The sequence below is a fragment of the Panthera pardus genome, unplaced genomic scaffold, assembly GCF_024362965.1.
Source record: "Panthera pardus isolate Hobbes unplaced genomic scaffold, ASM2436296v1 HiC_scaffold_8, whole genome shotgun sequence".
In the NCBI taxonomy this organism is placed as follows: domain Eukaryota; kingdom Metazoa; phylum Chordata; class Mammalia; order Carnivora; family Felidae; genus Panthera; species Panthera pardus.
Genome location: NW_026527013.1, coordinates 149340400 through 149407852, shown reverse-complemented (window position 1 = coordinate 149407852; position 67453 = coordinate 149340400). Strand labels below are relative to the sequence as shown.

The window sequence follows — 67453 nt, the reverse complement described above, 5'->3', positions numbered from 1 at the left end:
CCACGATACTCTTGCTAGAACTATCGGTGGAGGGCTTATAAAAACACATAAGACGCTGCACTAAGCTTTTCACATACATCATATCATTTAATCGTCAAAGTAACATTGCGCAATAGGTATTATTACTCCCACTACACAGGAGAAACTGAGTCAGAGAGCAGTTATATGAGGGGGCAAAGGACATGCTGGTATATGGCAGGGCTAGGGTTGAGACGCAGGTGTGTCAGACTTCAGAGCCCACATCTGGAGCCACTGTGCAAATTCATGTTCCTGGCCGGCCGTATCCTTCATGGGCTATACTCGCCCATACTCTCCGTCAACAGAGGCAGTGACAGACCCACCACACCTTTTTATTCCTTTTGTCCACACCCAGGCAACCTGTCTCTACTTCCTATGCCCATCACCAAACTTATGACCATCACAGTCTTCTTCTTTTCTTTTCACCCTTTGTGCAATTTGCCTCTCTCCTGGTGTGGCAAACATTAGCTCTAGTGCAGGGGTTTTTTAAGTGGAGCTCACAAGACGCCTGACTAGAGTCAAGGGGTCTGTGAACTTGGACAGGGAAGGAATTCTATTCCATGCAGAATACAGAAACCAAGCAGAAATGCTGTGGCTTTGTCACGAATAGAAATCACAGGTGTTTCTGTATCGTGTCGCCATTGTCACAGGTATCTCAACATAGCCTTTACGCTCATCACTGCTTTGAAATTGCACTAGCTATCAAACCTGTCATCAGGCCTGTGATTTAATCACTGATAAAATGTATGTATGTTACTACATCACAAATTCATTTTTTTCAGTATTTTGATAGCATTCTCTGAAAATTATGGAATCCCGCAGTATTCCTGGACATTTTTATATGTATTAAAAAATTATGCCTAGAAAGGGTTCAGAGGCCAGCCAAACGGGACCTGGCATGAAAGATGGTAAGAACTACTGCCCTTGGTCCTGTGCCAGACGTTGGGCCTCCTGACCCAGATCATATAATGTAGCAGTGACCAGGGACGGGCGTCTTGATCAGTATCCAAAAAAAGATGACCGTATGGTTTATCTTCCACACCAGAATGCTTCCGAATTGAAAGGGGGCACTGTTAATAATTACACTGCGGGCCTCCTGGGTGGCTCAGTCGGTTGAGCATTCCACTTTGGCTCTGGTCATGATCTCGCGGTTCGTGTGTTCAAGCCCTGCGTCGGGTAATTACGCTGGGACAAAAGTGTAAGCTGGGACATACGGTCACCCCCCCTCAGATAGCACGTACCCTGGAAACTGAAGAATTATGGGAAAATGCGGGTGATTGAATGCAACTTACAAACGCCAACATAAAAATTCTGCGAACGTGCTGCTGATAAAACTAGATTATTTCCTAAAATCTGGAGAAACCAAAGAATAACCGATATAAAGTTACAGGTTTCCCCTGCTACCCCAAAGTAGAGTGTGCCTATGAAAACTTTCCTAATCCAAAATGGTATAAATTGAAAAACCGATTACCATTAATTTGCATAGAAAATTTTTGAGCATCCTCAGACCCCCAAACTAACTTCTCTCAAGCTTTTCTCCTACCTGAGGACACAGCCTCCTAATAGTTGCACAAAATAAATTGAGATAAAGCACAGACGCTCACACACACAGTCCTGATGCTGAGACGCTGAGTGTGGTTCCTGGGGAGGAGCCGGGTGGGGCCACCCTGTGCTAAGGGCTCGCTGCAGAACAGGTGCTGAATGCTGTGTGTGCTCTTGGACTTTTTTTTGCAAGAGCGAAAATCCTCTCTGGATTTCTTTTGATTGGTGAAAACAGGTACTAACATAGGCCTTTTGTAAAAGCAGTAAGTATACCGAAGACTTTTGAAAAGTGGGGGGTACCTATGTACTGGCTTCCAAGAAGTAACCATGTTGTACGATAAAATGTAACTAATGTACCACCTACTGTGGACCAGGCACTGTCTGTAATAATAGGTATGTACTATAATCATTCCCATCTTATAAGTGAGAAAACGCACAGCCAGCAGGCTGAGCTGAGTCACAAATCCACGTACCCTGGCTGCCGTATCTGTGCCCTGAGCCACGGTCTCCACTGCCTCTTTGAGCCCTTAGAACGATAGGAGTTTTCACGTTCTGGATGGAGTCCAGCAAAATAATAGATGAAATACAAAACACGAGTCTGTTTACCTCCAGCGACTTCTATTCTAGGTGAGTAGATCCAGTTATTTGAAAAAAATTCCCCAGAGTGGACGGGGAAGTCTAGAAGGTTCCCATAGAGCAATAGAAGTATTCTACTACAATTCCTAAATTGTAAGTAACTGTCCCCAGGCATTCGCCTTTTTCCTCTGACTACAAGCCCTGGATCCCCTGTGAGAGGCAGCCTGGGGCAGTGATAACAAGCATGGACTTGAAGTTCAAATTCCCGGAGAACCTACTAGCTGTGTAACCCTGGGCGTGTCACATAGCCTTCTGGGGCTGACATCTGCTCACCTGCAGAATGCGAGTAATGATAAACCTTACAGGTGATGGTGAGGAGTAAATGAGCCTGGAAAATCATAATACATCATCATGATTCTTATCATCATTAGCATTTTATTAGTCTTCAACTGATTGATCCCCAAACTCATCTTCCCCTATTATTCTGAGTATTTCTACCTGTTCGGGAATTTTTGGCTTTGCTTTGTCTTCAAGTTCGTTCATCGTTCTGTAGCTACCTTTGCATGACTATTATAACATTTGCTTACGCAGCATCTGTCCCAGAACTCAGTTCGCTGAGGCAACGTGCACTCTGACAACTCCAAGTGAGAACAGGAGCCCGCACTCTCACGATTATGGCATTGTCTCCATCGGCCTGCTCCATAACAGCATTTGCGCCCGCGCCTTTATTTGCATTTTGCTGAGCCGACGTGAATTTTTATAAGTTCAGGGGCGTCCAGAGAACGCTTCAGTAAGAATTGAGTTGACAGAAACTGGGATGGATCATTTATCACCTCTGTAGAAACAAGATGAATTTCTGTTTTGAACTGCAATAAGAAATTACAAAGGACGGCCAGGGCCCGGCCGCATGAAAAATTAAAATGGTACAAAAGAAAGATAATTCAATATAAAAAAAAAAAAGTAAGACACAGCTTGGGGGATGTTTACATCAGTATGAAAAGGGCTTGATACATATGTTTCTATAAGGCCAGCTTTTAAAATTTTGCATCATGACCCAAAACGTACTTACCCTGAAACACAAGTTTCACACGAAAAAACTCACTGTAGGGGCAAAGAGCGGGGACAGAGGATCTGAAGCCGGTTCTGCGCTGACAGCAGTGAGCCTGACGTGGGGCTCGAACTCACGAACCGCAAGATCATGACCTGAGCTGAAGTCCAACGCTCAACTGACTGTGCCCCTGGAAAAAACACTTTCAGAAGATAGCAAAAGCTCAGCTTTCGTACTCACTCAAGAGATACAGAGCATAAAAAGGATAAAATACAATTTCAACAATTAAATCAGCAAAAATTACAAGCAGTGCTAAGGCTGCTGACATTGTAGTAAAGGGTTTGTTTTTTTTTTTTTTTAATGCAGCTGTTTATTTATAGCCCACTTCAATTCAAAACAAATTTGAGGTGGCTTTATGTGCTGAAATTGCCTAACACAAGAGATGGCAGAATCTATTGATGCAGTTTGTTTGAGTAGCAACTGGGTAGGACATTTGTGGAGTCAGAAAAATGTTCATTCCCAAAGTAATTCCACTTCTGGGAATTTGTCCCAGTGAAGCAGTTCAAAGAAGAAAAAAATGCTGTGCACAACTTTTTAATATCATTACTTAATAGTGGCAAATGAAAAGTAGTCTAAGTAGCCAAGAATAGCACAATATTTAAATAAGCAATACTACATCAATTCACAATGTTTGCAGCCAATAAAATAATTATGACTAGGAGGCAACAGGAGTAAATGCTCACGCTAACAAATGCAAAAATCATAAAACAAAACTCTATATGTGTTTCAGTTACCATGGCTGCATAAAAATTACTCTAAACCTTAGTGGCATGAAACAACCATTTTTTTACGGATCAGGAATTCAGAGAGGACACAAGTGTATGTCTTCTCTGGAGCCACGATTCCTAGAGCTTTAGCTGAGCCTGGATCATCTGAGGCTCATTTGCCCACATGTCTGGTTATCGATGCTGGCTGTCAGCTCAGACCTCAGACGGACCTTTTGGCCAAGACACCTGTGCGTGGCTCGGGTCTTCTTAAAACATGGTGTCTGGGCTTCAAGGCTGAGAGTTTCCAGAGACAGAGACAGAGACCTTATATGATCTAGTCTTACAAATTATGCACAACTTCATCTCCATTGAGAGAGTCACAAAGTCCCATACAGGTTCAGAGGGGGGAAGGAAAAGAGACTGTGCCTTTCGTGAGGAGTGACAAGTGGGGAGAAGCATTTAGGACTGGAAATGTTGCTCTGGCCATTTTTTTTTTTTGAGTTCAAACATTCTTTTTTTATATATTAAATATAATTTATTGTCAAATTGGTTTCCATACAACACCCAGTGCTCCTCCCCCCAGCCCCCCATCAACCCTCAGTTTGTTCTCAGTATTTGAGAGTCTCTTATGGTTTGCCTCCCTCCCTCTCTGTAATTTTTTTACCTACCCCCACCCCCCTTTCTGTTTCAGAAAATACAATCGCTGAAATCTGTGCTCTGGTTAAAAACCACGTAAAAATCACAAGGGTATTACATTAGGATTAGGATTGAGAAGACACATGGAAACACAAAAGCTTGATGCAAAAAAAAAAGAAAATCTGTTATAGTTTGACAATGTTCCTTGAGCAATAAGTAAAGATTATCCGTTCAATTACATTAACGAGGAATTAGGATCGACAAAGCTTTGGGAATTGTTCCCGGGGAACCCCCGCTTCTCTGGGTTCCTCCATTTATAAAGCTCGGCTGTCCCCAACTCCAGCTGTCAGTGCTTAACCAACTGCGTCAGCAAGGTGCCTCCCATTTAGGAGACGTGGGCCTATGTGTATCACCCACACACGGCCCGGTCTTCCTCCGTCCTGTCCTCCGCCACCTGCCGCGTCCCCTCTTGCGTAGCCTCATCCTGCAGATGACCTCAGTCTGTAGCCCCTGAAGGAATAAAAGAGACGGGGAGATGCCTCGAGCCTCTTTTATGAATAAACCCTCATGCCCACCTGAGACCACCTGTGTCCTCGCTTGTCTTCCTCTTTTGGAGAGGGAGGCCCCCTCCTCCTTCACAGAGTCAGTCCCTCCACCTGTGCTCTTGGCCAGTCCTCCTGTTCCCCCTCACCGGCCACACTCCATACCCTCGCGCTTTCCTAGCACCTTAGCCTTCTCTCATTGGCTGCATCCTTTCTCTCCGTTCAGTCCCACACACCACCATCCCCACGACCTCTCCAATTGCCGTCTGGCATCACTGCGTCTACTCCCGGGGCAAACCCTCCGAAGGGCAAGCTCACTCCAGCTGTTTCCATTTCATCACTCGCTCCCTCAACCAGGACCTACCTGGCAACTTTCTTTCCTATCACTACTTTCACCTGCCTCTTAAATATCTGCGAACTGGCGAGCTCGCCGTAGGCTTCCTGAACAGATGCTTCCAGGCCCTCCGGCACCACCGGCTCCAGCCTCTCCTTGGTCTCTGCCCACCCCTTCCGCTCCTCCAGGCCTCTGCTCTCCTTCCGCCCACATTCCTCAGCCACGTCCAGTGGCTTCTACTACCACCTACTGACTCGTCCCCTGAGCTGAACGTTGAACTCGCATTACATCTTGGGTGTACAGGATCAAAACTGCAATTGTGCAAACGAGGCCTCCAACTAATGAAGCTTAATCAGGATGGGTAACTATCAAGTCCTTACGGTGTCTGTTCAGTCGTTCTTGGATTGAGATTCTCAGCCTTTCGGCTGCTATGGCCTGTCTCTGTTAGGAGAAGAGCCTCCTGGCCGTGGGTGTGTCTGTCCAGTCCTCCAGTGGGGTCACTGGCTCTCCCAGATGGTGGCCAGCCTCTTGTGTGCCCTTACAGCCTCTGACCTTGAACCAGCCGCTGTCTAACTTGGGATGTGCTCCTCTGGGGCCCGGTCAGATTGTTGGATGACAGGGCCCCGTCTTCCCTCTCGCTGGCCGCAGAATCTTTAGCCTTCCACCCCTCCTACGTCTACCATTTTCTCCTTCTCCCTTAAACCTCCCCATTCAGAAGAAGGCCGGCTTTTTATTTTAACTTCCTTATGTCATACTACTGTCTTCTAGATTTTGACCTGAGCCTAAATTTCAGGGTAAGGGCCTAGCTGTTAAGGAACCAACAGGGAAAGGGGGAAGTAAAGAATTCGGTGAATCTTCCCTCAAGATAGCCTCCTGGCTTGAAGATTATTGTCTGGCCATAATCCTATTTTGAACGTCAAAAGTTGAATACCGATTTGGCTTTTTCCCAGGCAATCCTTCTAGAACGAATTCTAATCTCTTCCCAGACATATGGTTGCCTGAGGCAGACTATGTGTAAAGGTCATAGACTCATGAAGACAAAAGAGAAAATCATACACAATTTCAAATTATTCCTCCTGTTATATTCTGGAATCTCTATATCCATCCCGCCCCAGTGACTTCTCTGAGCTCGAGCTTATCATATCTAATTGCCTGTTGGACTCCTGCAAACACCTCTAAAGCCAAACTCATTATCTTCCCTCTAAAACTGGCTCTTCTTCCTTTTTCACCAAAGTTTAAGACGAGGGAGAACAAGTGGGGGGTGGGGGGTAAGGAATCACGAATATCCAGGACCACGTGTTTTTCCAGTGCCAAGACTCTACCCTGTCACTCTCAGATTCTGAGTCTGGCTTGGGAATCTCCAGCTTTACCAAACAAGCCAGATGATTCTGATTCTGAGGGAAGCAGTGGTGTGGGAACCACGTTTAGAAAATCTGCTGTAAGTCTGGTCACCCGGAGAACCAAACCCGAGAGGGGGTGGAGCAACCGCCTCAGTGGCGTCTACGCCCCTCCTACCGTCTTGCCTCTTGCGTCTTGCGTAATGAGGTCACCACTTGCCCCGCTGAGAAGCCTGGGAGTCCTCTGGCCTCCTTCTTTCTCGCTGCCCCCCCGCACCCCCACTCCCCCTCCACCCCCCGCCTTGGCAATCGGCCGTTCCAGCCTCCATGCCCTCCCCTGGATTCCCCCTCCCACCCCCTGGTTACGACCTGGGCCATCTTTAGCTGGATGACTGCGCTGTCCCACCCATCCTTGGGTCTCCCAGCTAGGATATGTCCAATCCAATCCACCCGCTGCGCTGGCCCCTGAGAGCTCTCATAAAATCAAACTCTGCTCATGCAGCGTCCACCTAAAGGCCCCCAGTAGCTGCCGTTTCCTCGGACCCAAACTCTTCACAGCTGCAGCCAAACTTCCAGAAGCACCTGACTCGCCCGCACAGATCCTTCCGTCCGGCCAAACCGGAAGTTGCTTTTTCTCTGCTAGGCCAGAGCCTCTGAGTCCCTTGGGCCTTGGCTCTAGCTGTGCGCTCCCCACCCTGCCTAGAGTATCCAGTGCCCTCCTGGTGCTCTGCATCTAGAAGGCCCTGGGTGGTGAGCTGCCCTGCTCCCCCTGCACCCAGGCCGGGGCTGGATTTTGGTAAGTGTGCCCCACCCCACCCCCCCAACCCCCACCCCAGTCCCTCAGGCTGCCTTGCCCGTGTCTGTTCTGCTAGAGCACATGTCATATGCAGGCTATTATGGCGGATCCTAGAGGCCGCCTCTCATTCTAGTTTAGTAGGAGTTTCCTGGAGGGAGTTTTGTTCACTTTTGCATCTCCAGGCTCCACCGCTGAAATGAATCAAACAGCCACGTAGAAAGCGTCCCGAGGGCAAAGCCATATTTTGTCCTCTGTGCATTTTCCCCGGGACCCAACAACCAAGCCCTGACCTGAGGAAAGTATAGCGTCACGGTTGGGTGTGGCATGGACCCTAGATCCAGACCCGCAGGTCAAATCCTGCCCTTCCATTTGCTGGTAGATCCTTGGGCAAGTTACATAGCCTCCCTACACCCCAGTTTCACCGTCTGTGAAACGGATCGTTATGAAGGTTAGATGAGAAAATATGTCTGAACTGCCTTCAGCGCTGCCTGGCAGGTGATAACTGCCTTGAGATTCTCTGTATCCTGGGTCCAGATGGTTATCCGTTGGAATATTGACTCCTTAGCTGCTGTACAGACAGTCCGTTGCACTGGCCCAGGCCCTTCTCTGCCTTTCTCATGCTCTCCCATGAAAAGGGCATGTTGTCAGCCACATGGTCACTCCAGGACCAAAATTTCCGGCAGACAGCCACGACAGAGGCAGTCGACTAGAGACTGGTCTCACCACGCTGGTCATGCCCCAACTTGGTTACTGACTCCCGGTCCCTCCCTCCTCTCCATTCGACCAAGTCGTGACCACCTTCTCTGGCCATCCCCCAGGAACCCCTTCCTCTGGGTCCTGGATGCCCAAGTCGTAATTATTACATAGCAACTGTGTGTAAAAAGATATCAAGATCCTTGGGGCGCCGGGGTGGCTCAGTCGGTTGAGCGTCTGACTCCGGCCCAGGTCATGATCTCACAGTTCGTGAGTTTGAGCCCCCCGTCGGGCTCTGTGCTGACAGCTCAGAGCCTGGAGCCTGCTTCGGATTCTGTGCCTCCCTCTCTCTCTGCCCCGTCCCCACTCATGCTCTGTCTCTCTCTGTCTTAAAAATAAATAAAACATTTTAAAAAATTAAAAAAAAAAGATATCAAGATCCTGGGTACCAGCAGGGTCTAGGGCTGAAGCTGCGGATAGCCCTGGGGATGGAGTGAGGTCTAGCTTTGGTGACTCTTAACACTCAGATATCTTGCAAGCTAAGTTCTGAGGCAAGCTTCAGAGTAGCTCTGAAGAGAGCTAGATGGTTCTATTTGTGAGCCAGACCTCACCCAGGGGGGACCTTTGACTTAGAGGAAGCACATTTCCACCCATCCGTTCTGATCTATGCTAGAGGCAGACCTTGCTCAGTCCAATGGAGTCAATACTTAAAGCAGGACAGGATCACTAACACCAGCGGCTCGTGGCCATGAAGAGCCGTGAGCACTAGACGGCAGGTGTCCCCCAGAGCACTCAGCGTCGAGCGGCTTGCCGGGACCATCTCCTGCAGGTTTCCATCTTTTCCTTCTACTCCCACCTCTGCTGTGTTGGCTCCGCCAAGCCTGATTCAGGCCTGTAGTTGGAAAAGATTCCTTAGACACTCACGTGACCTCATGGTCCTTTGGGGGACAGATGATGCTACGAATCCTTTCTTACCACGCGTATCCCTGTACCAGGAGCCTGAGACCAATCTCAAAAGCTTTAATAATCATAGGATTTAGAGCAAAATGGCCAGTGAGCTATATTCTTTTTCTAATACACTTGAAATTTATATATATGTATATATATGTATATATGTATATATGTGTATGTATACATATATAAATATGTATATATATGTATATATGTGTATATATACATGTATATATACATATATGCATGTATATATGTATGTATATATAAATATATACATGTATATATGTATATAAAATATGTATTTTTATATTTTTATATACATATATATGTATATTTTTTATATTTTTATATACATATGTGTGTATATGTATGTATATACACACATATGTGTGTATATATATATATTTTTTAAAGACGGGGCACAAGCCAGAGAGGCAGAGAGAGAGGGAGAAAGAGAGAGAAAGAGAGAAATCCCACAGGGGCAGAGAAAGAGGAGAGAGAGAAGCAGGCCTCACCCAAAGTGGGGCTCAAACTCAAGAAGTGTGAGATCATGACCTGAGCCGAAGTCGATGCTTGACTGAATGAGCCACCGAGGCGCCCCTAGTGAGCTATTTTCTTAAAGTGTGAGGGCACGGGAAGGGGGTCAGATACTGCTGGAGAGAGCATAGACCCCCGTCCCCCAAAGTCTCCCCCACAATCCCTTGAAACACCATGGGGAGCTGCTTCTGCTGGGTTATTCAGCACCTTCCTTCAGCATCCCAGGTGGGTATTTGCAGGCTGCCGGATGTGGACTCCCGCTGAACTCCTGTCCCACATATCTATTTGAATCCACATTGGCTGAAAAAAATTCTGAGCCAAAAAGCGATTCAAATTCCAACTTCCATTGTGCTTCTAGAATGAAAAAATATGTCCTAGGTATGGGGTGACCCCAGACAAGGCCAAGTTGAAAAGCCCCTGGAAGAGACCACAGGGCACATTCTGAAAGAAGAAGCCAGACCCTGGCCTACCCCAGGGGCACATGGGAGGGCTGAAGTCGCCTTGGGACCCACCTTGAGAGAAATGGTTGTGTGTGTGAGAATGTAGAGGGATGGTGAGACCTGAAAAAGCTGTACCACTCAGAACAGCAGTATCTGGGGTCCGGGCTTGTCCTACCTTGCTGTGGGATGCCCCTGAGGGAGGGTGACAAAGAGGGAACAAGCGGTCTGTCACCTCAGAGGACTTTCACTGTCTGGCAAGTCTGCAGACGGTCGTCCAAGGTCAGCAGGGACGGGCCAGGGTGGATTCAGTTCCGCCATGGGCCTAGGACTGCCAGGGACGTGAGAAGTACAGGTAGCAGGGGGGCCATCAGGCCCGATTCGTGAGCACTTTCAGCGAGACCTGGAGGCACGTGGGGTGAGGGAGTCTGCAGGAGGCCTGGGGGCCTGCGAACTGAGCAGGCCCAGCCCAGGGACGCGAAGTTGTAAGGTAAATGTAAACTGGTCTGTATTTGCAGGCTGAGGAAGATGGAGCCTGGGGTGACTGTCCCTCAGGATCTCTGACTGTGGGAGTGGCCGGCCCTCAGGCTCCTTCATCCCACTCCATCTGGTCCAGCCTCGCCTACAGCAAAACACCCACCATGCACTAGAGAACACAATTTTTGGTATGGCACCACTTTCCTCTCTTCCCACCACCCCCATACCAGCTTTCAAGGTTCTTCTGCCCGGGGGAGGCGGGGCTGCATGGATGAGGACCTCTCCTCTCCGAAGCCACGGAAGAGCCTGGACTGGCTTCTGAGGTGCCCAATGCCAGGTGGCCAGCGCTGTGGCCACATATGAGCACCTTCCAGCCTGACATGGTGGATCTTCCTGGGCAAAGTACTTCTCCTCCCAGAAAGATGAGTTGGACCAGGTGGTAAATACGGTTTCTACCAGATCTCTCACTCTGTAATTCTGGAATTAACTTGGAAAGTAGCACCAAAAAAAAAAAAAAAAAAAAAAAAAATCCTGCCTAAACCCTTGGAGATATGGCCTCTGAAGACTCCTTCTCCAATATCCAGCCTCAGACATGGCTTCAGGGAAGTTCCAGGGGGCAGGAGGACCCCAGAGGAGACCAGGAAGGAAAGACACCAAAGGCCCCAAAGACAGGTCTTTGTGAGCGGGGCCCCTGCTCACATTTGAGGTAAGAGAAGAGATCCCACCAAGTCTTCTTCCGACTTTGTGCACTTTGACCACAGTGGAAATCTACCCTCTATTGGAATGGGTGGTTGTTGTGTTTTGGTGTGTGTGTGTGTGTGTGTGTGTGTGTGTGTGTGTGTGTATGTGTGTGTGTCCTAATACCTTTGTACTTTTTTGGTTCCCTAAGTTTCTGAGTAAAGGTTCCTTTTGGAAAATTCCAACTTAATCTCAGCTGAATAAAAGAAAAGGGGATTTTTCCATCAGAGGCTGTGGGTGCTAGGGGGACCCGGAGCCCCCAGCTGACACTTGTCTGAAAGCTGTAAAGAACCAGGAGCTGGGATCCATAGGAAGGGACATTCCGGGGAGGCTGGAGCTGAGGCAGGTCCAGGCAACACCCTGCTTTGTTCTCCCGCCATCTTCTTACCCCGGACAGGGTGGCGATCTCACACTCTGACCTGTTTTTCTTCTAGGACTCAGCACTCGGGTTCCATCAGACACCTAATTATCCAACATATTAAATCAAATAAGGATGAATGTACTCAGTTTGAGTTCTTCTTCTAAAAGGAAAACTCTACCAGGAATTGGTCCAGAGAATCTTGGAATATTCTTTGGCTTCTCTTAACCGCCAAAGAGCCACTTCGTGACTTCTTTCTCCTCCTCCTCCTCCTCTTCTGCTTCTGCTTTGGTAAGTAATCACATGCTTTTTAAAACTGAGATAATTCACCCAACATAAAATTCTCCATTTTAAAGTGTACAATTCAGTGGCTTGGGTATATTCCCTCTTCGCCGGGACTTCTTATCCCACTGACAACTTCCCCAGGACAGAGAGGAAGGGAATGGGCGCTGGAAGTTTCCCTGAACGCATTACCAGGGCAACCCTGGCAGCTGAGATCTAAAGGCATGTTCCAGCCTAGTGGCACAGACACACCCCTCTCCAGAATTTCTGGGGAAATCCTGTCCCTGGATCTGGAATCCTGCCACGAATGGAACAAGTGGGCTCTGAAGCAAAGTCTTCCATGTATCGGAGCCTCTCACATCAAAGGCACCAGGCTCAACTCATAAGGGGTTGGAGAACCCTGACCCGATGATGAAGTCAAGCCCTGAGGGTGAGATGAGAAGGTCAGGGCCTCAGGCTGGGGCTGATGACAGGGTCCCAGGGCCAATATTCCTGGAGAAGAGAGGCCTGGAGATTCTGGTAGAGCCTTCAGAGTCATGCAGCTTAACTCCTTCCTCCAACAGACGAGGGAACTGAGATCCAGAAACCACAGAGTTGAACAACCCAACAATGGCAGACCCAAGACCTAAGACCAGAGCCGAGTTCTTCTGACCTTGGGCCAATGCCTTCTGTACCAGCTAATTCATTCAACAGTAAATGTTCACTGAACCCCTCCTGTGGGCTGGGTGCTGGACAGGGTTGACCTAGAAGTGCACACACAGGCTGCACCCCCTCCCTCCAGCTCTAGGCAGCGGACCAGGGAGGACTTTGAGAAGCAACCACTCCATGCCCAGTGGAGGGCCAACCTCAAGAGGAAAGATTGAGAGAAACCCCCTCAGCACAGCCCTATAATAGCTGCCTCAGAAAGCCCTCTCCTGACAGCCTCTCTCATCAGCTCCTGTCAGCAGCTACCCACCCCCCCCAAGCTTGGTTCCCTGGCCCTCCACCTCTGGCCTTATGGTAGTGACAGAACATTTCCTGGGGCAGAGGGATGATATGTTGGAACTGGCTCATACCAGCTCATGAGACCCGACTGTCCCCGTTAAAGGAATTTTGCAAAAACACAATTTATTTTTAAAAAATGGTAACTTATAACTAAATAAATTATATCAGACACAAAGGGAATAAACAGTCAAAACTCATCACCTCTTTGTTACTTTATTACATTTTACTATGATCTCTGCGCTTGGGGCTACTTACGATTCTATCTATATGGTAAAATACTACACGATTGTGCACCTCTTCTGTGTTCAGTGACATCACACTGTGGCCTGAAATGGACCCCAGTGGGAGTATTTACACCACAGAAATAGGCAAATGCTGCACATGAAGGTTTTGTCTCATTTTTACATTTATCAGCCACCAAAAGGTCCGTGACATGCTCAGATCAGCAGACCGTTTGCACATAACTGCTGAACTTCCATAGCACAGCTGCTCCCCGTCCGCCATTGTGGAAAAGGACCAAGGAGACTCGAACCAGAGTTGCTACTGGGGCATGTTACAGGGATGGATTGCAGGGGAGAAGGAAGAAGGGAATGTTGAAAGGAAAGGACACACACATCTGCTCAGCTCCTTCCTTTCTTTCCTCCTTCCCTCCCCCTTCCCCTCCTCCGTCCCTCCCTTCCTTCCCTCCTTCCTTCCTTCCATCCAATCACCTATTCATTCCATTCATCAAATATTTGAAATGCCCACTATCTGTCAGTCACCTTCCTGGCCCCTGGGAGAAGACAAATGCCAGAGAAAGCACTGTTTTCTCTCTCCTTGGAAATAAATACGGCCCATCTGGGTCTTGGAGTCTGTCTAATCTAAAACTGACAAAGGGCGGGGAAAGCAGATCTCAGGTAAGGGCTAAAGGTCCCACAATGTAACTGGATTGCTCAGGACCGAAATGTGTGGGAAGTACTTCAGCTTAAGCAACTTCACTTGTACCTGATTTAACAAAGAAAGGAAAGGATCTTAAAAATCCTCGGTGCAGCAAACAAAACCCCCATCCATGTAGTCGTTCAGCTGCATGTACAGGCGTGTGTGTGTGTGCGCGTGTGCGCCTGCTTGGGCACGTGCCAATCTAGTGTTCAGGGTTCCCTTTCCGTTCAGGTTTCTCTTTTATTTATTTATTTTGAGAAAGAGAGAGAGAGCATCCCAAGCAGGCTCAGCCCTGTCAGCGCAGAGCCCGAAGCGGGGCTCAAACTCGGGAACCGTGAGATCATGACCTGAGCTGAAACCAGGAGTTGGAAACTTAACCAACTGAGCCACCCAGGCGCCCCTCTGGCTCTTTTAAATGTGATCAGCCTCCTCTGTTCATTGTTTACCCTTTCTCTTTTTTAACAGAACGAGTTTGGGAAACCTTCATGGCTCCATATCCATTGGCTTCTGTTCACTCTCTGGTCCCACATTTTGACATTCCCCAGGCGGCCCAGGGTACCTGTTACAGATACAAACTCCCAGTCACCATCCTCAGAGGTTCCGGGTCAGTAGGTCCAGGGAGGGGCCAGGAATCTGCACCTTTATCGGGCTCTCCGGGTGATTTTGAGGCCCCTTGTAGAAGGGCAGCATTTTGCGAATTACTTCCCTGTGTCACTACCAAGCCGTAAATTATACAATTATTTATTATTTTTCCCCCTAGAAAGGATTCATTTCTTTGGCTCTGTTTCCACTCTCTACAGCTCCATCAACCTTCCTCTCTGATGAGCCAAGCCTTGGATCCGGTTCCCAGGCACCGCTGAAGACGATGAAGTTTATGAAAAAACCAGCAGGCTGCGTGTCATTCGCAGTTTCACCACTTGGTGGCGCCATTGCCCCACTTTCCATTTTCGGGCAGTCTGGCGTCCGGAGAGTTCCTACTGTCTTTTGCTAACGGTTTAGAATTTGTTGATGTTCTGATGTTTTTCATCCTTTGTTTCAACTCTGATTCAGATAAACGGTGACGCATCGGCAAGCCTGGAAAGGGGTTGCATTTTGTCGCACGCTCGCCACGGGTTGGGGGGGATACATCCTGGACTGAGTTAGAGAAGATGGTCCCAAAGCGTGGACAAAGATTGGGGCTGGTGACAGTCAAGCTCGGAGAGGCTGACCCATAGCCCGGAGTCACGGGGAGTCATTTTTCTGCCTCCCCCCTCGGCCCTAATGCGGAGATTTCATATCCGCTGTAAACACCTAGTATTTGCCGATAACCTCCTGTGCGCCAGGCTCTTTACATGTCGCCTCATTTAATCCTCGCACTAATCCTGTATTTTGCGTCTCTCTCGGGAGGGAACGGGGCAGGCCTGAGGAAAATGAGACCGAGATCTCGCCAAATCCCATGTGCTTTCTGTACACAACACGGTCTCTGCTCATTCACTGGTCAAACATTGATAATAAAACAGATTTGCAAGCGATTCTGTTTTGGACCAACTGAAGGGCGCTCCAGCCTCCGGAAGGAAACTACTGAGCCCCCAGCTGGCGAGCGGTGGACACAGACTGATTCCCTTCTTTCAACCAAAGGTGGAGCAGGTCAAAAAAATAAATGAGAGGAAGGAAAATGCAGAACTTTCTAATGGGTCGGCAAACAGTCCCAGCAGCAGCTAAAATCAATGAAGCAACAATCGAGTGCATTTAAGTCAGGATGAAGGCCTGCTGGGCCCAGAAGCCCTTATCTCCTTTAGCTTCCTAAGGACATCTCCTGCCCTCTCCTACCTGTGGACTCTGCTATGGCTCCAAAAGCCACTGGGGGGCGTCCAGCTGGAGTCACATGAAGAGACAATGTCCTGTCTATATGGATAATGTGGGCACAGGCAGGGAGGGCTTCCAGGTTAGTTACGGTGCAAACAGGACTTTAAAAGAGCTAGCTTTACAGGGCGCCTGGGTGGCTCCGTCGGTTAAGCATCCGACTCTCGGTTTCGCTCAGGTCCTGATCTCACGGTTTCGTGGGTTTGAGCCCCGCGCCGGGCTGCGCGCTGACAATGCGGAGCCTGCTTGGGATTCTGTCTTCCTCTCTCTCTCTGTCCCTTCCCCACTTGTGCTGTCTCTGTCTCTCTCAAAATAAATAACTAAACTTAAAAAGAAATAAGAGCTCAATTTAGGAATCACATAATGTCATTAGGGGGACCACTAAAAAAGCAAGTGTGATCTGGTAGGAAGGAGCCACGTCCGAACCAAAACTATGAGGAGGTGCAGGGACCGTTGAATCCGGCAGGAGATGGAAAAAGCCCCCCTTTGGCCCCTAACGGGTGAGCGGCCTATTTTCTTATTTTACACGCCTGTTGGGCTCTTTGGCATCTCTGCTCCTCCCCAAGCCTCCCATCCACCCAACCAGCCCACTCATCCCAGCGTCTTTCCTGGGATCACCTCCACTCTCAGGATTCCACGGCTGCTTGAACAAGGTGAAAGGGGGGAAACCCAGCTAACCCACAAGTGGTTGGGGTAGCCTGCGGCTGAGGGAATATCGGATCTGATTTGCTCAGCACCAAACTGTGTGTCGAGGGATGCGGCCCCTGGTGAGCTGGGTGTTTGCTTCACCTATGGACTGAGGATGAAATCTAGGTGCTGGCATCCTGTGAACTCCAACCGTGTATGCTGGGCATCACTGACGCATGCGTTTGCTCACGTACTTGCCCAGCAAATGGCCATTGAATCCGCCCACTCTGGACCCAGCAGCCTTCTCTGAAGAGGAGGTCATGGTGGGGGGCCCAACGAAGGGTCTGCTCTCACGGAGCGTATTTTAGTGAAGGGGCGCAAAGACTGAGCAAACAAGCAGGCACACAAAAATCAAGGGGTGATGAGAGGCAAGGCGGAGGTAAAGAAATGTGGAGTGACCAAGCGTGACCGGGGGCTTAGCTGCGTGAGCGGGATCTGTCCCCAGGAGCCATGCACGCCTTCCCCAACAGCACACTTTCCCGGGGTGTTGACTCAGCACTGGTTTCTGCAGGACGAGAACCGAGGGATGGGCATCACGGCAAATGGGCGATGTCATGGCTTCTCGGTGACGCTACGAGATCAGAGATTTCTGAAGGCGCTGCCGCTCTGGCCCTGACTGGTGTGCAGAGGGAGCTGGAGACCTGGGGCAGCCTGTTGTCTCCTGGGGCATAGACTGCTTAGACTGCTCCAGCTAAAAGGACCCAACCCTTGAACGTCTGACTCTTGGTTTTGGCTCAGGTCATGATCCCAGGGCCATGGGATCGAGCCCTGGATCAGGCTCTGTGCCGAGCATGGAGCCAGCTTAAGATTCTCTCTCTCTCCCTCTCTCTCTCTCTCAAAATAACTTTTTTAAAATCTACATTAAAAGAAAAGACCCAACCTTCCCTTACAGAGGAATGAGCTGAAGCTAGCCAGGCGGGGTGTGTGTGTGTGTGTGTGTGTGTGTGGAGGGGCGCTTCTCTGACATCACACAACTACCCACCCAATATTTTCTTTTCCATTCCTCCCCTGAGTCTCCCTATTTTTTGGGAAAGGAAAGGAGGGTATGGAAAAATTGACAATAAATTCTTCTGATTTTCCATGTGCCTTGTCCTGCCCCCACCCCATACGTGGCAGTGCTTGAATCAACTTGAGAAAGATTTCTAGAGTCTTTCCACGCTCTACTAATTTTGATGCTGCTGGGAAAAGGTGGCAGAATTGTTGGTATACAGTGGGGGGTCTTGCAGGATCGGAATTGGCACAAGAGTCACCCTTACCGAATACCTACTGTGCCAGAGAACCATGAATAACTTATCTCACGCCTTTACATCCACCCTTCCGGTTGGGAGTTCACTCACAAGGAAACTGAGGTTCCGGGGAGGTTAAGTAACTTGCCCAGGGGGCATACTAAATAGTAGAGTTGAGATCTGAACACAGATCTCCTTGACTTTGTCAAACTTTGTCTTTTTTCTGCCACAGCATGCCAAGGAGGGTGCTGGAGACAATGAGAGTGAGGAATTAGCCTGTAATCTTTGTTCAAGACACCAAAGCTCTGAGACCACGCTGTCCCAGCCTTCTGTGAGTCAGGCACTCAGATGTTGGCACCTCGAAGCCCCCAGCCGTGCACCCCGGCTAAACCCTCCCATGGGATGACCTTGAGTCCTTGCTTAGGCTGCTAACATCCCATGAAGTGGGAAACGCTCAGAGAACATCCCTTAGCACCCAGATTATGGTGCCAGCTGGGTCAAAAACCTGTCTCCACCTCCTATGCTTTTCTTCCTATATAGTCCATTCTCCACACCCCAGCCAGGGTGATGCCTTGACAGTTTAAAATCCATCATGCTTTCCATCACATTTAGAAGGAAGTCCGGGCCCTCTGGGGCCCCCGGGCTGGTGTCTGGTTGCCTCCAGGACTTCACTTCTTCCTACATCGTCTCTCAACTCTGTGAGAGCCACACCATCTGCCTTCTGTTCCTACAACACGCAAGGTACTTTCCTGTCTCAGGACTCTTGCAGATGTGTTCCTACAGCCGGAGGACAGATTTCCCCTCCAGAAATCCCCACAGCTTGCTCCCTGACTTTATTTAGGTCTCAGCTCAAATGTCACCTTCGAGGAGCCTTCTCTTGCCACCTGACTGAACCTAGCCTACCCTACACATTTCCCCCACTTACTCTTATTTTATAGTTTTTCAATTCTGTCTTGAGTCCCTGTCCTTCCACTAGAACTCAAGCTCCTTGAAGGAAGGGATTTTATGTATAATCTCCCACCCACCACAGAATCCAAGGGGCTCCACAGCATGTAGTACCCTGCAGACTCAGTAACAGCTTGTTGAATGAATGAATGAATGAATGAATGAATGAGTGAGTGAATGAATGAATGAAGAACAAAAGCTCATTCTCCCCATGAAATACAATGGGTTCTGAAGAAATTGAAGCCTTTTTGTGGAGAAATTTTCCAGTCATTCTTGGGCTCGGGCTGCAGTGGGAGACCCATGTTCATTGTCACAATTCTCTCCTTAGGACCTCCTTGCAAAATCAAACTCTCAGAGACACGGGGGAAGCCTGGTCCCTGAATGCCAGCCTGCCTTTGGATCTCATGCCTTCCCCTCTCCACCTCCCGCCCACTGCCCTGGCAAAGTGAACTGGTTTCCCCTCTTCTGCTCACAGCTTGACACCTTCATGCTTCCTGCTTTGGTTCAGGTCAAGACCAGCTCCCAGAAATATGCCTCTCCTAGACAGTCTCGTTCTAAATGTAAATCTCTGATAATGGGGAGGAAGAGCTTGGGATTGAAAAAGGTTGGAGAGAGGAAAGGAGGGACCAGGGAGAAGTCACATGCAGGTTGGCAGTCCCTATCATCCCCTTTCAGGATTTTTCCTTCGGTAGCAATGAAGGTAGAGGCATACTCTATGCCCCCCCTTGGGGCAGGGGCATAACTCCTGACTCTTTGTGCTTCAGGTTTCCTTTTTGGGTCTCCAGTTTCCTTCCCCTTTTGAGAGGATGGTTGGTGATGTAGACAAAGTCACCCCAGATTCCATTTCCCTCTCTTTCAAGGGATGTCAAAGGTGACATTGAATGAATCTAGCAAAAAAGTATTTTATAAAGCTTTTGATGCTGAGATGGAATCGTTCATACCAGGTCGAGCAACTCTAGACACACCAGATAACCTAACCAGTTTGGACCACCAAGATGCTGCAAAGGCAGATTCTCCTCACTGGGAAGTCTAGCTTCCAGAAGGCACGTGGGTTTGCCCAGTCTTGCAAGTAATTCTCCCAAAAGGTCAAGGCTGCAAACATACCCCATTAGCCAAGGTTGTTGCGTAAGGATCTGTCACTTTTACCCCCAGTCGTCATCCACTTTGCCTTGTCTTAGTCCCACTCCCATTCTTTTCAAATCCAATCCAAGTGACTGCTTCAAGTTGAGGCATAAAAGTCCTCACCCTCCTGATCCAAGGCTTGTGCCCACATAACACCGGTTTATGGTCGGAGGTTATTTCTGCCCTCGGAGTCAGCACCTTCCTCTTCTGCTCTGCCACGGGTCAGCTGCCCCTGGGAGCTGCGCACGGCAGACCAGACCAGCAACTTACAGCTCTGGTTCATATTTGTGGGACCCGGTCCTCCAGGCAGCCTGCAAAGTGGCCATTAACAGATGGCACCACGTGACTTAGCTTCTCCAGAGCCAGGAATAAATTGCATCCCTGGAAAATCTCTATTTCAGTAGTGGCCTATTTACATTTTTCATTGATTAAGCCTATTAGGAATGTTTCCTCCGGGAGAAGAATAAAAAAGGTGGAACAAAAACAAAAAGGCAAGACAAAGAAGAAACTGTGGAAAAACAACAACAACAACAACAACACTCCATCCAAAGCCCTGCTGTTTCTCTTGGGCACAGGTTTATATACCACCTGTGTGCAAAATGAACATCTGACTTGGTGACGATACAAGAACATTGGCTGCTCAAAGTGTCTTCTGAATCCCCCCCAAAGACGCCAGGAGATCCCAGACCAAAGAGTCTATTTTTCAAGGAAAACTGCAGCCAGACATTTTTTTTTTTTTAATTCTGGTGATAGCCCTATCACATGCTACCAGAAGTGTTGGAAAAACAACAACAACAACAACAACATTGAAAACAAAATAAGGTTAAAAAAAAAAAGAGCCCAGTTGGGAGAGCAAGCAGGCATGGGCTGTTTGGTGGGCTGGCTGGCAGTCACGTGTGTGATGGGCTCAATACTGACCCTGTGGCCTCAGCCACATGGTGAATGCAGTCACGCTCATGTTAGCCCAGGGCCCAGCACTCAGTAAGCTCGGGGTAGGTAATGCTGTGTCACCTTCTGACAAGGATCCCCGTTAGGGATCAGCTCTTCTGAGGGGCTGCCTCTTCTGTGAGAACATTCCAACATCTAAGCTCCTGGCAAATTGGGATCGTCTTCTTTTCCCTAATGTGGTTGTCTAGTCCTCGGCCTATTATAGGTCCCTTGTTGCATGGTTTGCGCCACCAGAACTGTGATTTTTATTCACATTTTTTAGACCACTCCCACAACATGCAGGAGCACAGTGAATAAGTGGTACATCCACAGAGGTTGACGGTTGCCATATTTTTGGTTTCTGCTTCCTGGCTCTTGTATGGTAGGTTCGGAGATGGGACAAAGATGCTCTAAACCAGAAATGCATAAGAGCATGGGAGTTCTCTTGCTTACTTGCCTTCGTCAAGAAATAACAACCCATTTTTGGAATATAAGGCAGTGGCATAACTTCCCTAACTAATCATTTTCTCGCCTCTAAGCTAATAGTTCCTCTTGTAGCTGCCTCACAGGACTATCAGGAGGCTCAAATAAGATAATATGCATCTGAAAGCTCTTTGCTAGTGGGAAAGTATGATATGGGCGTAAGGTGTTATTATCCCTTTAATCTTTCTAGTCTCATAATGGAGAAAAAATTCCAAAGACAAATTGGGAGCTCATTTCAGGCTCTCAGCTGCCTCTTGCTACATGAGGTCCATGACAATTAAATGCTGCAGAAGAGTCTGGCTGAATTCAAATAAACAGCAGTGAGAAATACATATGTCAACCCTGTAGCGCTGCTGAAGACTGGCAGAATTCTCCTTCAGGCCTCTGGGACTCACCCGCTGGCTGAGATGCCAATTTGCATAAGACTGCAGATGCCATTCTGGGTAAGACCTTTATTTCATGCATTTCAATTTCCTGCTCTCACCATGCCACCACGGGTCATTCTGCAAGAGAGCATGGCTGTGCCCTGTGATCGTGGAGCGCAGAGCCTCTGGAAGTGAATTCAGGGAGCTCTGCCCAGACCCTCCCACCCCTCTGGGACTGAGGCACCCTTTCCCCCACCTGATGGGAGTCGTGGCAGCTGATGGCTCTCAGCTGAGTCCCAATCAAGGCATTGCCCTCAGCCTAAGAGAGCCCCGTGTCCAAAGCCAGGCCCCTCCCGTATCCAGTGACTCGTCGGTGATGCGGAGGGATGGCTCCCTTGACCTGGCTCCCTTTTCTCAAAATGGACAACTCAGAAGGGCCACCCCAGCTCCAGAGCTCCCCATCAGATCCTCTGAGGTATCTGATTTGAGGCCATTCTGCTTCTCCCTTTGCCCAATTATGAGTCCCTCCCCCGCTCACAGGTGTTGTTCTGGAAAGCACTACTTGATAAAGCTCCTGCATGCCAATCTCTGAGAACCTTTACCCATGGCACCTCTCAAACGGCCTTCCTGGAAATGGGTTACTGGTCTGCAAGGATACTGATCCTCTCAGCCCTTGGAAAAGCTAGGTCAGTCCCACATCAGTCTGTGTCCCCAGGTGAGTTGCCTTGGCCATCTTCAACATTCTCCATTTATGCTGGGTTACCACAAACATGATTTTCTAGGTACCATGATAAGAAAAGTTTGGGAAGCACTAATGTGAGGTGTGGTCCACTTAGAAATTGATCTATTTAAAAAAAAATTTTTTTAATGTTTATTCATTTTTTGATAGAGACAAAACGTGAGGGGGGGTTGCAGAGAGAGAGGGAGACACAGAATCCGAAGCAGGCTCCAGGCTCCGAGCCGTCAGCACAGAGCCCGACTCGGGGCTCAAACTCACAGAGTGTGAGATCATGACCTGAGCCGAAGTTAGAAGCTCAACTGACTGAGCCACCCAGGCGCCCCTGAAATTAATCTATTTTAACACACTATAGCTGCCTTTCCAGTATCCATTCCCTCTCTTCCTTACTTGCGGAACCCTGGCTGTAATTTGAGGCGGTAATTTTCTCAGCCGAAAAACAAAACAAAACCAAAACACATTTCCCAGCCTGCTCTGCCGCCGGGGAGAGCCATGTACTTCGTTCTTGTTCAGTGGAGAGAAGCAGAAGTTTGTTGCTCCCCTAATAAGGCATCTCTCCACCTTGGCGGTCATCCTGCCTGGAACAGGAGGGGCAGGGGTGACCAAGCCCATGTGTTGCGTGAATTCATCATCTATTGCCGCATAAAAATTACCCCCAAACTTGGAAGCTTTGGATGAACATTTATTACCTCATGGTTTCCATGGGTCAGAAGTTAAGGGGAAAAGGGTCACTTTGATGTATTCTCCTGGCAATGCAGCCCAAATTTGGTATGATAGGGGAGGGAGCTACAGAAGGATATAAATAAATCCCAGGAGGCAGGGCTCATTAGCGGCCTTGTTAGGGACTGCCTGCCGCCATCCACCCTCGGGCCCCAGTGCTGCACACCCATCCCATGTGCACAATATACTCACTCTCCTCCCCCATCCGCAGAAGCCTCACCCCATTCTGGGATCAACATACGATACAGAACGTTGTCCTGTAAATCAGGTCTGCGCGTGGATGAGGCACTTCCGGTATGGTTCCCAGTAGTGGCTCCAAGCCAATTCCACCCCAATTTGTACAGTCTGTAGAGCACGACATTTTCATTTCTTTTCTTATTGTTCATTTATTTATTTATTCATTTATTTTGAGGGGGGGGAAGGGCAGAAAGAGAGAGAGAGAGAGAGAGAGAATCCCAAGCAGGCTCTGCACTGTCAGCACGGAGCCTGATGGGGGGCTTGAACCCATGAATCATGCCCTGGGCTGAAACCAAGAGTCAGACGCTTAACGGACTGAGTCACCCAGGCGTCCTGCATGACATTTTTGTTTCATGACTTACACGTAAATGTGTCCGAAAGAAGAGGGGAAAAAAAGGATAATTTGGCTCTTATTTCAACCCACTGCATACTAGAGTGTGCAAATTTGAACCTGGACACACACACACACGCACACCTCCTCCAAAGCACAGTTCCAGAAGCAGTGCTCTAACCAAGTAGGCAAGATAAAGACAAGATTACTCAAGCAGAAGTGCCAAAGCTGATATTTGTTTGCGATGAGAACAGCAATGTGATCAGAAATGCTACTCACAAGGGGCTGAGTCAGCAGATGCCAGCTGGGGATCCAAAGCCTTCTTCACCCGTCCCTGCAGCTCCCCGTGGAAAGCAGAGACGGAGCGAGGGTTGGGCTGGGGCAGGAGATGCGTGGCAAAGTTAGGACTGGGGCAGTAGAGCTGGGAGCAGGAAAGGAATAATAGAGACTTTATAGGGCAGTGTGCCTGTCTTCCCTCACCATTCTGAGAAGGCATCGCTCTGTGTTTTACCTTGCCCACCAAAACACTCAGTGTCCTACCAAACGAGGGGCGCAGAAACAGCCCTTGTCGAGAATATCTTCAGTTGCTGAATTGCTTCGCTGTGATCCGAGGTCCCTCATTCCTGTCTAGTTGATGGCACATCTTTGTCCTTTGCATTAATGTCTGATAACTATCCCAGGTGAGGCCAGCTAAGCACTTTCTTCATTGTGCTATCTGCGTGAAGGTTCTCAGAGGACAATTCCAGACACAGATAAAAAAGCCAGGGCTGGATACCACTCTGCTGGCTTTGCTGTCTGTGCAGATGTTGCCAGAGATTCGGTCTCTCTCTCTGCATGTTTAAGGTTCACTCCACAAAATTAACATTAATAACCAGCTGAAACTCACCTTGTCAACTGAGGCCACCAAGCCAGAATTTACAACCCTTTACATCCTGTACCCTAGAAGGAGAAATTTGAGAACGTAAGCCACCTTGGCTATTAGTCCCTATCTGATATTGGTCTCTTGGTTCCAATAATTCCCCCCACCCCCAGCCTTGTTCCACCTGGCTGAGCCTTTGTCCTGAGCCTACTTCCACCTAAATCATTGCCTTGGTTCCAAGGACTTCAGCACATCCAAGAATAGGATAGAACCTTATTCTGCCTCCTCCAAGGCTTGATGTCCTATTTTGAACCTAAATTCTTAAAAATAGCCTTTGCCTTCTAGCTGGTGAGAGTGGCCCCTGGTCCGTCCTTGTTATAACCAGATCCTTCTTCCTGAAACTTGGGTTTGCTGGAACCCTCACTGTTCCCGGGTCGAGGTGGGTGGCTTTTCCACTATGGCCTTCACTTGTCAGACCACCTATGAGAACATGGCATTCATGGCTGGAAGGGACTTCAAACATCATCTAGTCCAACAATCCCAACATGCTTTGCCTGACAATAAACTCAGGGGATCATTCGCACATTCCTCAGATTCAAAGCTCTCCCCTTATCACGCTGAATCAAAACAACTTAAAGGCAAACATTTAAAAAAATGTCTCTCGAGGGCTAAGGGCCAGGATGGCCTTGGAGGTCTAGGGATGCCATTTCTCAGATTTTTTTTAAAGTTGGCTAATGGGTAGGGGAAGCCTGGCCACGACTGGCAGACACAGGGCCAAATGTGACACCGCAAAGAGGTGACACAGAATGAGAAGGAGGCGCCCCCACGGACTTCTGACTCACAGCCATGGCCGGCTTCTCCTCTCTGAGGCTGGGTGTGGACACCTGGGCTGCCTCCTAATTCAGTTCCAAGATGAGGCCATCTCAAACACTGTGGACAAGGTTTTTGCCTAAACAAGGGGGACCAACCTTATGGGTTTCAGTCTTTCAGTTTGTTGCTGATCTAGGAGCCTGTGAATCTGAACTGCTCCAGATGGTTCTTTAAAATAAAGAAGATCCTTCCTGGACTCATGGCCAGGTAAGGAGCGATGGACAGGCCATGGAAACACACTCCCGTCTCCACCCGGAGCTTTGAACCCTCTTTGCAAAGCAAGTGTTGTCCCAGACCATTCCTTGCAGGGTCAGCCCTGTCCAGCCATGCAGCTGAACGCTAGTCCTTCACCCAGTCCTGGTCTGTATTTGTCTGAAATTGCACACTTACCGGCTAGCGGGTAAGATACCCTGGCAGGCCAGATGGCCAGACACATTGGGGGACTCTGGGGGTGTGAACCTGGTGCTTTTTGGAGAGGTGGAGAAAGTCAATCAACTAAATCTGGGAAGCCCACGAAGTGTGACAGATTCTGCTCAAGATGGACTCAATAGGCACATAAGTAATTCAAAAGGTGCCCTGCTAGGAGCCCCAAAGCTTCCACAGAAGGCTCCTTGACTTCACCCAAGCTCCGGAAAGTCAAGGGCACATTTGCTAAAGGTGACGGCCAATGACTCGGCAGAGGGAGAAAGGCCTGGCGGTGCAAATACTCCGATGCTTTGGCTGGGCCACTTCTAGATTATTTATTTATGGAAGCGGGTATTTCCAGGTAGCTGACCAAAGAGAGACCAATTACTTAGTTGTTCAACAAGAGAAATCCCTGGGTAGGCATGGGGCCTACCCAGGACTTTCCCAGAGGCTGCGGGAGGGGAGTGGCATGGTGCAACTCTGCCAATGTGTCACATGTCAGTACAGCGAGCCCTAATGTCGGGGGCGGGGGGGCGCAGAAAACACCTGTGCTAACCCGACCCAGAGGAAGGGGAAGAGTCCGCAGGGGCTTCTGAGGACCAGGAGTGGAGCTCGCTCCTTCCAGCACTGCACCCACAGGCGCCGGGAATCCATGCGGTGCAGATACGGGGAGCTTCCCCTGGAAAGGCAATTCTAGAAGGAGAAGGCAGCCCTGATGAACGCACGGCAGCCTTTGAGAAGATTAATGTGTGGACAAGGGGAAACCAATGAATGCAATTTATTTAGACTTTCCAAAAGGCTCCGCGCTAACGGCTATTTTTAAAAGTCACTGTGCGATCTGGGTTTTAAAGGACTAGCTTTTCAAGGTTAATGCCCACAAAGACACCCCCGTTTTCCTGCCACCCCCCACAGAATATGGATGACACGTGACTTTCACCCCATGTAGTGATTTCTCAGCAGAGTCTCACCACCTCCTGCCCCTCGAGAAGTGACCTCCCCGGGGGGCGCTGGGTGGCTCAGGCGGTTAAGCAACCGGCTCTTGAGTTCTGCTCGGGTCATGATCTCTGGGTTCCCGGGATGGAGCCCTGTGTCACTTTGCGCTGACAGCGTGGAGCCTGTTTGGGATGCTCTCTCTCCCTCTCTCTCTTTGTCCCTCACGCTGCTTTCATGCCCTCTCTCTCTCTGTTCTCTCTCTCTCTCTCAAAATTAATAAATAAACATTTTTTTTTCTAAAACCAGAAGTGACCTCCCACTCTGACCCTTCTGAATTCCCAGCTCGGTCCTCCCTTACTTAACACTTCCTACCTTGCGTGTAATTCCACGTGTGTAGCTCATCCCCTAATAGCCTGGAATGCACCCCAGGACAGGGACAGTGGCTTAGCCATTGTTGTAGCCTACATAGTACACTCACTGGGATTTCCTGACCCTAAGTCAGAGAGCAAAGGTGGCTTCAGGCCCAGGAACCTTCACCAGTAGCGTTTACTCCTGGGGATATTGCACGAGCATTTCCAATTCAGCCTGGCCACCTCTGCAGCTGTGATCCAACCCCCCACCCCCCCGGCACCTCCCACCCCGCATCACATACAGCTGCTCTCCCTGTGTCCTCTCTTTGGTTTCTGGCACCACTCCCCCCACCCACCTGGGAGTGCCCCTTCTCTCCATCCCCACTGCACCTGCCTTAGCTTGGGCCCTCATGCTGCCCCTGTATCACAGCACCTCATGTCCCCTCCAGCCTCACCCTTTGCACCACCTTTTGTCCTGCCTGCCCAGAGCTGGAACCACTGCCAGATGGAGGCCCCTGCAGGTGCACCCCTATTACCTCCCAGTCTGTCCCTCCTTCCCTTCTTCCAGCTTCTTCCTGTAGCGAAATCCTGCTTGTCCTTTCTATCTCAACCCAAGTGCTGTTTCCTCTGAGAAAATTTTTCTGAACCCTCAGTCTGGATTTATTGCTTTTCCTAGGTGCTCATTCATTCAACAAGTATTTCTTGAGCAGCTACTATGTGGCAGGTGTTATGCTAGGCAAGAGCGATACATAGTGAAGGAGACAGACACAGTCTCTGTTCTCACAGAGCTCAGCATCTAAGGAGGGGCACAGACAAATTTACAAAGAACCATAAAATATATAGTAACTGTTAAAATAAGTGCCTCCTTCTGCCACAGGGCCTTTGCATATGGTATTCCCGTACCTCCCTCCCCAGAATTCTGTCTCTTCTTTGTCTAGTACTCCTTCAAATTTAGACTTAATTAGTTCCCCAGGTGAAATCAAATCCCCATCCTTTATGCTTTTATCACATTTTGTACTTCTCTATCAGAGCATGTAACACAATTTTAATATCACATTTATTTGTATCGTTATTTGGATAATGATTACTAACTCTTCTGGACTGTAAGCTTCGTAAGGGCAGGGAGATGTCCATTCTGCTCACCTAGATAAACCTCGAATAACAGAAGCTCAGCAGGTATTAGTTGCGTGATGAAGTGCTAGGGAAATAAATAGTAGAAATACCCAACCTGATTTAAGGGTGGGGGGAGGTAGACAGAGCTGCTCAGAAGCTGTGATGAATTAGAGACTTGAAAGGAGTGTAGAAATGAGGCCCCGAGTAAGTGGGCAGCAAAAGCGTTCCAGGCAGCGATCGCAGCTTTGGGAAGACTGTAGCTAGATGGCCTGGTGTTTGTGAGCCCAGGTTTGCCAAGTAGGGTGCTATTCCCCAAGGGGCGCATAAAATAACCCATGAGGAAGCAGGAAGAGGGAATAGTCACCTACTTATGCTGAATGTTTAACAGAATAGGAAATTAAGCTCTATTATTGTCTAATAAAGCGGCAGAACCCAGCAAGTCCCTTAGTGTCAGAGGGTCACGTGCCACGGGAAGTCCATGATGTATTCTGGAAGCAGAACCGCCATGCCTTAATGTGAAGCCTATATGTGTCCACTACATGAGCTCATGGGTTATATTGCTTAGTCTAAACCTAGGCAAAATGAAGCGTGGTTTAAAGAGGTTTCTGCAAAGAAGCCACAGATCGAAGATATGTGAGTAGAAATGAACAAGGATTTTCTTCTGACCACTGTTTTACATCATACACAAAAATTAGCTCAAAGTAGATTAAAGACTTGAGTGTAAGACCTAAAGGCATAAATCTCCTAGAAGAAAACTTGAGTGGTAAGCTATTTGACATTGGTCTTGGCAATGAATTTTTGGATCTGACTTCAAAAGCAAAAATAAACAAGCGGGGGTATGTCAAACTAAAAAGCTTCTGCACAGCAAAGGAAGCCATCAATAAAACAAAAAGGCAACCTACTGAATGGGAGAAAATAATGATATTTTGATGATATATTCAATATCCAAAATATACAAAGGCTCATTAAACATGACAGCAAAACAACAAACAGTCCAATTAAAAATGGACAGAGGACCTGAATAGACATTTTTTCAAAGAAGATATACAGAGGGCCAACAGGCACGTGAAAAGATGCTCAAAATCACTAATCATCAGAGAAAATTAAAACCACAATGAGATATCACCTTACACCTGTTAGAATGGTTGTTATAAAAAAAAAAAACAAACGAGAAACAAGTATTGGTGAGGATGTGGAAAAGGGGGATCCTTGTACATTGCTAGTGGGAATGTAAATTGTTGCAACCATAGGGAAAACAGTATGGAGGTTCCTCAAAATATTAAAAATAGAGCACCATATGATCCAACAACTCCTCTTCTGGGTATTTATCCAAAGAAAACAAAAACACTAATTTACAAAGAAATATTTACCCCTATATTCACTGCAGCATGACTTACAGTAGCCAAAATATGAAAGCAACCTAAGTGTCCATCAATGGATGAACAGGTACAGAAGATGTGTTTGTATACAATAGAACACTACTCAGCCATAAAAAGGAATGAAATCTCGCCATGTGTGACAGCATGGATGATTCTTGAAGGAGTTCTGCTAAGTGAAATAAGCCAATGCCATATGATTTCACATGTTAATGTGGAATCTAAAATATGAGACAAATGACCAAACAAAACAGAATCATACATACAAAGAGCAGAATGGTGGTTGCCGGGGGTGGGGGGCATGTTGGAAAGTGGGTAAAATAGATGACGGGGGTCAAGAGGTACCAATGCCAGTTATAAAATAAATAAGTCATGGAGATGTCATGTACAGCATGGTGACTACAGCCAGTCATATTCTCGAGCATACTTGGAAGTTACCAAGAGACTAAATCCTAAAAGCTAACTTTGTAGGATGATGGATGGCAATTAGACTTACTGTGGCGATCATTTCACAATGTATACAAATGTCAGATCATTATTTGTACACCTGGTACCAATATAAGGCTATCTATCTGTTATACTTCAATTAAAAATTTTTTTAAAAAAGAATTTGCTGCTGAACTGACACTGCCTGAAACAAATTCTTTCTCAGCCACATTATGAGACAAAAACAATTATTTAATCAAATCTGACAAGAAGTCTGCTAAAAGAATATGAAATCATCACCAAAGCTTTTTGAAATGCGGATTTACATCCTCTGTTGTTAGTGTTGAATCTCACCCTAGCTGTAGTTCTTCTTGTCTTGATCTATTAGTTAATGGTGATAACACATGTATACAATTTGTAAATAAATATACATATATTGGAGTGTGTGTGTGTGTGCGTGCATGTGTGTGTGTTGTGTGAACCTAGAAGGTTTTTGCCTATTTACCTGTTGTTGTGTTCAACCACAGATTTGTCTGTTGTGGTGTGCAACCACGACTTTGGAAACTTATTTCATTAAAGAACCAAAGAAGGTCAATATAGTAGAACTGGGAAGCAAGAGAGGAGAGTGTTGAGAAACTGGTTTGGAGATGTAAACAGGGAATATATCTCTATCATAGTATTTATCATACTATTTATAATTGTTTATTTTAGGGGTTCCTAACATGGTTTTTGGGGTTAAATTAAACTCAGTTATGTGTGTGTATGAGTATTTTCTGAAGATGACTCATAATCTTCATATGATTCTCTAAAGGTTATATCTTAGTAAATGTTAAGAACTATCAATTGAGTTAATGGTCTGTCCTCCCCAAATGAATTGTGTTCCTTGTTGTCAAAGACTCTCGTCTTTACGGTCATCCTCATGATAGATATAAAACAGGGCCTCAATAATTATTAAATGAATCAATAATTTACCTATTACTTTCTCTTCCAGCATTAGAAGACAAAGGATGGGGCGCCTGGGTGGCTCAGTTGGTTGGGCGTCTGACTTCAGCCCAGGTCATGATCTCCCACTTTGTGGGTTCGGGCCCCACATCGGGCTCTGTGCTGACAGCTCGGAGCCTGGAGCCTGCTTCAGATTCTGTATCTCCTGCTTGCACTCTGTCTCTCTGTCTCCCAAAAATAAGTAAATATTTTTTTTAAAAGACAAAGGAACCAGAAAACCACATGCAGCTAAAAGTTGATTCTCTCACGAAAAGAGAATTTTATAGATTTTATTCAACATACGCTTACATAACACCAATTGTGTGCAGATAATAGTCTAAGTCTGTTAGTGATATAAACTCATTCAGTCCTTACAATAAATCTAGGATCAAGAAAGTATCACTGTCCTATTTTTGGGAGAGCAGGGCTGAAGTACAGAGAGGTTAAGTGGCCTGCCAAGGGTATACAGCTGGTAAGTGGCAGAGGCAGGGATCAAACCCAGACAATCTGGCTGCAGAGTCTGTGCATGTGACGATTATCCCATGGCGTGACCTGCATGTCAGCCCACAGATGCAAGGGTCAATGTCATCAGAAGATGCTCAGTGTAACCTGACAGCAAAGACACCTGCCGTAACCTCCCTCGCTCCTCAGCAAATAATGCCCTTCCAAAGCAATATAGGGAAAAGCAGAGTGAGATCCAAAGGGCTTGAATTCATACGACTACGAATGTTAAGCTTGAGTGAATAACTACTTTTTCAGCTCACAAAGGCGTGAAATTTCATTGTGGAAATTATAAAACATATCCAAAACATAGAGAAAAAATGCAATGAGCTTCCATTTATCCATCATCCATCCCCAACAATTATCAATATGTGACCAATCATGTTTCATCCGGATTCTCGCTCACTCCCCCATTTTATTATTTTCAGTAAACTCCTAATATGTGATTTCATACTGGGACTTTAAAATGTTGTATTCCTCACTTAGAAACTGTCTAGGATTGAAATCAAGGGACCTGAGTTTGAGTCTTGCCTCTACAATTTTCCAGCTGTCCTTGGACAATAACTTCTCTGAGCCTCCATTGCAACTTCTGTAAATGATGGATGATAATGCCTGTTTCACTATCTGGTTTTGATTAGAGAATTCAACATGTATGGGGGTAATTTTTCAACTGTAAAGTTCCTGGCTGAACCTCAGCCTAACTCTGCTTTCGTCTTGCTACACTACATGGAACACGTAATGGCTAATTTTGTATGTCAAGTTGGCAAGATTATAGTGTCCAGACATTTGGCCAAACACCAGTGTATGTGTTGCTGCAAAGGTATGTTTTGGATGTGATTAACATTCACAGTCAGTTGGCTTTGAGTAAAGCAGATTACCCTCCATAATCTGGGTGAGACCTGTCTAATCAGTTGAAGGTCTTCAGAGCGAAAATTGATGTTTCCTGAAAAAGAAAACATTCTGCCTCCAGATTGTAGCATGGAAACTCTATATGAGTTCTCTGCCTTTGGACTCAAGCCTGCAACATCAACTCTTACTCAGATTTCCAGCCTGCCAATTGCCTATGGATTTGGGACATGCTAGCCACACAATCACGTCTGGCTTCGAATTGGGATAAACCAATGAGACTCAGCAGCAGGTGATTGGAGGGTGGAAGAGAGAGGGGTCGGGGTATTTATTTTCATGGTACTCTCCCGTATTTGCCGTACATCTCTACCAGCGTGGTCCTCTCCCCACTGCCCAGGTTCAGTACTGCTTCCTCCCATCCCCTCCAGAGGAGGTGGTGACGATGCTCTCCCCACATTGTTCCCAGCCCTGAGCTCTGTCTCTTGTGGTTTCTTCACACTGCCCACACCTTTGTGGTCTCTTTATTGAGCACCCCTCAGTTACCCAGTGTGAGTGCTCCTTCTGTTTCCTTCTGGGACCCCAAGTGATACAGATGCCAAAGAAAGCAATTTACCAGAGACTCTATGCTGGATATGTGGATTAAGCCTTTCACTAAGAATTCCGTTAGGAAAACTTCAAGTGCTCATTAGTATCACTTTTCCCAAGTCCCCAAACTGTCATGTTCCAAGCTCTGCAGCTCTCGGTGAGACACAGCTAAGGTGTGCCCCCACCATACCCCCTATCCTCTCCCCTCCCAAGGCTTCCCCTCAGGGGAGCTGTGCTCACTCAGATGCCTCAAGTCTGCCCGTGACCTTTGATGGCATCTTAGCAGGGGGAAACCGGAGCCTCTCCTTTGCCATAGTATCACCTCATGTCCTTCCTTCCACAACATCCGTATCCTCCTTCCTGTCCTCTGAGCCTTGCTCTCTCTGGTATCCCCTAACCCACAGCCTCTGAAGCTCATTTTCACCCAGAGCTAATTGGGTATCTTTTCATTTCCTCCATGAGTCCCCTAGTGTGGCTCCCCACTCCTTGCCCCCCAGAAATACTTACAATCGCGCTCCAAATATTAGCAATATGTTTTAAAAAACATGTCCAATTTTACCAGGAATCCGATATTATATTCAAAGCCAGTCACAACCTGTCCTTCCTTGGCATCTTACTTTGGAAGCAGGAAAACAACCTTTCTTGTTTATATTAAAAAAAAAAAAAGAAATAAAAATAAAACTTGACCTCTATTCACCAAAGCAACTGTGTGTGGAAATGTTGCTTTAAATAATTAAAAACACTGATAAACTACAAAGCAGCCATTCTCCCCTGCTATAGCAAAAGATGTCCATTTTAATGAGGCATTGATATGATATAGCCATTCTGATGCTTCCCCTGATTCTATTAAAATAGGATTATGTATGGGTGTCTGTGTGTAGCCATAAGAACAAACTCAAAGACCAAAAAGTACAAAAGCTGTTTGAAAGCTGATTAAAATGGCCTTCAGGATTCAGGGGGCAGGGATAAAGTAAACACCATCTCCCTGCCAACCACCCTCTCTGTCACGAACATACAGAGTGTAGTCAGCCAGCGTATCTGCTTTTGGAGTTTATAACTCAGCTGGTTAATGGCCTGTGGACATGAATATTACCCACCCCAGAGTCATCAGTTAGCTGGGACCTCTTTGACAACCTTCCCCACCCAAACCTCCATTAGGCCATGGTACAGAAGTGGGGGACCTTCCTTAAGCAAATCCACCCAGCTTCTGTGGCCAGGGAAGGATTTTCTACTCAATAGTGAGGAGATGTAGCCTGGGAGAAAGCTGAGAGTCTCTGGGAGCCAGGACGGCTGAGAACCACAGCAGAGATCTGGGAGTCCGGACCAGCCTGACCCACCCTGGACTCACTTCCCGGCCAGAAGAGTTGGCAACAAGCAGAAAACCCACCCAATCTACAGCCTTTCAGAGGAAAGTGGCTTTTCTCCCTGCTTGTTAGCCACTAGCCTTCATACCATGGGAACCACTTAGAAACAGTAGGTGAGGTCATAGGGTAGGTCTATTTTTAATTTTCTGAGGAACCTCCACACTGTTTTCCACTCATAGCACTGCTAGGAATTTACCCAAGGGATACAGGAGTACTGATGCATAGGGGCACTTGTACCCCAATGTTTATAGCAGCACTCTCAACAATAGCCAAATTGGGGAAAGAGCCTAAATGTCCATCAACTGATGAATGGATAAAGAAATTGTGGTTTATATACACAATGGAGTACTACGTGGCAATGAGAAAGAACGAAACATGGCCCTTTGTAGCAACGTGGATGGAACTGGAGAGTGTGATGCTAAGTGAAATGAGCCATACAGAAAAAGACAGATACCATATGGTTTCACTCTTATGTGGATCCTGAGAAACTTAACAGAAACCCATGGGGGAGGGGAAGGGGAAAAAAAAAAAAGGAGCTTAGAGTGGGAGAGAGCCAAAGCATAAGAGACTCTTAAAAACTGAGAACAAACTGAGGGTTGATGGGGGGTGGGAGGAAGGGGAGGGTGGGTGATGGGTATTGAGGAGGGCACCTTTTGGGATGAGCACTGGGTGTTGTATGGAAACAAATTTGACAATAAATTTCATATATTGAAAAAAAAAAAAGAGAATTGGATGTCCAATGGTTATCATCATGATGTAACAATTCACTCCAAAATGTAGTGGCTTAAAATAATAAACATTTATATCTCACACACACACACAAAAAGAAACAGTAGGTGAGGAGTAAAGAAATCTGCCCAAATTTGCCTCTTCTGACACATTTCACTACCCTGCTCTCTGAACCTTTCCTTCCTTCACTCACTCCGCTGTTTCTCCCCAAACCCACCCAGACAGGTGTCAAACAGCCAAAGGAAGGAAAGATGTTTTACATGGAAATGGTGGTCTTTCATATTTTTACTCTGGAATTAAACAGCACGGTTGTGTGGGAGAGTGTCCATTGAGGTGTTCATTACTTTATTATTCGTCTGTCTTCACACATCTCGGGAAGGCACTAGGCTTCCGGGTCAGGTAGACCTGGTTACTACTTATTACTACATGACGGTGGGAGGATGTTTGACCTCTCTGGTCTACAGTTCCTTATTTATCGACTGGGACAACGATAAGGCCTAATAATGGGACAATTATGAGGATTACGATAGTCAGTGAATGTAAAGGAACTTGAGGTAGAACTTGAAATATATCAGGTCTTCAGACACACAGAAGATACCACGCTATCTGCCCAAGTCATTATAGGAGCACAGAATTCACATTTTCTTGGAAGCCAGTAGCGAAGGCTCATTCTGTATGCAGACATCGTGACACTTACCCAGGGGGAAGCCCTAGCCTGGGAACTTTGAGGGACAGTGAGAACAGTGTCACCAAAATACTAGGCTTCCAATAACTCTCATGAGAATTAAACTCTTTCCCCAAGTTTCCTTTCTCCCAGCTGCTCTGGGAGCCAATCTCTTCTTTTAAATGGGTCAGAAGCTCATGTGAGGACATGATCCTGTGTCTGGATTTAGCTATGATACTTCCTCCCACCAACTCTGCAGGCCTTAAATTAGGTCTTCTAGTTCCATTCTTCCTCCCACTACAATCTATTCTTCTTGCAATAGTGAGAGGAATTTTCTTTACAATAAATCAGTCAGTGTCACCTCTCTGCTCACAATCTCCCATCTCACTCAGGGTAAAATCCCAATTCTTTGTAGTGACCAAAAAGGTGCTCCATGACATATCCCTTCTCCCACCCCACCCCTGCTATCTCTTCAAGCTCATCTACTCTAGCCACACTAACATCAAACTCACTAAGCATATGCCAGCCACAGGGCCTTTGCACTTGCTTCCCTTGATCTAAAAAGGTTTTTTTTTTTTTTTCACTAGCAGTCTAAGTGACTTGCCCTGTCACTTCTTGGAAGAATTTTCAAACATCACCTCATCAGTGAGGTCATCCCTAACCACCTAAAAAACAAAATGGTATGCACACAGGCACACACACCCCACCGCCACACCATTGCTTCTCTACCTGTGTGCTGCTTTATTTTTCTTCACAGTACACATCGTCATCTGACATGCTATGTGTTTTTAAATTAATAGACTTTATTTTAGAGCAGAAAGTACAGAGAGTTTCCATATACCCCACCCCACCCAGTTTCCCTATTATGAACATCTTGCATTGATGTGGTATGTCACTTTCAATTGATGAACCACTATGGATACATTATTATTAACTAAAGTCCACAGTTTATATTAGGGTTCACTCTTTGTGTTGTGAAATTCTATGGATTCTGACAAATGCATAATGTCATGTATCTGCCGCTAGAGAATCATACAGAATCATTTCACTGCCCTAAAAACCTTGTGTCCCACTCATTCTTTTCTCCTCCCTCCCCCCAAGCTCCTGGCAACCACAGATCTTTTTACTGTCTCCCTAGTTTTGCCTTTTTTCAGAACGTCATCTAGTTGGAATCCTACAGCAGTTAGCCTTTTCAGACTGCCTTTTTTCACTCGGCAATATGCATTTAACTTCCCCTCCCCATGTTTTTTTGTGGCTTAAGAGCTCGTTTCTTTTTTTTAATCACTGAATAATACTCCATTGTATGAATGTATCAGTTTGTTTACCCATTCACCTATTGAAGGACATTATGGTGCTTCCAATTTTTGTCAATTATTAACAAAGCTGTTATAAACATTCATGTGCAGATTTGTATGTGGACGTAAGCTTTCAACTCATTTGGGTAAATGCCAAGGAGCATGATTACTGAATCATCTGGTAAGAATTTTAGACTGAAGGAAACCAGATCTTTCAAAAAATTGGTTTCATTTTACATCTTTCCCCTCCTTTTTAGGATCTGAATGCCATCAACATGCTAAGTCTGTGTTACTTCATATAAGGAGTTGCCCCCAAAGACACAGGCTAAAAGTTTGTGGTTGCTTAAAACTCAACAAGAAGAAAATCAACAACTTGATTAAAAGATAGGCACTGATTCGATGCATACCTTCACCATAGAAGATACACTGATGGAAAATAAACACATGGAAAAAATACTTCCCATCATATGTCACCAGGGAAATATAAATTAAAACAACGAGATACCACTCTACACCTATCAGAGTGGCCAAGATCCAGAACATTGACAACATCAAAGGCTGGCAAAGATGGGCAACAAAGGATCTCTCATCCATTCCGGACAGAAATGCAAAAGAGGGGAGCCACTTTGGAGGTCAGCCTGGCAGTTTTTACAAAGTGGGACATGCCCTTGCCATATGATCCAGCAATCACATTCCTTGACATTTTACCCAAGGAGCTAAAAACTTATATCCACACAAAAACCTGCTCACATGTTTATAGCAGCTTTGTTCATAATTGCCAAAACCTGGAAGCAACAAACATGTCTTTCAGTGAGTGAGTAAAGTGTGGTATGTCCATACAGTGGAAGATTATTCAGTGCTAACAAGAAATGAGCTACAAGCCATGAAAAGACATGAAGGAATCTTACATGCATACTACTGAATGAAAGAAGCCAATGGGAAAAGGCTACATACTGTATGATTCCAACTATATGACATTCTGGAAAAGACAAAACAATAGAGACAGTACTTGGCAGAGATTATAGGGGAAGGAAGGGATGAATATTTGGAACACAGAAAATTCTTAGGGCAGTGAAACTATTCTCTGTCTTACTATAATGATGAATACATGTTATCATACATTTGTTCAAACCCATTGAATGTACAAGACCAAGAGTGAATCCTAACATAAACTATGAGCTTTGGGAAATCATGATGTGTCAATGTAGATTCATCAGTTGTAACAAATGTACCACTCTGGTGAGGGATGTTGGTAATGAGAGAGGCTGTGGAAGGGGGATGGTAAGCATGTACGTGGGAACTCTCTGTACCTTCCATTCAATTTTTCTGTGAACCTGAAACAGCTCTAAGGAAGTGAAGTCTATTAAAAAGAAAAAAAAGACTATGGTTAGCTTTGTAAGAAACTGGCAAACGATCTCTAAAGTTGCTGTATCATTTTGCAGCATTTGCATCGGCAATGAGTGAGAATTCCTATCATTCCACGTCCTCACCAGCATTTGGTGTTGTCAGTGTTTTGGACTTTAGAGTTTTAATAGATATGTGTGGAATCTTGTCGTTGTTTTCATTCGCAATCCCCTACTGAATACGATGTCGAACCTGCCTTTATATTGTTATTCCTAGTTGATCAGTCCTACAGTATCAGAGACTCCTCTGTTTCATTCATTGTTATTTTCCCCCATGCCTCAGAACCACATCTACACAAGGTAGGCTCTTAATAAATGTTTGCTAAACAAATGAACGAATTTATCTTAAGAAAAAACGGAGCCTTACGATGTTTAGTTTTCAGTTGCACCTCACGTCCAAGATAACCCACAATGTCTTGGGGAGACTGGGCTTCCAGCCATAGACCATTGTGAACCTGACATTGCGAGATGAAACATGGCTCCAGAAGGGGTGGGGGCACAAGTGCATGCTTTTCTACCTTGGGGAATACAGTGAACTGAATGACAGCCCCCTAAAGATGCCCACATCCTAATCCCCAGAACCTGGAATATGTTGCTTTACATGATAGAAGGTATTTTGCAGGTGTGATTAAATTAAGGCTCTTGAGGTGGGGAGAATAAATTGACTTAGCCAGGTGGATCCAATATAATCACAAGCGTCCTTATAAGAGGGAGGCAGGCAGGTCAGGGTCAGAGGGAGGGTTTTGTGATGACAGAAGTAGAGGTTGGAGTGTTGCAGAAACAAGCAAAAAAATATTGGCAGCCTCTAGAAGCTGGAAAAGGCAAACAAATGGACTCTCTCCTAGAGCCTCCAGAAGGAACACAGCCCTGCTGGCTCATTTTCGACTCCTGACCTCCAGAACTGTAAGAGAAGAAATTTATATCGCTGTAAGCCACAAACTTACTAGTAATTTGTTTCAGCAGCAATAGAAAACATACAGGGAGCAACAGTGTATAAGGAAACATGAAAATGTATGAGAAATGCTAGAATTGATACTAGCCTCTCTGAAGGACTGATCTCGAAGACAAGGAAATGCTCTGCATCCCAGAGTGTGCTCAGAAAGCAAGGAGAAATAAGGGGTCAGTCCCCTGGGGCCCAGGCCACCAACGATGCAGAGAAGGAAGTATTCTATTCGCATAAGACTGTGTGTTGTTTGTCTCCGTGTGCAGAGTTCGTGCGCAGGGAATGCGTGGGGGGTGAGTGGCATGGAACGGAGTGGAAGAGAAAGCTGGGACAGAGACGGAAGTCCTCCTGGAAACTGCAGAGACTTGGTTACTGGCAGCTGTGAAGGTGCCGAGGCCCTTCGGAGCCTGCAGAAGCCCCTCCTCGAAGAGGGAAGGAAATGCTACTACAAAGACGGTCAGAGGAGGTGGTCACAGTCGCCAACGTTGCTCCCATTTTCAGTAGTTCCTAAGCTGCACGCCCCCAGGGCCTACACACCTAGGGTAGCTCATCTTCCGCCCTGATGGGGCACAGCTGCTGGGGCTCAACGTGCATCCCCGAGGACCAGGTAGGCTGCACAGGTTTGACTTCAAAGACAAGAAAACTGGTCTAGCTGTACAGATGGCAGCTGGTCTGTCTCCCCTTCTTTCATCTGTGTCTGTGACCTCTGTTTTGCCTGGAGTTGGCATACACACCATCAGCCCTGTTCACGGGTTTCCATAAGAAATCCGATCAAACCAAGTATTCTATGGTTTTTAAGAATATTGGAAAAGATGAAGCCCACTGTGCAACACATGGTCTCCCCCACTCTACCTCCTTCTTCCTCTGTTTTATTCTCCTCCTTTCCTTCTCCCGGACAAAATAAAAACATAAATAAGTAATTTTCTTATGCAGAGGAACTTTGGCTCTTTCACTGGAAACTTGGCATCAGAGAATAGCCGTGCTTCAAAGGAATTGACTACACGAGTGAGCTTATCAAGGCAGTTTTCTCAAATAAGACAAGTCTCTTCCTAAGATAAATTCTTGTACTAGCTATTAAGCGGATAGCATTTTCCCCATCTCATTGTGCTTGGGAACTGTAGCTGAGTACATAAGCAGCCCTCTGTCACACAGCCCATCTCCTGGCCTGGACACCAGGTGCTCATGGCTGAGTTCTGCAATAAAAGAGCAAATCACATCTCAGGGAGCTCTTTCATCATTTATCCCCACGGGACTCTGAGAACACAAGATACTGCCATATTGGTCCTAGCAGCTCTGCCCTGGTGGGAGAGTGCCAGGGGCTTCAAAAGTGCCACAGGACAACTCCCTTGCTCAGATAGCTAGTCTTTCACATAGATACCAACTTGTGGCCGCTGAGGTGGTGATCTAGGTGGAGAATCCATGCCCACGTGTTGCTTTTGAAGTTGGCCAACCTGGTGTCCTCCAATGAACAGGAAAAGGGAAACTGTGGGTGCTACTGTGAAACTGCACAGAATTCATGTAGGACACCCTCTCTTCTCTTCCCCTACTGTCCTCCCATCTCTCTCTCTCTCTCCTTCATCTCTGAGGGACACAGGTATGGCAACAGTGGTTCTTTTTGCTGATTCAGGAAAGGGCTGAGATGGTTCCAACTCTAATAGAAGATTAGAATCTTTGGGTTTCCACAATAATTTCCTCATCGTTTCATTTTTCTCAAATCTTCCAGGCTCCATTGGTACATGTTAGCTAAGATCCTGGCACCTACGGATAAGTGAGGCTGAAGCTACTCTTCTGTTAGGCTAGACATCCTGTTCCTATAAATCCAGATCAAGCTAGTGGCCTTATAGCCTGCTAGATCATATAATCCCTTTACAGAGTTGAGCTAGAGCCCTTTCTTCCATCTGCTCCCCACTCCTGCTGTTGTCATCAATATCCCTCTCCGCTCTTTGAGTTGTAAGTAGATGAGCCCCAAATTGGGAAAGACAAGAAATACACTGGAAGTGAGTTGTGAGTCCAGTGCTGTCGTAAGCGTTACTTGGTGCCTTTTGTTTCATCCAATGATCTGCATGGGAAGAAGCATAAAGAGTACAAGAAAGTTTGCCCTCATGGTTATAGCTCTTGTGCTTGAGTTCATGGGTACCAGAAGCTTCCATGGAGACCCTGTTGTCTATGCCTGGCTCTCTCCCGGTGCTTGGGGCCATTTAAGCATCCCCTGATGTAGCACTGCATCCAGACAGAGGTCACCCAGGGGCAGCAGGAACCACTGACCTCATACCATCTTCTTCCTCCCCAGAACTGCTGCTTCCTCCTTTGCACACAGGAATGGGGTTCCAATTGGCTTTCCCAAGGTCAGACCTTTGGCCATCGGTATCCTTTCTCTCTCCCAAAGCTGAATTCCAAGTATTTCTCTGGACCATCCACTCTACCCTTCTCTTCTTTACATAAAACTTCTGTGGATTTTCTGTTGTGTGAGTTCATTAGTATTTTTAACCATCCCCAATATCTGTAATTTTCCCTCTCCCTTACACGCATGCACGCACACACACAATGTCTATACCCAATACTTGATCTCCTGGAGTTCCTTTTACTTCCACAGTTCTGCACTCCCCACCTCATTTTCTACTGCCTTTGATGAGAACCTTTGACTTACAATGACCAGTCTCTTATTGGCTACCATTTGTTGAGATCTGTGTAATCCTTGAACTGGAAATGAGGAACTTGGGAGTCAGAGTGTTTAGGAAACCCATTTAACATTAGACAGCTCATGAGTGGTCGAGCCAGGACCTAAGTCAGTGTCTTTTTGACTCTAGAACATGTTTTCTTTCTTTCTTTTTTTTAATGTTCATTTATTTCTGAGACCGAGAGAGACAGAGCATGAGTGGGGAGGGGCAGAGAGAGAGAGGGAGACACAGAATCCGAAGCAGGCTCCAGGCTCTGAGCTGTCAGCACAGAGCCCAATGCGGGGCTCGAACTCACAAACCGTGAGATCATGACCTGAGCCGAAGGCGGTTGCTCAACCGACTGAGCCACCCAGGCACCCCTAGAACATGTTTTCTTAACCCACAGCCTGGTGATGGTGCTTAGTATTTGAAATCAGTACTGACACTAACATAACATCTGATTGCTATACTGCTACCCCTCTATTTCTAGACTTCCCATCTTTCATTTAATACCTGTATGTTTGGGAGGACGGGGGGGATCCTTGTGCATTCTGTCCCACCATTATCTTGCCAGCTTCAAGTATCCTGAGACTCATCCCAGCTAACAATCTCCCCAGGCCATGCTCCCACCATCAAATCTCCTCTCCTTTCATTCATATGTCGGATGAAGCAACTTCCTGTATTTCTAGACCCTAGGGATAAAACTGTTAATTCGAATCATTCCAGCGGTCATTTTACAAATTACTTATAAGTGGTAGCGTTTACCCTTGGCCAACAAAGTTAACATTTGAACAGGACCTTCCCAAACTTCCCAGCCTGAAAATGAGAAAAACATGGACTGAAAATAATCAAAAAGATTCATAATGGCTCATGCGCACCAAATTCTTTTTGTGATTAAAATAGATATTTTTGAAACGAATAACAAAATTCACTAAATACACATGATCCCATCTGAATAAGATCCAAAGATATTTTTGCCTTAGGGTTTCACTATTTTCCTTGGCTTGTATTGAGGGACATGAGCAATTTATTCTCAACCTGTCTAATTGATTTAGAGCTCTGTGCGTCAAAGAGGCAAAAGGATCCAGAGCTGGGAGTGAGTAGATATGAATTCCAGATTGATGGCAATTAGTATTTCAGTAAGGTATCAGGTTCTTTTTATACTGATGTCTGCCTGCTCTCAAAATAACTTTTCTTCTAATCTAGATTGGTCAGATGAATTTAATATTATTAGAATGTTTTCAAATGTTCTTAGCTGTCCTCACTTGTTCTCCAGATACTGCTGATTTCTAAAAAATATCCCATCAGCATGTTGATTCGGTTTTTAATAAATGGATACACTAAATTGGGGAAAATGAACATTGTTACAGTATTCAGTCTTGTTATCCAGAAGCACGCGTGTGTCCCCATCTTTTCAAAACTTAAATTTGTAAGTGCTGAGTATATTTTGCTGTTTTCCCCCATTATGATTTGGGCTTTTTAAAAAATGATTTCTGCTTTTACTGTTGCCATTTAATTCCTTCTATTTTATTTTATTTTATTTTATTTTATTTTATTTTATTTTTTAACGTTTATTCATTTTTTAGAGACAGAGACAGAGGGGCAGAGAGAGAGAGAGGGAGACACATAATCTGAAGGAGGCTCCAGCCTCCAAGCTGCAGCACAGAGCCTGATGCGAGGCTCAAACCCATGGACTGGGAGATCATGACCTGAGCTGAAGTCAGACACTCAACCAACTAGATTGAGTTCTTTAAACTTTTATTATTTGGGATAATAGAAGATGTGACCCCAAAATAACAATGGTAATAATACCAGTAGCTAACCTGTACTAAGTACTTACGATGTTCCAGACGCTATAATAAACTCTGTAAAAACTCATTTACTCCTCACAAAACCCATAGAAGTTACCTATTATTAATATTCACATTTTTTAATTTTATCTTTTGAGAGAGAGTGAGAAGCAGGGAGGGGCAGAGAGAGAGAATCCCAAGCAGGCTCTCCACTGTCAGCGAGGAGCCCGCCACGGGGCTTGAACTCACAAACCCTGGGATCATGACCTGAGCCGAAACCAAGAGTCAGACACTGAACCGACTGAGCCACCCAGGTGCCCCTTAATCGTCACATTTTACGGATTAAGAAACCAAGATTAATAAGCCAGAATGTGACCCGAGGGTTTCTGCATTGTGTTTGCAGTCCTCATGATAATTTCCACTCCTTTGAACTTGTCAGTGTTCTTAGGGCTTTGATAGCCCCCCTGTGGGGCCTTTGCTCATTGCCTTCTTAACTGCTGTCTGTGTCTCCGCCAAACTGTGAGTTGCAGGAAGGCCGAGAGGTCTGTCCTCTCTCTGTGTCCTCCATATCCAGCCCAGCAGGGAGGACATTAGTCGACCTGAGGGGTGGAGAAGTCCAAGAGGTGGCTCTATGGGTGGGATCCTGCCATGTTTGCAGGAAGCGACAGATGCTTTTTGAGGAGGAGCTGAAGAGCTCCAAATCTCCATCCCCTTCAGATGTCTCCCAGACTCCTTTGCCACGCCTGATTAAAATTTTCCGCCTTAGTGTCCTTTGTTGAAGTCCTAGTTCTAGAAGGATAAAGTTGAACTGCACAGATGTTTTCTGGCATAGAGAACCTATTAGCATGCATTATTACAATGGCACAGATATAAAGAATTATTAATAGGTGTCTTATACATTTGTAGATCACCTTGATTTATAAATGATGTAAGTTCTTGAGGATTTGAACTGTCATATATATATACATATATATGTATATGTATATATACATATATATGTATATATATGTATATATATATGTATATATATGTGTGTGTGTATATATATATATATATATGTAAATTTTTTTTTTGCTTTTTCCATCCTAGCAGAGTTCCTCAACATAGTAAGTGCTCAATTAAAGCATGTTGGATAAATGAATAACTTCCATGTATGTTATCTCATTAAATGCTCACCTACAAAACCCAAAGGCAGGAGAGACCCTGACTACAAACCTCCTGATGTCATTTACCTAAAGGACTGGGCTGTCGAGAGCCAGAGGAGATGACCCCAGATGACATACTTGTCTGGTGGGGATGCGTGTTTACTCACAAACTGGGGCTGGCAGGAATAAACTTTGTGAAGAGGAAAGACAATGATGGATTTACCTGAGCCTGAAACAGGTACAGAGATACCTCTTCTGAATCCTGCCGATTCAGCAAGGGGTTAATGAAAGCTTTCAGGCAAGCTAGATAATTAACAGGATTAAATCTCTACCTGTCAATTAAGCCAATATATTTGAGTATAATGCTATTTAATTCTGTACCAGGAACAGTGCAATAAATCAAAGTTTACAGATGTCTTCAGCAAGCCCTTGATGGATGAAACACTGTAACTCAGAGGTGCATAGAAAATCTCAAATAAGATAACCTCCCATGTGATTAATATAGCTGTCTGCATTGGCATTGGCTCCAGAAGGTTCTAATCCAAACATGTTTAACATCACATACTTTATTGTGACAGATTTAGACACCTGAACTAACTAACCAGGCAAATGGTGCTTAATTATACCGACTCATTATGGACCTCAGCAATAAAGCTGGGACACAGAATTATGTGTTAATTCCCATCTCACACAGTCACATACAACATAAGCAGCCCAGGGTCCGGAGGGCTTTACAGGTCTGGTGCACAAAGCACAGGGTAGAGGAACAATCTAATTCCTCCAAGGGACGCTTTTCTTCCCTCTGTTCAGTGGTGCTTGTCCGTATGCGTTGTTCAGACTGACTGGCCGGCAAATGCATATCACTGATCACAAGGGGAAGGACGCAATGTCTCTGTGAATATCTCCCCATTTATTAAACCAAAAAGAACTAAGGCACACGTCTTTTTTCATACAAAAAGGATAGTATCTACAAAAGTACCTATGTGTGAGTGGAGCTCTTGTTTAAAGGGCTAAACCAAGTGCTTCTCAACCCTCTGCAGTGACTCTGGAATGCAATTCCAGAAGCATGACCTTCTAAACGGGTACCCAGATTTAAGTTATCCGAAGTGAGCTCGAAGCTTCCAGACACGAGATTCATCTCCCAGTCCTGTTCCGAAGCTGATCTTACTCAGAGGGGACCTCTCCGTGTCATGAGTCAAAATGTGCTCAATCAGTACAGATTTTTCCTGGACTCCCTCTGGGTTAAGGTCACAGTATAAACATGAGGAGCGGGTCTCCGTCATTGCTTGCTGATTGACTGAAAGATCAGTGAAGCGTGCCAAATGTGTACAGAAACGAAGCCTAACAGTGGTCTCCGCTCTCAAGACCAACCTCATTTATTTGGGGAGAGCAGCTTAGCACGTACTAAGGATCACACTTAGGACGTCGGTTACACGTGAAGTAAGAATTCAGTGAGGAGAGACCAGCATGGGCTGGAGGTAGCCAAGAAAGCCTTTGCGAACGAGGTGAGTTCGACACAAATGGTCAAGGGCTTTGGACAGGCAGAGATATTCAAGATGAGAGAAAAGACACAAAACTATGGAAGCAGGAGTTGATGTGTTGAGCCAGATGTGTTGAGCAGCAAGGGAAGTGATTTATTTTAGGATGCTCAACCGACCGAGCCACCCAGGTGCCCTGCCAGGGGAGTGATTTAAAGAGGGGAGTCTGCCTAGCAGTGTGGATGGGATTGCTATACCGAAAATACCCGGAGACGTCAGAAGCAAAGACCAACGACGAGAGAGGGAGATTAAACATAACTGCAGGAAGATGGGTCGGCATGAGAGGAGGATTTTAAGAACCTTCATCAAGCAGGGGCGTGCAGAGTGGACTGAAGAAAAACAAGATGAGCTGGAGGAGGCACATGAGAAGTTACTGCAAAATCTACGACCAAAAGCGTAAGCGTCTGCAGCGTCTCTCACACGGTAACATGTGGTCGTGATAGAAGAATCCAGACAACAGGAGTCACCTCAGGAGAACCCAAAGGAAGCAAATGCCCCCAGAATGTCTATTTCTTTGGCTGCAAAGTGGAAACAGAGATCCTATCTGTGATAGACTCTCCAACACCCGTTCCGCCCAAACACTCATCCTCTTACACCTGCTGTAATTGGTTCTAAGTCAGTGCTGACGATTTTGTCCTCCTCACCAGTGATGGCTTCAGGATTGGGCACGTGACCACTTCTGGCAGATGAGAAGAGGCTTGTGGGAAATATTTCCTCTCTTAAGTGAGAAACCCGGGATAAGTTGATCTCTCTTCTCCCTTTGAACATCGTCCCATGTGGATGTGATGTCTGGAACTGACACACTGCCTCGCTGTCAGCTTTGGAAAATAATCTGAATCCTTGATAACATAACTGAGCTGCTGAAGGAGCTAACCCGGAGCCCCACGGACCCTCCAGACTTCTGATAATGTGAGATAATTCACATCCTTATCATTTCAACTAGTTTGGGTTGGGGGCTTTTGCTGTTTGTAGCCAGAAACATCCTAACTGATCCACAGTTGTATCTTCTCAATAGAAAACCTCTGTAATGCACTATACGGTGAAAAGGTAAGGGAAAAAAGGAGGGAGGGACAAAAATTCAAGAGTTAAACACGATCTAAGTGAAGACTTGTTTTTAAGTCTTATTTCATGAGTCTGTTGCTAAACAAACAAACAAAAAAAACCATTTTAATTGTGGCACAACAAACTGACATTCTTTGTTCTTCAGAGTTGCCAAAATTGGTATTTTCTTTCCATTTCCATCGACAGAGGTGCCACTAACTCCTATAGGGATTAGGGTCTTCTCCCTTGCCTTGGGTGAACAGTTATTCGTGATGGCAATAGATATTTTGGTTATTCCTTAAGCATGCTCTGGGATGGTGGCTAGGCATTTAACTTCTAGAACGCCGTGTGATTCCAGTTCGTTCAGAGAGCTGACAAAAGCTATAGCTAGCTAAAAGCACACGGTGTACCAGTTAGGGTAAGCTAGATGATGCTGTCATAACAATACAAATATCTCAGGGGCTTAACAAGAAATGGTTCACTCTGGATCTGGAAAACGTTCCAAGCAGCTGTTCTCCCTGTAGTGTCTCAGTGGTACCTTGCTCTTGGGACCCTCTCCCAGAGGATTCCATGACCACCATGTGCAGGAGAAGAGAGGGCTGGAGTTCTCATCACAGCAAGTAGACGTTCAGCCCTGGACAACACCCCACTTGCAGCCCATCGGCCATCACTTATCACATGATCAGCCTACCTGCAAGGGTACAGGGAAGTGTAGCCCACCCACGTGCCTCTAGGTATGAGTGAGCACCAGAGTCTCTGTCACACGTACTAACGTGTTTTAAGTTCTGAGGGAAAGTACCCCGTCCTGCTGGTGAGTCTGATGAGAAGTGCAGGACCTTAAAGGGTCATTAAATAAACATGAATTGGAGATCAGAACCACTCCAATAAGGTGGTTCTTGGTGGAACTGCCTTTTAGTTATTAAGTCTCCTAGCTTGAACAATTGTCCATCTTGACCATTGTCTTCCCCGTGGCTCCTGAAGTTCCTTGAGCTCAGTACCTTGAAAGGAAAATAAAACCAGGGAAACAATAAAGTTAAGATGGAACTAGATCAAGTATGAGCAGGGGAGGTATTGGGAATAAATACCTAAGGGCATCAGACATCCCGGACTTCAAAATGCTGTATGGGGTGCCTGGGTGGCTCAGTTGGTTAAGCATCCAATTCTTAATTTTGGCTCAGGTCATGATCTCACAGTTTGTGAGATAGAGCCCTGTGTCAGGCTCTGCACTGACAGTGCAGAACTTGCCTGGGATTCTCTCGTTCCCTCTCTCTCTCTTTCTCTCTGCCCCTCCCCTGCTCATGCTCTCTCTCTCTCTGTCTCTCTAAAAACAAAACAAAACAAAACGGTATGACATGAGAAATGTCCTAGTCTGGGCAGTGACTGCTCTAGATTCTCCTATTAACACAGTGTGAAATATTGTCAGTTGCTTTGTGAGTGGACATAATATAATGTGGTAGATTTCCCCCAAATTGCTCTGTATTTAGAACAAAGAAGCTGTTCAGGAAAAGTCCGCTTCCAGTCCAATGGGCTTAATACTAGCAGGAGAGCTTCTCTAACCAAATTCTCGAGATACAGCCCTCAAAAATGCCATTGATACATATCAGCATCACATTTAACCCAAATCTTTGCATTTCCCTGGCAACCTTTCTTTTACATTGTTAGTAAAAATAGAGAATAATAACGGTTTTGTCTGAGATTTGGGAGATTTCACTTTTGACGCTCCCCCTAGAGTCCCAGGGAAATGTTGCTCAGATAGGAGTGTATGAATGGGCAAGATGGGAGAAGAAGGGGGCATTTCTCTGCCCACACCCTCACCACATTCCCACCTCTGATCTCTTTTTGCTCCTCTTACTAGCTCCTCCTCCCCAAGGATTGATTGATCAGAGCATAGGACATTCATTGAGTGCATATGGGCAGAGGTTAGAGTATCTGCATCGAAAGTCAGTAACCTGGGCTCCACTTTCTTTCCTGATTCTTGGGGGCTTAGCCAACCATCAATAAAGTGAAAAGTGGGGGAGAAAAGAGGCTGAGCGTGATCCCTTTTCCCAGTGCAAGCAGCTAGCATCTGCAGAACAGGAAATAGATCAAAAACTCCTGAGACAAACTCCAAGAGACATCTATTCTGTATTTAAGGAAAGCTAATCTGATGAATAAGTCGCAAGGATCTGAAGTGGCGCCTACCACTTAATAGACGCTCACTAAACATTTTTGAACAAATAACTGAGTAGATTAATTGGATTTGCATCTGATAAGGGTTTTTCTTTCATAATTAAAATAGGCTTTCTGTGAATCCCAGCTGTTCTCCCACTTGCTTTGTGGTCTGGGGCAAATTATTGAGCCTCTCTGAGATCAGTGTTCTCATCTAACAAATGGAAATTCTGAGAGTACCCTATAGTATTGTTCAGAGGACCAAGTGAGATAAAATATATAAAACTCCTGATAACCATAACAATAATTCTATGATAATAAACCTTAAATGCTCTCTCTCCATCCTCTTTCCATAATGAATAGATTTGACTGAAGCATTTTTTTTTTTTTTTTTTTTTGGGTAAGTCATTTCCAAGTTCCTAATGATAGCGGACCACTATTGTCATAGTAGCAGCTATGAGTTTTCCCCAGTCCCTTTGTTTCTGGAACTTCAGTTCTGTCATTGGTTACCTGGTAAACTGAGTCAGCTTCCATCTCTGAGCTATATTTTCCAGACTTTATTAAACAAAAGAATCCCAGGAAGAGAACTAGTTTTTATTTTCATTTAATTTATTATTTTTGGGTAGGCAGTTTATGGAGTTAAATATCAAAATGAATAAAATGCCATACATTGAACAGGCTCACTCTCTCCCTCTCCTCGCTCACCCACTTCTTGAGCTTTGAGCCCTCTCTTGTATTTATTTTTATTATTTTCTTATAAACTGGGTGTGTTCCTTTCCATACACAAAAGGTAGCATGCTTTATAAAGTGCTCTAAATCTTGCTTCTATCACCTAACAATGCATCCCAAGGCTCTTCCATATTAAAAGATACAGAGTTTCTAAATGTTCTTTCTGTCTGTCTGTCTGTCTTTCCGTCTTTCTGTCTTTCTATCTTTTTGTAACAGCTGCATGGGATTCCACTGTGAGCATGTACCATGGTTTAATTAACCAGTACCCTACTGAAAACACTTACGTTGTTTCCAGTCTCTTCTTATTGTCAACAATACTGCAATAAATAATTTCATACTTACACATTTCGTGTGTGGACATAATCAGGAGAATAAATTCTCAGAAGTGGTTTTGCTAGCCCCAAAGTAACTATACTTATCATTTTGATAGATATTGCAAACTTGGTCTTTACAGGAATTCTACCATTTTCTACTCCCAGCAATAATGTCCAAAAGGGTGAAACAAGCATGTTTGAAGCAATTTAACAAAGGGTGAATGAAGATAAATAATGAAAGCAAACAGGGGTGCCTGGGTGGTTCAGTTAGTTAAGCAACTGACTCTTGGTTTTGGCTCAGGTCATGATCTCACAGTTCATGGGTTTGAGCCCCAAATTGGGCTCTGCGCTGACAGTGCAGAGCATTCTTGGGATTCTCTCTCTCTCTCCCTCTCTCTTTCCCTCCCCTACTCGCTCATTGTCTCTCAAAACAAATAAATAAACTTAAAAAAAAAAAAAAGACGATCTTTGGGGCACCTGGGAGGCTCAGTCAGTGAAGCATCTGACTTTGGCTCAGGTCATGATCTCCCGGTTCACAAGTTTGAGCCCCGCTTCAGGCTCTGTGCTGACACCTCAGAGCCTGGAGCCCGTTTCAGGTTCTGTCTCTGTCTCTCTCTGCCCCTCCTCTCCCCACCCACTGTCTCTCAGATATAAACATTAAAAAAAAAAAAAAAAGACTATCTTAAAAAAATAATAATGAGGGGCGCCTGGGTGGCGCAGTCGGTTAAGCGTCCGACTTCAGCCAGGTCACGATCTCGCGGTCCGTGAGTTCGAGCCCCGCGTCAGGCTCTGGGCTGATGGCTCGGAGCCTGGAGCCTGTTTCCGATTCTGTGTCTCCCTCTCTCTCTGCCCCTCCCCCGTTCATGCTCTGTCTCTCTCTGTCCCAAAAATAAATAAAAAACGTTGAAAAAAAAATAATAATGAAAGCAAGCAGAACTATGGGTAGAGAGCCCCCAAGAACAGTGGTGCCCTCAGTGACTTGGGCTCCTGCTTACTTCTCTTTCTCTAAGAGACAAAACTAGCCAGGACAATCAAATGAGATAAGGCATGATGGGGTCTGTATGTGGTGCAAATATTACTATGGGACAAAAATGAAGAATCATTGGAGAGCCATGCTTCATGGCCTACACGTCCCACTCCCCCGGCCCCTTAACACCTTCTTTTTCTCTTAGAGGTTTGCTCAAGTTCCGGCACCAGTGGAACCTGCTGAGGAAATGGATTCAACCATGACGGCGTCTCGACACACACAGGTTTGTGGATGATCCACAGTTTTTAATGCCTGAGCGTGGAGTTCAGGTGAGCCCTGGAAGAACTCCTCTCTTCCTCCCCAACCTGATAACTTCCTAAGTGAAGGAGAATGGGGTGGTCCTTGGCCTGAGGACCTGGAAGTATGTAACCAGAGTCCAGTTTGCCCTGGCCTCGATCCGGAGTGAGCTGTCTGCTGGTGGACTGTTGGAATTTCCGGCATCTGAGCTTCGCATGGGGCTCTACTTGACTCCCAATCTGGAAGTTTTCTTTAAAATCTGAGTCTGCCATGGAGAGTTTTGAATGTGAATCTTGCCCATTTGGCTTGTCTCTGTACCAGTGGCTGTACCCTGTGTTAGGGTGCAGTAGAGGCTGCTCCAACAAGAAAACCAATGTGCAGTGGACTTAATTGTGAAAGAGTGTTTTTCTTTGTGACTGCTAAGTCCAGAGTAGGGTGTCCTGACCAGAGGAGCAGCTCAGTCCCATCCACTTCCTCCCTACTTTTAGTTCTATCTGGTAAGGCACTGGGTCTGGATGGCCAAAGCTGGGCCACCTCACCCAACTTGCTACTGGCAGAAATTCAGGCAAAGTAATTTTCCTTTAAGCAACTGTTGCAAATGTGGGGGGACAAATTGCTGTCTCCACACCCGCCTCAGCCAATTCCTCCCCATTCCCTTCTCCTTGGTAATTCCACATGAAGGGTCAATACTATTGGTCTAGGAACAGAGGGAACCCAGAAGGTCAGGGGCAGATACATTATCATCAAGGCAGAGTGTGGAATTCACAGCAACCAGCTGTTTTCAGTGTGCCAGTGAGAACAGAACATAGAGACTTAAAATTCAATACGAGACACACAATTGATGTAAGAAGGGTCTATCTAGTGGAGAGGTTAAAACATGCAAGCTGGGACATCGAGAAAGACGTAGAATCATCTTTCCTGCAGGCCTTCAGAATGTGGTCATTTCTGCTTGGCAACCAGAAGCTGAGCAAGGTGAACCCTTGAACTCCCTCCAGATTTATGATTCTTATTATTGTAGTTCCTAATGGGCTTGTCATCTCCTCATAACCCTCCCCAAAAATATCAACTTAAAAAAAAAAAAAACAGTCTGTGCGAAGAGAAAGGCTGTCTCAGGAAAAAAAAATCAATTCCTAGATAATTTTACCTTCATGTTAAGAGATTTTGTTCTTTTATTTTTCTGACCTAGACTATTCACATGGGCGCGGAACCATGGTTCTGTCATTCGCTGGTGCTATTTCTCTTTGTGTTCATATTCTTGTCTACTCTGTGACATGACAGGCAGTCGCTGTGGAGATGACTACATGTGTCAAGAATAGAGAATTTCATAATTTCAGGTGCAGGATGACTTGGTACATCCTTGGCTGATAGTTTCTGTGATCATTTCAGCTCTTCAGCTGCTCTTGCAAGAGCAGGAAAGATCGCCTGTTGGAAAGAATTCTTCTGATTAATGTTTTAAAACCTTATTTAATTCTTTTCTTACTCTCAACTCACAGATTGGTGCCCAGCTAATATCACTGTCACTTTACAGTTGTGGCACTTCCAAATGTCAACAAAAGACTGTCCCCTGGTTCTCAGTCTTGCAGAAAATAAGATGAGGATATGCATTCATGAACCAAACATCACAGTTTCCCAAGGGCTATGAGTTAGCTAACATCTGGCAGAAGCCTAGAAGGTAACTTATGTCAAGGCTCTGGGTAGATCTCTGTCTCTCCCAAAACGTATTTCTCAATCTGATGAAATTTCATAATTAAAAATTCCTTCCTTGGACACCTGCTGAAAGGCAAATGCTACCTGTGAACTCCTGCCCCCACTCAGTTACCTGGAAAGGATAAAAAGAGTAGGGACTCTGGGGAGGTGGACTGGGAAAGGAAACCACATGAAACACAGGGAGAGGGAGAAGGAGGAAGCTGGGGATCCAGGGACCAAGGTCCCTTTCTGAGAGTTTTCCTTGAAGGCAGGAAGAATGGATGGCAGAAGCTGATGGCACCCACGCATCTCTCCTCTGAACACCTGAAGTCACCTACAGCTCAGCGGAGGTTCCCATACAAGGTGATGGCTAAACTGGTCAGACACCTGCCTCTCCTGAAGGTTTTCTCTGGGGACACTAGGAGCACACAAAGCTTATTCGTGGGGAAGCCCGAAGTGCCCCGGAATTAAGGCTGAGGAGCAAACTTCAAGCCCGTAAGATGGAATTGGATGAATCAAAACTTCAGCTTCCTAATGCCAAAAGTCTTCCTCAGGGCTGCATCACTGTTCATTGTCACTTTGCTGGAGTGCTTTAATTCTGTCTGATAAATGCCTGTTGGTTCCTGGCTTTATTTTCAGATGCTCACCTTTGTGGTAAGGTTGGACTTTCTCACACTTCATCTCAGGCTAAATGTAAGGGTATTTGTGAAGTTTGAATAAAATTCCATTTACTCATTTCCAGTTAAGCATGAAGAAAAAGTGATCGGATGTTTAAAAACTGAAATTGTTCATTTTGTGATAAATGATTGATTCTGAGAAAAAAGAACTCTTTGGTGTCCCTCCAGCCCCTCTGCGGACCCCGTGGGTCCAAGTGGGTCCAACACACCTGCATTGGCTTTCCCTCCACCTATCCCATTTTCCCACTTGCTCACCGTGCTTCCTGAGATCACTTCCTGAATAAACTACTTGTACCCAATTCCTCAAAGTGTGCTTTGGAGAACTCAAACCATGACAACATGTCTTCTCAAAACTAGCAGCTAATTCATATTTGCCATGCCACTCACCACCCTACATCACATGCTTACAAGTCTCTGCAGAGAAACATCTGTGTCAGACACGCCCTTTCCCTGCTGTCCCCTGACGCCCACCCAGACCCGGGTCCACATCTTTCATCACAGTCTTGGCCTCCCTGGAAGAACCTTTCCTGGCCTCTCTCCCTGCCTAAGTCCTTGGCATCCCATGATGCCAGTCCTTGACGTTTCTGACAAGGCAATTTGCCAACATTGTAAACTCCTGTTGGGTTCACGTCATCTACTTTTCCTCGTGACCATTTCTCTGTTTAATTGCCTCATTAGGTACAAGTCTATGCCAGTGATCCTATCAGAAGGTGCAAGAAAGAAATCCACCCTTGAGTTCACCTGATGACCAATGACCCCTCTATCACCTCAAATGACAAATGCTGGTAACAAAGACACCTGCACAGATAAGCATGATGAAAACGAGGGGATCATGCAAGGGGTATGCGTGATGCTCTTAGAGGAAGCAGTAGTGGGTTCATAGTTTCTATCTTAATGACAAGTTGTAAATTTTACACTCTTGTAGAACAAATAGAATTGTGACTTATGCTCCAAAATTTACGTAGTTGATTACTTGGATTTTTGACAGTTCTATCATTCTTTCAACAAATACCTCTTTCTTCCCTAGGAAGTTGGTCATAAGGTGGTAGGAGGGGGTGGTTCAGGGAGCCCTGATTATTTTCCTTTCTTTCAATTGCAAGGCAATTACTGCTTAAATCATTTATTTGGCACTTAGCAGAAGCCACCTTGCATTTTTAATTCCTTCTTCTACCCACAAAAGCCCAGCTTCCCCAGGCAGGCATCTTGCCTTGTAACTCTCCTAGGATCTGATAATTGCCAGGCATCTAAAAATAGAAAAATAAATTTTTCTCATTATTGATGAGAATGTTGACACTTTTCTGAAATATATTATAAAATTCTCTGCCTTCTTGAGAGATGCCGGCAGAACTGAATCTCAGCAAGTGCACCATGCACCATTATGGTTCTACCCTGAGTTTCCATTTTCTGCCTTCTTCCCTCTTCCTCAGCGTCAGGCTGTTAGCCAGCTCTCCCACCCTATGACACCCACCTCAAATGCCTCCCCCTTCCACACTATAAGCCCATTCCCAGTTCCCAGATTACAATCTGCTACAGTTTATGAATCTTGGCTTGGAGGGGAGAGGGCACCAGGAATTTGCCCATTGTTTAGCAGTGCTATATGTCCATATAGATGGCCATGTCCGGTGCTCATAGACCATTCCCTCCCTATTTTCAGGCTGGCATTGTGAGTTGCAAAAGGCTGACATCCCTGTGTACACAGGGTCTTGGGCAAGTCTGAGCACTGCCTGGTCAGTGTTAAATGATGCAGAAAAATGAATCACTGAGGCCCTAAAACCCACCACGAAAACCTTCTGTGCATAGCTGTGACTCATGCAATTCCACTCCCAGCCTTGGTTTCCAGAACTGGAAAAACAGAAGACATCTCACTTCTTCAGAATTCATAAACACTTGTGATCAGCATCAGCTTTGCCCACACAGGACAACCTTCCTCAGCGCCCCCCTCTATTAACTCTGCTTTGGCCTGTGGCCTGAAACCCTCACCCCTTGCAGGCAATGACAGGCAGCCATCCTGGATCCACCACGGAAACTGACTGAAACCTGTGTCCTACACGAGGTGATCGAGTAGTGTTAAAATTTACATTCTGATGGAAGACAGTAACAACAGCAACACAAAACGCATTTTAAAAATGTTTGCTATCTCTTTTCTACAAATGAATTCTATTTGCTGTATAGGCAACCTGCCATTGCACACAAATCAAGAGCTCCATCTAACTGAACAACTGTGTTGGTAATACAAGATCTTGGGAAATTTGAGTTAGAGCATTAGTAGGCATTGGGCTTCTTAATTTGAATGGGTTTAGTCATCACAACACTTCATACACATGTCCCCTCCCACGGTATCAAAACCCTACCAGAAAAGCTTTCTCTGGGAAGTAGATTTTCCAACTACTTTGATGGAAAATCCCAGGAGAGGTCTATTTTCATGGATATTTTAAGCATTGTGCATGCCCAATCAGAAACAACCTGATGAGTCTATGCTGGTAGTGAGTGTTGGTGGAAAGTTTCTGCAGTTGAATGAAGTCAGCTAAAGAATGCTTCATGTCAATAATGGCTCAGCCATTGTTGGAAAACAACAAAACCAGCAATTCCTGAAAAAACAAAATCACCAGCTTTTTGGTAGTCAAAAAAGGCTGTGCAGACATAACAGATACTTCACGATGTCAGTGAATTCTTCATGGGATCCCATGACTACAAGTCTAGCCAACAAGCAATATGGCAACTCAAATATACTTTCTGTGGACAAAGATGAAGCCAACTATGTCTCATTGGGGCCAGAAGCTTTACTCATTTATTTAGTCTCACAACCACCCTGCGTAAGTTCTGGGGTAGGTATTTCTTATTTCCATTTTATAAATGAGTCTCAGAAGATTAAAACAATCTGTCATCCAGCTAGTAAGAATCAGGGCCAGCATTGAAACCTATGAGTTTTCCATTGAAACTACATACGTGTTCTGAGGAAGATGCCTATGCAGAAATGAATCTTCTGGTGATACAAATTCTTCTCCCGGGGCGATATTAATAATATTTAGGAGCGCCTGGGTGACAATAGGTTAAGTGTCCAACTTCAGCTCAGATCATGATCTCACAGTTTGTGGGTTCGAGCCCCGCGTCAGGCTCTGTGCTGACAGCTCAGAGCCTGGAGCCTGCTTCAGATTCTGTGTCTCTCTCTCCCTCTGCCCCTCCCCTGCTTGTGCTCTATTTCTGTCTGTCTCTCAAAAATAAACATTAAAAAATATATATTTAGCCAAGCACATGCCAGGGCATTGACCAGTTGGAAGGGAGTCAGCAGTTAATGTGTACAACCTTATGGGTGCATGTCTGCTGAATATCTACCCCACCAAATTAGTCCATGAATGAGACTCAGAAAAGTGCATGGACGGTCATTGTCATCAAAATATTTTTTTCCAAATAATATTTTTGATAAGCATAGATTGTATAAAATTATATTTAAAAGTATAAAGGAAAAAATAAAAATTTCATGTAATTCACACACACACTCCTGCCATAGACCTTGCCTTTTTCACTTATACTTCCATGTCATTAAAAAAATCTCTGGTGACTTTATATTGATAGCTGCTTACTATTTCATTTTAGAGATAATTGATTTAATCCTCTTATTGTAAATTTTGAAGATTTCAGAGTTTTCACTTATGTAAATAACGGGTTGATAAATATCTTTGTGCCTGATAAATATCTGTTTGCCTTTTAGTGTGTGTCCTTAGGAAAATTCCTAGAACAATTACTGGTAAAGATAATCACAGAACCACCTAATGTTATAAACCTAGACTTTATAAGCTGGCTATTATCTCAACTCACCTCCTCAGTGGAGGAAATTGCCCTTCCATTGAATACAGTTATGCCAGTACTAATAATTATCATCATTATTATGGTTATTAGCTTTATGTGATCTCTCACCTGGGACCTGATCACATTATGTCACATCCCTGCTGACCGCCCCACCCCCACCCCCACTGGTTTCCCCACTGCTGTTAGGATAAAATTCAGTCCCCTTCATGGGGTTTACAAGACCATGCATGAGCTAAACTTGTCTTGCCCTCTCTGTTTCAACTCTTGCTATTTCACCCTTGAACCACATATTCTGGTAACGTTATGCAACTTGCCACTTCCTGGAGATACAGGAAGGTCTCCAAGAATTTGTATATGTGGTTTTCCTGCCTAGGCTACTTTTTTCACCACCAACCCCCAATTTTATCTCCTTAGCTCCTGCTAATCTCTCCAATTTCTGCTTTGATGTTATTTTCTTTAGTAAAGAAGCCCAGCCACCACGCTGTACCCCATCCCAAGGCTGGGCTACCTGCCCCTCTTAACATTCCCATTGCACTGGGTAGTGTCTACCCTATCATTCATCACGCTGTAGTGTGGCTGACTGTCTTCCCCGCCAAATACTAAGCTCCTTGAGAACAGGGACTGTGTCATTCTGGTTTTATCCTCAGTGCCTTTTGCAGGTCTGACCAGTGGTAAAGCAGGGAATAGATATTTGTTGAATGACCAGAATACAATCTGTGTTTAACGTATTGGTTTGCTATTGTGATTGAATGAATCAGAAAATACCCAAAAGCTGAGCAGTTGTAGACTTTGAGGAGGTGCCATTTTCTCGAAGGGTTTTTCTTTCGGATTAGAAAATGATGCACCTCCACAGAAATGGCAAGAAAGTCAAGCCACGAGCGTAAGGCTCTGGTTAGTGAAAAGGCATGGAGAGACGAAGAAAGTGCAACCATCTGTCGTCATACGGTAAGCTTAGATGGTAGATGTAAATGCTAACTTCAAGTAGGAAATTCCCATTCTCATGGATTAGCAGTGCAGGAATACATGGATAATTCCTACTTTCAAAAGTCCACAATATGGAGGTCATCATCCCATCATGGCCTGGGGAGCACCATATCCAGGGAGTTGGCCTCTCACACCTGCCATACCTGCTTTCCAGATACAAAAGGGAAATGTCTTCTTATATGCATCCAACACTTATGGATCAGCCACCGGAATGAGCTACCAGATTCCAGTACTTTCTAGAATCTTCAGAGCAGACAAGCTCATGGTGACTCATCCCTCTGTGATCTACCATGCTCTTCTCACCCTTGAGCTGATGTGTCAGTACAGATACTTCAGAGTTGGCCAGCTTCCAAGCTATCAGAAAGCTGTGGAAGAATACAGAATTGGACAGCCGACGATCTGAATTCTGGTCTGAGTTTTATAAGTAACTTGATCATGTCTATTTCTATATGTGTCTGTTTCCTCACCTGGAAATGGAGGTGTTCAGGGATAGGTCCCTCCTGAGAGTATCTTCTCACAAGATTTTTCTAATTTAACTCCTATGCAACCCTGTGCTTGGCATTGTTGGGAATCATTTAAATATACAACATGATTTCAGTCCCTAGGCAAATTGTGGGGGAGAAAAGAAAACCTGAAGCGGGTCACACATTCTTTCACTCGTGTAAATGCCAAATAAAGGGTCATTATCACACTATTAGAGATAAAGGAAAGGTTTCAGGGGTGGACAAAATTTGAGCCTATGCTTGAAGTAAGCCATTTACCAAAGGCCCATGGCAAGAAGCCTCTTCTGTAAGCCACAAAGGATAGTCTTTACATAATAAAATTTATCCTTTACCAGAGTCCTAGAGGATCCCTAAGAGGGTAGGTGCTCAGTAAAATTTGCGGGATGCAATAAGATAGGGTGTGTTCGTGTCCAACCTGTGCTTTACCACCATACTTGCCCGTAATTCCTTATTCAGAGACGAAGTCTCTGTGACATCACTATTAATATTTTAAAAACTTATTTTAGGTCAGCATAGGTGTAGCATGTCTATATCTCCAAAAGGGTTGTCATTAGTCCATGAAAATGGAGTCTTAAGCTCTGACGCTTCACCTTGGATGAAAAAGGGATGGAGAATGAACGCTGGGCAGGCACTGAGTCAGGATTAGACTGCACAGCCCCTCTGTGATTTGTACCTCCTCCCTCTCTCCCCCCATCTGGACCTCCTGTTATCCAAATGAGTCATCTACTGCTTGCCTCATCTGGTAGGTTAGCTGCCCAATGAACCATGGGGCTTTAAAGCCTAAGAAATTTTCCATTGGTTCACTATGTCCACCTTTCACCTAAGTTCACGTTTCCCCTTCAGTGTTCACCTTTGGACCTTAAAAGGGAAAAGAAAAGGGGGAGCACATAGGAATGGAGGCAAGGGGAAACAGGGAAAGAAAAGGGCAGAAGGGATGTTCTGGAATTGTTTATCTGGCTTAGAAGTAGGGGACTGAAATGAAACCAGTGGAAGACCATCCCTGTGTCCCTCCAACTGGCCCCATGCTCAACCTCAGGCTTCAAGTCTCCTTTGTGCACATGGTTGCCGGGAGAAGTAGCAGGGTGACCTGTAAACCATGCAATGTGGATCCACTTTCTTAATTGGATTTTTCATATGCTGTTAAAATGAATTTGGACTTGACCTTATTAAACAGCAGGGAGTTATCACAGGTTCGTAGTCAAGGGGAATATTTGAATACAGCCGCTTACCTTTTGTATCTGCTGGAATCATGGCAGGAAACAAATGGCACCTTCCAAAGGGGTGTTTGAAGAAAGCTTATCCAAGAGACAATGTTCAATGGTGTGGGTGAAGTAGGGAAGCCAGCAAAGGAGAATGCAGGTGACCTGGAGCCACCACTGCAACTCGATCAAGTTCTACCTCTGGGAGACTGACAGCAGCCTTCCGGAAGCTGTATCTTTGGTATAGGATCACAGTGGAGCTGGAAGGGAGGGAGCTGGTGAAAGGGCTCTGACCCTCTTTCCTCTTACTTTCTAGTCTCCTGTGAAAGCCTCCTATTGGGTGAACCCAACGTGAGATCCACTGAGAGAGCAAGACACCCCTGGGTGCTGTCCATTCAAGCCAGCATCTGAACAGGATGTGGAGGTGAGGTGCTGGGTCTGCAGGGGTAAACAGAGAACACCTAGCCTACATCTGTGTAGTATATGATGATATCCAGAGGTATAGATATATAGATAGAGATCAATTTTATAATCTCATCTGGTCCTCACAACAACCCTATAGGGTTTTCTTGTTTTTCAAACCAGGTAAAATTTGGCTTTCAGAGATCAAATCCTTGACCCAACTAGAAGAGGTGGCAAAGCGAGAACATCATTCCAGGTTTTGACCCTTTGAGATGTCACTCCCTGCCTGTCTCTTCTCACATCCTACTGTCCCCCTTCTCTTCACCTATGCAGGGTTGACCTGTCCTTCAAGTTTCACTCAAACCTATTTGAATGAGGTAACTCCATTGATCCCATCCTTTCTGATTGCCAAGAGAACGACACGGAACTTAGCAACTATTTACTTGTACTGTTCTGAGGTCCCTGAGTTCCAGAGTCTATTTTTGTAAGATCAATAGAAGATTCCTTTGGATGACAACCTCCAAGAGCACCACGCAACAAATGATCCATAAGTAGTACCTAAATTTAAATCAGCAGCGTGGAAAGGCAGTCGGGAGCATGTGCATGTGAGTGAACATACGCGGGTCGGGCAGAGTTCAGTGCGAGAAACAGAACCACCGTAGCTGAAAGGGATTGAATATTGGGAATCAGGCACTCTCATAATTATTAGGTGGGCACAAGTAAGGCGACCAACTTTAGGCTATTAGTTTCGAGATCAAATTGCTGCATTCACAGGTCGGGAAGCTGTCACTGCTAATGACACCACACAATTGGCTCACAATTCTCAAGCACTGACCAGACCCTGGGAGTGGAATGAAACACCACAAATGTTCCCCTCTGACTGACCTTCTTCCAAAAGCCCCGGAGCAGGCAGAGGAGCTCTGCTTGCTTCTCCACTCTTCTTGTAATTTCGCTTCACTGGCACAACCTGAATTGCACCTAGAATCCTAGCTCTGGGAAAGAATGGGAAGGTAGGTTCTGGCCTCTCCTCCCTTGCAATATTGAAGGAAGCATAGAAAGGGCTGGGAATGGATTCTAAGGGCCAACAGAGCACGCGCAGTGCATGACTCTAAGTGTGCAGGCCGACCTCGGGCGTCTATGTGCTGCCATGATTCAGGAACTGAGTATCATCGTGGCTAGATACCTCAGAGTGTCGGTAGGCTCGGTGAGCTGGATTCTTTTGTAATATTTTAGGTGGAGTACTTTTATTCCAACCTATGAAATTTGATGAGGGCTTTCAAGTTCAGCCTTGGAGGAAGCAACGTCAAAGAAAGAATCTGTAACATGAAGGAGTATGTGGAGAGGAAAGGCAACTATCCTTCCCATGGAGCCAGAAGGGGTGAAGAGGGGAGAGGGCTCCTAGAAGCAGGGGATTGCATTTAGGAACATGAACCTGAGCTTTTGAGCACCATCTGCTCAGTAAAAGCCTCCTCTCAAGCCCTCCGCTCCCTTCACCAGTCACAGAGCCCCACCATCTTGAGCCTTTCTTGGGCAACAGGGACCCCTAGTGGTGTAGCAAAAAACACCGTGTTTTCTGTAGCATAGCAGCAAATTAGTTCCCTTTGAGCTCCACTTTTAGATGGAAAAACCCACAAATCTCAACTGAGACAATGAGCAAGTTGGAACTGGAACTCCTAATACTCAGGTCACAATAACTGGGGCCACCCCCACCTCTCCTCCTGATGTGCCAGGCTGGCTTTAGCTAGTCCTGACTTCCTGGTTCTCAACTGGGGCTGTTCTGCCGCGCCAAGCACTTTGGTAGTACCTGGCGACACTTTTGATTGTCACCACTCAGGAGGAGGTGCTACTGACATCTAGCGGGGAGAGGCCAAAGATACCGCTTAAACACCCTACCCTACCCAAAACAAGGAAGAAAGTGCATCTGGGGTACCTGGGGGGGGGGCACTCCGTTAAAGAGGGACTCTTGATCTCTGCTCAGGTCACGATATCATGGTTCGTGAGACGGAGTCCCCTGGCGAGGCGGTCTGTGCTGACAGCATGGAGCCTGCTTAGAATCCTCTCTCTCTGCCCCTCCCCGCTTGTGTGTGCACACGTACATGCTTGCTCACGCGCGCTCTCTCTCTCTCAAAATAAATAAATAAACTTAAAACCCCACAAACTTCACACCCATTAGGATGGTAGGATTGCTATTATTAAAAGGAGGAGAAGGAGGAGGAGGAGGAGGGGAAGGAGGGAGAGGAGGAAGAAAGAAAGAGAGGAAAGAAAGAAAGAAAGAAAGAAAGAAAGAAAGAAAGAAAGAGAAAGAGGACAATGACAAGCGTTGGTGAGGTTGCTGGTGGGAACATAAAATGGTAGGGCTGCTGTAGAAAACGACAACAGCCTCAGAAGGTCAATCACGGAATCACAGAATATGATCCAGGAATCAGTATACATCCAAAAGAGCGGAAAGCAGGGATTCAAACAGATCCTTGTACACCGATGTTGATGAAAGGATTACCCACAACAGCCCAAAGAAGGATACAGCCCTAATGTCCATCAACAGAGGAACGGATAAGCGAAATGTGGTGTATGCATACAATGGAAGATTATTCAGCTTTAGGAGGTCACGGAATTCTGATACATGCTGGAACAGATGAAATTGGCCAACGGTAAGTGAACTAAGCCATACGCAAAAGGACAGATACTGTGTGGTTCCACTTACATGAGGTACCTAGAATGGGCAACTTCATAAACGCAGAAAGTAGACCAGTGGTTGCCAGGGGCTGGGAGACAGAGGAATAGGGAGTTATTGTTTAATGGGTGCAGCCTTTCTGTTTGGGAAGATGAAATGACGCTTGAAACGGGTGGGGGCAACGCTCACACGCCATTGTGAATGGACTTCATGCCACCGAGTGGACGTTTGAAAATGGTTAAAATGGTACCTTTTATGTTATGCATATTTTATCATACTGATGGCCCCAGACTTGGGGTTCACAGCTCTTTCAGCTCAAACAGCAGCAAGATCAGCAGGGTCCCCAGCTTGCCAAGACCCTCTGGCTGACCCACAAAGGCCGAAGCGTGTGTTTGCCAGGACCTATGCCAGGACGTGACATATTAGCTGAGGATTTGCCGCACGTGGCTTTGATCGCCCGGGGCTCAGATTGGATTCCTGGGACGGGGAGCAGCTGGCAGCCAGCCATACGGCCGCCCCTTCAGTCACCGAGGGCATCACTTAAAAGTCTGAAATGGACTGCACGAGAGAGCTTCCCGGACGGCCTTTTGGCTTCAGTTGCAGAGTCAGCAGGACTGTGTTTCTCTGGGAAAGAAGATAAGAGAAAGGGGCTGGAACCCGTAGGAGGAACAAGGACGGGGCCAAGTCCTTCTGGCTGTGTCCCTGATTCTCTGCTGCACCCGTGAGGGGTCAGCTCTGCTCAAGACAAAGCTACTTTACTTATCTTAGCCCGTTTCACGTTGGCATCTCACTCTTTGTGTGTGTGTGTGCGTGCATGTGTGCATACACACATGGGGGGTTTATTTAACATTTTCCTCTGAGTTCGTGATTTCAGTCTTTAGAACACAGGGAGGATGAGGCCAAGGTTGTAGGTTCGATTCCAGTTGCAAACCAGTTAGCATTACACGGTGAAAACTGCTTTGGGTCTCAGAGAGCACCCTGGTCGTAGCTGGCCGGCTGGCACGGGGAAATCGGTAAGAATAGGGACGACCCCGGACAAGCCATCTACGCCCAACCATACCCAAACCCTCCAGGAAACGGAGGCCTTCGTAAAGCAGTGAGCAGTGCCGAAGGATATCAGTCGTGGCATGTAGCCCCTGCTGTTTTCCTCCCAGAGGATCCTGCGGACCCCGGAATACCTTCACTGCCGTCAACTGAATCCTCAAACAGCATAATTTCATGACTCTCTTTTTGAGGTTGTAGGCGTGTATGCTGTGTGCAACCCAACCTTTTCCTAAGAACCCCCTTGGGGTCCCTAGTGAGAGGTGATAGTAGCCAGTGAGGGTGGTGGCCGGGCGAATGTGGTTCCTCATGGGTCAGGACTGGAGACGTCCGTATATCCAGCCCCTGCAGAATCCGCAGGCCATCAGGCCACTCCCCTGGTGACGGTCTTGGCCGGCACCATTGCAGGATTCTCCTCAGACAGCCACCGAAAACCTCTTCACCGCGGGACTGTGTATACGGTCATAAAAGCCACGATCATCTAAAGCCTGGATGGTAGCGGTAATGTCATATCAGGCCATGCCCTGGGGTCAAGCATGTCCCCATCCACTGCCTACTTGTGGAAAGCTTGTGGCAACATGAGAAACAACAAACCTCTTGATTCTCTTTACGATACCTCTCCGTCCGAAGTTCAGTGTAATAATTCCCACCTCTGTTTTTGTTCATGTTATTCTCTCTGAATGGGATTCCTTCCCATGCTCAGCCATTTATTAGATTTCTCCTAGCTTTTAGCCATCTTTGTACATCCTGTTATTTAAGCGAAATTAAGTTAAAGCCAACCATCGTATTAAACTATTTTCTCCTGGAACCTATTACTTGCAACTCTAAGATCTACCACCAGATGGCGATGGCATGCTGCGCTTTGCTATTCTGGGTCCCACTGGGAACTAGCATTTTCTGGAACCTACCATGTATCAGGCACTCACTTTATCCTACAATAAGCCTAAGTATGACCATCCCCTCTCCCTTTTACAGATGAGGAGACTAAAATTCTGAGAGGCTAAATAACCAGCCGGAGAGCACATCACTCATCAGAAGTAGAGCTGGAGTTTTGAACCCAGGTCTGCCTGCCTTAAAAGCCCACAGCATTTACACTAAGCTGTGTTCCTCACCGTGCGCTGCCTTACTCTAATTTTATGTGCTGCACAGTCAAGGCCCTATCTGTTCCCATCTAGCCCCCTGCCCCAGAAACTAGATTGCCAGTTTCCATGTTCTGAACCTCCTCTGTATTCCAGGCTACATGGGACTCACAGAAAGGGTTGAATGAATTTTAAGGGCTTGACTGGCATGAGTTTCAGCGCGGGGGTGGGTGCTTGCTAAACTTTAGCCCTGGGAGGTGGGGGGCTGCCAGATATTGCCTCAAAGAGGAAGAGGGGCTGAGGCTGTATGGTAGGGGTTCATTCTGTCAGCATCAGGTCCAAGTACAAAGGGTGACCTGAAAACCCACCAGGCTTCCCAACTTCCCTTGGGCACCCATTGCTCTTATGAGCCATGGAAGCTTTTCTTTGCTTAGGAAAGAGAAAGTAGGGGCGCCTGGGTGGCTCAGTCAGTTATGGTCTCAAGGTTCATGAGTTCAAGCCCCGCGTTGAGCTCTGTGCTGATAGCTCAGAGCCTGGAGCCTGCTTTGGATTCTGTGTCTTTCTCCTGCCCCTTACCCCACTCACTCTCTGTCTTTGTCTCTCTCTCTCCCTCTCTCTCTCTCTCAAAAATAAATAAACATTAAAAAAGAGAGAAAGAGAGAAAGTAGATGGTCACCTGGGTGGCTTAGTCTACTAAGCATCTGACTCTTGATCTCTGCTCAGGTCATGATCTCACAGTTTGGTGAGTTCGAGCCCCACATTGGGCTCTGCTTTGGCAGTGTGGAGCCTGCTTGGGATTCTCTGTCTGTCTGTGTGTCTGTCTCTCTCTCTGCCCCTCCCCGACTCACACTGTCTCTGTCTCTCTCAAAAAAGGAATACATAAACTTAAAGAAAGGAAAAGAAAGAGAAAGCTCCAGATAGGGGTGGACTTCCACAGAGGAGGGATCGGGGAGGATATGGCAAGATTCAGAAGTGCTCCTGGGTGCACAGCCAGTGGGGAGTGATTACATCAGCTAGAGGAAAGGGAAATGGGAGAACCCAAGAGCAGAGGGAGATGTGGAGACTAAGATCCAGGGATGCACAGGAGAGTGGGCAAGGATTCCGGTCAGTATCCGGGGCACGAAGAACACAGCCTGTGCGGCCTCTTCCCGTTCCCATGCCAATGATCCTCTCGGGCTCCAAGGCTTCATCTTGCTTCCGAGTGTCCTTCCCGCCGGGGATGATCGTGAACTGGCACCACCTGTTCAAATACCCCCTCTCCCCAGAGGAGGGGCAGAGCCAGCCGGCATGGTAGGGCCTCCTGCAAGGCTGCAGTGGGATGCTTTTCACTAAGTATCTGGATGATAACAAAAGCAGAGGAGCGAATGGAGCCAAGAGCCAAGTTCTGAGCAGAGTGTAAAAACGCAGGAGGTGGAAGGGGGGACTTAGAGGCCCACCAAACTGGAAGGGCAAGAGAAGCAGAGAGAGAACACAGAGACGGAGCCACCCAAGTGCCCCTGCCTCACCTCCTTTAACGTGGCTCATGGGGGCTGTTGACAGG

The 67453-nt window shown here is 46.0% G+C and overlaps 1 long non-coding RNA gene across 2 annotated transcripts; it reads left to right on the top strand.

Annotated features, from left to right (window-relative positions):
- Positions 1–7102: 7102 nt before the first annotated feature.
- On the top strand, positions 7103–15046 carry LOC109269031 (uncharacterized). 2 transcript variants are annotated; one of them, XR_002080905.2, is made up of 5 exons: positions 7103–7596; positions 10736–10882; positions 11279–11400; positions 11867–12081; positions 14775–15046. It is a non-coding gene; the product is annotated as an uncharacterized LOC109269031 (long non-coding RNA). The 2 variants fall into 2 exon arrangements; XR_002080906.2 differs by lacking the exon at positions 14775–15046 and adding an exon at positions 12636–12989.
- The last annotated feature ends 52407 nt before the right edge of the window (positions 15047–67453 follow it).